Below are 72,089 nucleotides of genomic sequence, written 5' to 3'. Positions count from 1 at the left end.
GAACACGTGGCCACTGACATTGATGTCGGGCTTCAGTGGTGTTTCAGTGAAATGAGGGAAGCATAGCGTAGAACGCGGAAAGACTAACTTAGCGGCATAGTTGGTTTTGGAAGGGTTCATCCAAGGTAGCGGCAAAACAGCGATGACTGCTGCTAGGTTTGGTGGTGACCGCGAACAGATGCAGGAACGAAGACGCTCGCGTTCCAGGAGATTGGCTATGAAATTTGAGAAACCGTTTGAACAAAGATGTTTGTATATCCCGGGAACACAATGCTACGACATAGTTTTAGGTAGATCATCCACTGAGAGGATGAACGATCAGCAAAGATGAGACGGGTGATGGCTGCGAGGTGCTATGGTTGGCAATGGCGTCCTGATTGTGTCGCTGCACAAACGGGGATGGGCTCCTAGGATCACGTAGAAGACTCGATGGGACACGCCGTGACGTGGTTGGTGCATCCATAAGGCTTTCGGATTGACGGGGAACACGTATGCAAATCTGGTGCGCGCGTAAAATGCATCCAGAAACCAGACAGCGGGTATGTCGACCTTGATTTCGATAGTTTGGCTACTCTACTGGCCGACCTGGTTGGTGAGGGTGTGGGGAAATCATGGGACATGCACCGGTGAAAGGACTTGGTGATTTGACCTCTGGTCGGTCGGGAACGTAGATGCCAATAGGCTACAACGCAGTTGTCCGCGATGACGACGACCGTGGCGGCATAGATCGGGCTTTAGTCGAGGCTAGGGCTTGGCTAGAGACTTAGTATGATAATAAAACAGTAGTAAGGAAGGAGAAGAAGGGGTCCTCACCTTGCTTTGATGGTCGAGGAAGGAGGATTCGCGGAGAAGACGACGAGATAGCGCATCACGGGGGGGTGGCGGTGACGGCGGCTCCGGCAAACAGCGGCACACGGACAAGGCAGCAGTGACTTCTAGGGTTTGTGGCATAGAATAGGGGTAGGAGAGGGCGTGTAACTTGTATTTATAGGGCTAGTGGTGGCTGGTTGAGGTGGAGTCCAAGCCGAACACAAATCAGATTCGAGTTCGAGTCGGTTACGGTTTCCTTTTTCGCCGCTTTCTATTCCGAGGATGATATCTCCATCGTACGGACTCCAAATTGGACGATTCTTGATTCTAAATGTAGTACTCGAAAAGATCTACAACTTTGGTAGTCATTGGAACCTCTGAAAATACCATCTTGATTTCCAAAAATGCACCACAAGATAAACTGTTTGAACTCGGACTTATCTCCGCAGCACTGATTTTGGGGGCCATAACTCCTAGCTCCATTATCCAAAAGGGGACTTCCATAGGTTCAAATCCAAGCTCTCGACGAGACCTACAACTTTAGTGCTGTCTAGATTTGCATTTGAGGCCTACCTCAAATCCGGCGGTGAGCTCGGACGGCGACGCACGGTCGGAGAAGGGTGAAAAAGCTCATCGCGGGTTCCGAGCTTCGACGGTGAGCGACGGAGGACAGTGTATGGGTGATGGCAAGTCTGTTTAATGGCTTGGACAGAGTCGGGGTTGCTCAGGGTGTCCTGGCGGCATCAAGCTTCAACGACGAGGCTTTGTCGGTGGCTAGAGCTCCGTGCAGTGGTCGAAATTCAATGGGAATCAGCGGACCGCGATGAGATGAGGTCGGTGAACACGGGCATGGACTTGGATGGCATCGGGGAGTGACGGAGCGGGCTGGTGACGGTGAGGCAGCTTGGAGGCGATGGAAGTTCAGCATGGCTCTTAGGCGGCGCTTGCGCACAAGTGAGCTAGGGGAAACCCTGCTGGGATGCTTGTGATGCTTGAGGGGGGGGGTATGAGGGCTATTTATACACGTGGAGGTGAGGTCGCGCGGGGCTTGGTTTTGGTCGCTGGCGGCAATCTCGTGGGTACGTTTCCAAATTCCGGCTTCGAATCTTCATGTGATTAGCTCCCTTTCCTTCTTCTCGCTTGGCCTTTCCATGTACACGGGCGCAGGGTCTTCTCCTTCTGTTTCTCGACGTCGATTTGGCACGCATTTGCCGAGCAGGTTGGATTCGGTGCAGAGAGAGGGGAAAGGAAGGAGGCGAGAGGTGGGAGGCGAGACCAGCTTGGGCATGTGTGAGAGAGGCACGGGTCAGGCGGCTAGGCCAACGTAGCTTCAGCCTAGGAGGCGGGCGTACGGAAAGAGAGGGAGAGGGAGGGGGAAAACAAGCTAGGCTGGGAGAGAGGACGGGTGGGCAGGTGAGGCTGAGAGAGAGATGGGGCTTGGGCCGGACCGAGAGAGAGGGAGAGAAAGAGAGGGAAGGGGAGCCCAGGTGGGATTTTCTTCTTTTTCTTTTTATTTGATTCATTTTCTTTCCTCCTTTCTTTATTCCTTTTATTTCCTTGCAAAAAAATTTGGGTACAAGATTTTGGGTCGTTACACAGGTGGTGGCCATGGTGGAAATAACATCCATGCATATAGGCTGCACATATTTGCCTTGCATGTGTATAAGCCTTGTGCCAAATACACGCTCCAGCAACCATGGTACTGACGCACATCTGATTCATTGAGCTCATGCAAATGTTCTTCCAATACCCAGAGTTGGTAGATGAAAATGTAGTAGCCACTAATTTGCGCACCACCACACTTCAGCTGCGCTACATCAGTTCTCGGGCCATCTGGCAACCCATATACACAGCCTCATCTTCTTACCAATTGAACACCCAATCCATAAGCAATTTGTTTCTAAGAAATATCACTTTCTCATGTGCTCCACTGAATTTCTGCAATACTTGCTGGAACCACTGTTTAGCAAGAGAATTTCTGCTCAGTAGCCTGAGTTCTAGAAATTGTAGCTGCGGGCCATTGATCAACTGCCAACTGATCCTAAAAGCAAGATCCCACCATGTATAATCATGTGGTAGTGACTTAATTGCATTCATATCAAGCACAACGATTTATGTCCTCATTTTGAACCTTTCCATGGTGATGAAGGACTGGTACACTACAACACTTCGGGTACACAGTAGCCATAGAATCTGTGCAACAAAATTATTAGGCAACGCCACCACTATGTGTTTATCCTCAACATAACAAATTACTCTTGCAGCCATTGAGAGGACAATGATTACTAAATTTCTCCAAGAGAGTGTTGTTCTGTAAACCCAGAAAATCACAAACCATGAACACCAAACAAGCTCTACAACCAGCCCCGGAGGATAGCACTATCTAGGCAAGCACAACCTTACTACTGTCAGCGTACAACCTATCACCCAATGGTTGCACATACTGCAAGTTTGTCCCGAATCCACCGGTACAAGACAATACCCCACCAGAGAACCACATCAAATTCTCAATGAAAGAGATCAGAGTGTGGAGTTGAATAGAGATTATGTAACCAGGAGGGGCTTCTGGGAGCTCACCAAATAAACGTAGCAGCATTGTTTCTCCATGAGCACAATCTGTGGCACCGGATTTGAATTCCATCTCGCTGATTATTTCTTCCTTACTACAATCATTCTCAATGACTTGACCACTCCACCATACAGCCAAAAAATCATCCGTAATCGCAATCACAACTATACTAGCAGGTAGTGGCCAAGATTGCCGTGGCAGTAATCCAACTTGACTGTTGATGAAAGAGGGCCATGGTGGTGACCTCAACTCGTGCCCGTTTCCTGCAGGAACCACTCGCATACATAGTGACCCGAGTGACAACCACAACACTGGCATGTCCTTGGTTGACCTTTTGTCGAACACATCACACTAGCAATCATATGACAAACAGAGAAGAACACCTTGGAAAGCGCTGGCTGCATGCAAGCTGAAGCTCAGTACCTTGTTAGGTGCTGTAGGAAGGAGGGCACACTCTTGTAAGCACATAGTGTCTGCAGGTAGGAACAAGATGCCAGGATCGAAGATGAGCGAAGAGCCACTGTCCATGGACGGCTTCCAGACAGCACGCGATGGATCTGGAGAACACAATTGTGAGGGCGGAGAGTCCAAGAGCAACCAAGCCTTGCGGAATGCCACTGCAATTGCCCATGGAGGCCATGGTGGCAGCCTAAATGCACACACAGGGATGCCAGGCATGTAGTAGTAGTACCTCTCTGCCACAAGCACAATGATGACGATGTTGGTGACACCGATGTCGCAGACATCCAGGTGAGGAGCGACGTCGGGGTAGCCACATCGAGGCCGTGGCCGAGACCCGGTGTCGAGCACTTGGTGAGCATCACCCTTGGGAGGCTGGTGGCAACAACATGGGTGACGAGGTGGTAGAGGTGATGACGCGCTGGTCCGGTGTAACCCCAACGAGATCCTTTGTGGCGGCCGTAGGCACCCTAGCGTGGACGGTCACCGGTATAGCAACAACTGGTGAGCAGGATGATTATCGGCTATGTCGAATGTTGGTGGGTATGACGGAGGCTGGACCCATGTTTGGAACATCCACAGACATCGGCTTGTCTTCAAGGCATTCTGTCGAACACCTTGCTGGCATGTTGGCAGAGAGGCCTCCATCTGCCTTGGCCTCAGCAGCAACCACGGCGCGGTCGGTAGTAGCGATGAGGGAGGTCGGCGGTGCCGGGCATCGAGGCCACTGGGGACTTCACAGCGGTAGCCATGCCCACCAACTCCGCCAAAATCGCCGCGCTGGAGGCCTACAATGCCGCCAACGTCTTAGTGATCTCCGCCATGTGCTTCTCCATCTTCGCGTCGCTCAGATTCACCTTGGAGTGTGAGGCCACCGGGATTGAAGGCTCTGATGACAGATTGTTACGTTCCAATTTGATCAACTCCCAAGTTAGAACAAGCACACTAGGGGTTCTTCAATAACTGAATCAGATACACATGTATTTGGTGAACTGAGGGGTAGCGAAATGGAGAGAAGGGGCTAAGTACACATGAATTAGAGGTATAGTAGGGGATTGGAGCAGCAGTAGCAGATGTCGGGGAACAAGAAGCAAAGCTCGATGGAGGACGAGCCGTTCAGTAGTTTTCTGTTCGATCCTTCTGTAGCTGCTCTTCCTTCCTTTTTATAGCCCTTTTTATAGCGCAAGTTTCGTTTGAAGTCCGAAATATGGAGGTCATCAAATTTCCGATATTCATGATATTTGAAAAATTCAATCAAAATTTGGTGAGAATTCGATCAAATTTACTTAGTCAAACTAGTTTGACCACGGCAAAAATGTAAATAGGGTATTTAGTAAGCAAACGATTTCATCGATTAATCGTCCGATTTCATCGGTATTCGACTACATTTTCCGAACCACTTGATTTCCTTTGATAATTGCTCAACTTTTTATCAAAAATCATTCGATTTTATTGAATTTCAGTAATGTTAAAAACCATAAAAATAGTTTAATCTTGTAAAATCGATAACTAATTCGTCTGAGTTTCAAATCAAGCGAAACAAATTTTGTTGGTTTCCTTGTAATAGGATCCACACAATAAAAATACTTATAATAATAAAAAGTTAAATATTTTGTATGTGAAAATATATTTGTTAAACCTAGTTAAATACATAGTTAATTCTTTGCTAATCCAAAAATTATGAAATCAATTTTATTAGTCTTCTTACATGATCCTATGTCTTATTAAAATACATAAACTCATGAAATAGTGAAATAGTTATTGTAACATGCAAGATTGTGTAAATGTGTTGCAAATAGATTAATTCATAACTAGCCCATCACACCTCCAAAATTAGTGTAATTACTTTTATTAGTTTACTTATACTATGCTTTATGTAGAAAAAATAATGGTAGACATGAAAATATTAATTATAGTGTTGTTTCTTAATATGTTCACTTTATGTTTGTGAACTTTATAAAAGTTATGGAGAAATAAATAAAACTATAAATAAAGTGAAACTATTTTTTATAGATTTTCTTAAGGTACACTCTACCCACAAAAATATGTCTTTTATTTTTTTGAATTTTTTGAATTCAAATTCGAAAGCCGATCAAATTCAGAATTTGTACGAACTGAATTGACCGATTTGCACAAATATCGACCGATTTTTAATGAATTTTTGAACCCTGTTGTAGCGTGTCCTTCCCACACAGCTTAGTCTAGGGCCTGCCCATTTGCTCCGCTCGGCTCCACGGCCCACATACGTGGCACCCGAACCTGTCGCCGGATACATGGGCACCCACGCCGACCGTTGAGCACGATCTAGCGGTGAATGCTAGAGAAGAGAAGGTCGATGAATTCGATGACGACCACGGCATAGTAAACCTCACCAAGCATTGCGCCGGTTCGGCGCCCCCCCCCCCCCACACCGTAGCCAACGCGGCGTCAACTCATACCGTGTTCAGGTTCATCAGGTCGACATGGAGGCGTCTTCTCTACCTTAACTAGCCTTGCAAACAGAGGAAAGTTCTAAGAGCTAGCAGAGTAATCTTCAAGTTAACGGAGAGAGGTCAATTATACAAGCTTAACGAGTTGAAGCGCAGTTCACTCTTCTTCCATAATGTGCAACATATAGTCTAATCCCTTCAGCTATCAGACAATCAATACAATACTTAGAACGGAGTTCATGACTACCACAAATATGTCATATGTGTGCCATTGGTCGAACTTGTGGGCTTTTGTTCTCACGTCATCCATTCAAGTTGCAGCTACCCACCATCCACTTTTGCTATTGGTGGCTTGGTATACTTCAAAGAGGCAAGCCTCTCGTTTCTTATGTAACTACTATAAAAACTATTTTTAAGACATCTAAATTTTATTTCTACAGGTGGTTTATATGACAAATCATCTAAATAGTAGGCTATAGCCTTGTGTAGTTTTGGGCCGCTTTTCATAGGCGATTCTGTGGAAATAGCTCAATTTCTACAAACGGTTGACAAAAGAAACCGCCCGTGGAAATGAACCAGTTCATTATCACAGGCGGTTCACATAAGTAACCACATGTGATAATCTTTCCATAAACAGTGTCTCCTAGTGGGGAGTTCCATTCAGATAGAGAGCTCGCTGTGTCCGAACAGTAGAGCTCAAAGGCGGGCGCAGATTTTGAAAACAGGGGAATATTTTGTTTTTGAATTCCTTAGAAGAGCCATCTAAGGTAAGTGTATTTTATCCCTAGTTAGCATCTTTTTGAAGTTTAGATTTAGATTTAAGGTTTAATTAGGGTTTAGATGTGATTTAGAGATGTTCATGGTTCTAACCATTTAGATCATCGAATTAGCTAAAATTTGTGGCCAATATTGATACAATTGTGTAGATTCACATTATTCTAGTATTATATTTAAAAAAATATAGCTAGAATTTAATGTTTTTTTAGCTTCTATGAAGTTTTATCATGAATGAGGATTTTTTGGATAGATCTAGATCTATAAATCTAGAGGGAGAGGGAGAGAGAGTAATGAATTCACGTTATTTTGAGCCATAAATTTGTATCAATGTAGATTTAATTATGTAGATATATTATAATCATATCAAGCCCATTTTTCTGTTTTTTTAAAATCTTTTTTATTCTGATTTTCTAATTAATTAATTAATTAATCTAATTTGTGATTGAAGTTAAAGATGGATAAAGCATGGATGTATGACACGTCAAGATATGGAGAAATATATATCAAATGACTCTATACTTTTTATTGAAGCCGCCAAGGAGGACGCTTTAACTAAGAAGATAAAGGAAATATACTGTCTATGTTCTAACTGCAAGAACGAGCAATTGTGGGACAAATAAAGCGTAATCAAATCACACTTGATCTTGAGAGGTTTTATCAGGGATTACACATGTTGGTCCAATCATGGCGAACAATGTATGTGCGAACCAAACGACGACATCGTTGTTGATCAAGTGGATGATGATGAGGGAGTCGAAGGCGACACTAATGTTATGATGGATGATGATACTGATTTTGATTTGGAGAAAATGTTGTGCAACGTAGAACTGCATGTTTTAAGGGACATAAGAAGTTTAGATAATTTTGAGGTGTTACAGAAGGCATCGAAGGAACTTTTGTATTAGGAATCGAAAGGTTGTGATAAGGAGTTTCCGGTGTTGCATTCGATGCTTGAACTTCTAAGGTTGAAGACTAGTAATGGATGAACCGACAAGAGTTTCTCAGATTTGTTGAGTCTCTTGGCAAACATGCTTCCGAAACCTAACTCCTTGCCGACCACTACTTATCAGGCGAAGAAGCTTATCTGTCCATTGCCATTGGATGTGCAAAAAATTCATGCGTGTCCGAACCACTTTATCTTCTACCGTAAAGAGTATAAAGCCTTGGATAGATGCCCAGTGTGCAATGCGAGTCAGTACAAGAGGAATGATGATTGTGAGGACGAAGATGCTTCTGCCAATGCGAACAAGAAGACGAGTAATGCTGGTCATGACGAAGAAGACACTTCTTCCAATGCGGAGAAGAATAGAAGAAGTCCTGCTATGCTGATGTGGTACCTGCCAGCGATCTCCTGCTTGCAGCATTTGTATTCGAACTGTAGGGACTCTGAACTGATGAATTGGTATTTCGATAAGCACAAGAAGGATTGAACTAAGCTTCAACACCCCACTGATGCTAGCCAATGGAGAAAGTTATGCCATGTATCCAGATTTCGCTAAAGAACCAAAGAATGTAAGGCTCGCATTGAGTACCGATGGAATGAATCCTTTCGGTGATATGAGCACCTCACATAGCACTTGGTCAATGGTCCTGGCCATCTATAAAACTTCCTCCATGGCTATGCATGAAGCGGAAGTACCTTATGCTGTCCATTCTTATCCAAGGACCGAAACAATATGGCAACAATATAGATGTGTTTCTGGAACCATTGATGGAAGATATGGCAAAACTATGGAACGATAGCGTCCGGGTGTGGGATGAATTCTGACAACAGTACTTCATGCTGAAAGCCATGATTTTTGTTACGATTAGTGATTATCCCACTCTTTTTCCCTATCGGAATATGTTAAAGGGAAGCAAGGATGTGTAGTGTGTTTGGATGAAACCGCGTCTGTGTACCTTCCATACTCACAGAAGGTAGTGTACACGTGACACCGACAGTTCTTACTTAAAACTCACAGATACCGCAAGATGAAGAAATATTTTGATAATACGATTGAGCAAGGTACTGGTCTAAAACCTCGTAGCGGGGCACTAGTGTTTGAAATGGTCAAGAGCATTAATGTTATTTTTAGGAAGTCACCTGTCGGTGACATGGGAACCAGGGGTCCCCGAGTCCCGAGACCAGAACAGCAGAGTGCCACGTGGCGCCCTCCCTCGGGGGTTATCTCCCCGGGGTTCGAGAAGACCAAGTTCCGGGAGAGGGTGCTCGGGGCTATGAACAGTGGTCCTCAAGTACCCGAGTTCCCCGATGACGAAAGAAGTCAGTTCCGGGAGAGAGTGCTCGGGGCCGTGAACAGTGGTCCCCGAGCACTCGGTTCCCCGAGGACCCGAGCAGTCAAGTTCTGGGAGAGAGTGCTCGGGGCTATGAACAGTGGTCCCTAAGCACTCGGTTCCCCGAGGACCAAGAGAGGGTATATCCGGGAGAGAGTGCTTGGGGCTGTGAACAGTGGCCCCCGAGCACTCATAGTTCCCCAAGGGCCTGAGAAGTCCTTCGCCGGTGGCCCTCACAGAGGCTCAACGGTGAGGTGTCAACTGGTGAGAGGTTCGGTGCTGTATTTAAGAGGGCACGTGGCCTGTCACTTCCAACCACTCCCCCCTACGCTTACTGTCAGTCCCTGCCACAGTCTAGCAGGGAGGCGTGGGGACATTTAATGCACGGGTCCCATCGCGTGTCATCCGGCGCGCCTCGGGATAATGTCGCAGGACTCGAGGCACATTGCCTGCCGCCCTGCTGTGTCAGGCCTGCTCTGACCGGGTGGGCATGCGGGGCTTCTCGGTGGCTGCCCGGTGGGCCCTCCCCGCGGCACTCGCCGAAAAGCAGAATGGTGACAAACAAGACCGGATTGGGGCGCATTTTCAACCCTCCCCGTCACCTCGCGCAGAAGCACATGATGGTTGCTTTCCATTTATGGCACCTTGGAACCCATGCCATCCTTTCTGGGCACGCTACCGCCCTGACGGGTATATAAGCGGGGCGAGCTCCCCGGAGAAGAGAGACCGAAACACAGAACACATCGAAGAGTCTCGGAGAACACAAGACATAGAAGACAGAGGCTTGGATCAACCGAAGAATAAGGAGCACGAAGCTCTAGACTTAGACACACATTCTTGTAACACAGCAGATCCTAAGAGAGACATTCTTAGAGCATTTATAGCATACACACAGGAGTAGGGTGTTACGCTCAGTGCGGTCCGAACCTGTCTAAAAATCCCCTGAGCATTTACTCCTTCCTGTATCCGATCATTCCACCCCACCTGCATCTCATTTACTCCCATTTATTTCACCTACGAAGCGGGTTCAGAATCCCCCCCCCAGCCGAATCTCAAAGGGGGTCCCTCCGGATCCCCGCTTGAGGAGTTCACCCTCCGACACCACTGAAGGGTAAAAAGAGGAAGAAAAGTGAGACACCGACCGACATGCTGTGATAGAAGATGCTGATTTTCTGTAAGTATTTGCCCTACTGGAAGGACTTGGACGTTCGCCACAACATCGATGTCATGCACGTTGAGAAAAATGTGTGTGATAGCATCGTTGGCCTCTTACTGGACATACCGAGCAAGCTTCTTTTCCAGCAAGAAAACGTATTGTTCTAAAGGATGGATCAAGTCAAGTAAGGACTTGGTGCATTTTAAAATCCGGCTAGAGCTACACCCCAAAGACAGATCAAATGAGAAACATTATCTTCTCGCGGCTAGCTACTCTCTGACACCTGAGGAGAAAAAGGTACTATGTAAGTGCTTACGTGGGGTGGGAGTCCCGACTGGTTACTCATCCAATATTAAGAAGCTAGTCTCGATGAAAGATTTGAAGCTAATCGGCATGAAATCTTACGATTATCATGTGTTGATGATGCAAATGCTCCCTATTGTAATCAAGGGTATCAATCCAGGATACATAAAGGTGGTCATCACACGGTTGTGTCACTTCTTCAATGCAATTGCTTAGAAGGTGATCGATGCTTAAAAACTAGGTGCACTACATAGTTACTTAGTAGAGACTCTATGCCAACTTAAGATGTGCTTTCCTCCATCCTTTTTTGATGTCATGGTACACATCTTGGTTCACATTGCGAATGAGATAATTGTATCGGGCCCTGTATTCTTACATCAGATGTATGTGTTTGAGCGGTACATGGGCGTTCTCAAAGGTTATGTATGAAATCATGCTCACCCAGAGGGGTCCATGATCGATGGCTACAATATCGAGGAAGTCGTTGAGTGTTGCATCGATTACATAAAAGATGCTAAACCGATTTGTGTACCTGTATATCAGAATGAGGGGAGGTTGTCTGGGAGAGGGACCTTAAAGAAAAAAAAAATCATTGATCATGATTACAAAGCAGTGGAATATGCACATTTCACCATCTTGGAGCACCTCTAGATTGTGGCGTCGTATGTCGAGCAACACTTGAATGAGCTTCACACAGAAAATCAAGGCCGCTCATATGATTGGATCTTGAAAGAGCACAAGTGTCGCTTCACCACATGGTTCAAGAACCCAAACGTTCTAGATGGTAAATCCATAGATAAAAAAAGTGAAAATGTTGGCTTGTGGTCCATCAAGTTTAGTTATATCATGGCAAGTGTGATGAGGACATCACTCTTTTGGATACACACACACTGAGTATTCCCCCAACAATAGGTCCATTGACACGAGCTCGTGCACGTCAACTAAATCATGAGGTGAGCTCGTTCCTTAGTGTTCCTTTATATTTTGATGAGGATGGGATGCTACTGAATAATTGTGATATATTGCTACTTAGGAACACGGGAGAAGAACAGCAAGGGCGCCCAAGCCAAGGTGGAGGTCCAATCCAGTTCGAGTCCGTTTCGGAGTCCAGGACCAGTCCGCACTAAAATCGTCGCCCAGGACGCATACGGACTCCGTTTCTGACGTTCTGCACATGGTTGGAAAGCTAAGGAGATAATCTTTCCAACGGGACTGGTCCCATGTCCAAATTCTTTCTGAGTCAACGGGAATCATCAAAACAAGTGGATGTCCAGAATCTGTCAGGGTGCTGCGCCACCATCTTTTTGGCCGTTGGCCCGTGTATCGTGTTGGAGTCCATTAGGGACACGTCCAGGGGTCCTTGGCCGACCCTAATCCTTTATATACAGTAGCCGCCGCCCTAATTAGAGTTGGGTTTTGCTTAGACATTGATCTACACACAGTTGTGAGATTTTCGCTCTTGTTCTGGACCGACTAGGCCGCCGCAAGTGTTTGTGGAACCCCGACTTCGAGTGCTTGAATTCAATTTGCAATATTTCAGATTGCATCTTCTACGTTTTTGCTTGTGTTCTCGGTACGCTTGCAGGGATTGAGCCTTCTTGGCGAGGTCAACCGTGCGACACGGTTGATAACCATAGGAGCTGTGGTGTAGTGATTGCAAGGGAGACGATCTGTTCGGGTCGAAGCCTTTGGATCATCAACGTCGAGTTCTCCACCCACCGACTTATCACTACCTATCGGAAGATCAGGCCAACATTACTCATCAAAGTGTATGACATTAATGGGTACACATTTTATGCCAAAAAAAGTACAAGAAGAATACTACCCAAAATAGCGGTATTCAGATAGAAGCCTATGAATAAACAAGGGAAAAGATCACCTATTATGGGTTAATAGATAAAATTAGGGAACTCAACTATGGAGTGAATCTACAGATTCCCATCTTTTAGTGCAAATGGGTCACACACCCAAATAGCATGACGGTGGACAACTACGGGTTCACAACTATCGACCTCAGCATTGTATGCCACAAAGATGACCTGTGGGTACTCGCTGATCATGTCACACAAGTTTTCTATATAATTGACCCCACAATGAAAAGAAGTAAGTAGTTGTTGCCAGAAAACAAAGACTTGTTAGAGTTGAGAATGTGGAGGATGAGGAAGAATACAATCAGTTCGACGACGTTCTGCCTTTCAGAGTTCCAGAAAAGATCAAATTTGTATAAACAACCCTCGATAGATCTGTGATGCCCTACATGCGCCTTGATGGTGTAGGAAAAACAGTTCAAGGCAAATAGTGCTATGTTATGTAAATTATTTTCCAATATGACAGAACCTAAAACTTGTATAAATTTAGGATAAGCTTTAATTTATACCGAGGATTTGTAAGCATGATGTAAGAATATGCTTTAATTTATATCGAGGGCATGTGTGGAGTAATAATATGATTTAATTTATATTTAGGGCATGTACTAACTAAGAAACTTAATATGTAATAGAAGAATATTTCCTAAAAAATAAAAAAATAATCAGTGTCAGTTCTAAATAGAAATCGGCACTGATACGTTTCCACAGGCGGTTGACCTAAAAAACCGCCTATGGAAATGCATTTCTAAAAGTGCATCTAGGCCCTCCTACGTGGGTTTTGGATAATTAATGATAAACTATTAAGGGACTAATGAGTTTATTTAGGTTATGAACAGGTTTTAGTCCCATTAATGTGTTAAAAGGCATTGGCATCCCTCAAAAAGAAAAGAGAAGCGATACATAGTTACTCAATAGATTTAAATTTATTTTTTTGAATTTGAGTTTAGGTGTGCCGTGCTATCAAGAGGGATGCGTATAAATTGACTTGAAGATATCTCAGTGCTCAAAGTAACCTTTTGGACCAAAGATGAGATACACAAAGCACCCCACCAAAACCAGGAAGTTCTATGTTTTGAGTTTGTACCCAGATGTTCCGAGCTGAATCGAATACTCTAGGTTGCTGGAGTTTTCGTGCTCAGCTCCGGGCAGGGGTGCTCGGTTTGGCATTTGTAGTCCAACCCGGAGTCTCCGGATTGGACCAGATACTCTAGGATCTGGTGTTCTGTCCGAACTCTCCGAGTGGGGTTCTGGCCAAGGCTTTCAGTTTTGCGTTCAAGTGCCAACTTGGAGTCTTCGGGTTGAACCCAGATACTCTCGGTTAGTACAAAAGGTACTGACGGCTAGTTTGTGGGGGTTGGGTTTAAATAGTCACTCACCCCCTCCTTCATTTGATGCTAAACTAACTCGAGAAAAAGCATTCAAAGTCTCTTTAGAGCCCTTCCACTCATCTAGTGCATTAAATCTTGCAAGAATTTGAGAGTTGAGCTGGGAATGTGAGATTGAGTGCTAGTGAGCATAATTTCATCCTTTGAGCACTTCAGTTCGTCATCAAGCCATCAATTCACGTTCATTACTCTTGGAGCTCCGAGCTCCTAGATGTTTAGGCGTCACCCGGAGAGCAACTAAGCTTGTGGAGTGCCTCAGGAAGTTTGTGAAGGTCATCCCCAGCTCCGCAAGGGAAGAGGAAAGTTGAGTGAGCCTTGAGCTCGACCTTTGTGATCGCTCGGTGAGGATAAGGGTTGAAAGAGATCCGACTCTTTGTGAGCACCTTAATGGAGACGTAGGATCGTTGGATCTGAATTTCGAGAAACAAATTCATGTCTTCTTGCTTACTTTGTTGTTCTAGTTGATTTTGGGCGATTTGACCCGATCTACAAGATTGTGTGTTTCTAGCTGCAGGTGATCTGTTGAAAAGCTTACATACATCCTTAGAAAATTGTGGTAACCCTAGATTCAACTAGACTTGCTTAGGTTCTTAATATTTTTTCTTTTCCTGTTCCAGCCGGACTATACAGGTGAGCCTAGAACCTCCGGACACGGAGTCTCCGGTTTGACCCAGAGTATCTGGATTCTATAATCCGTTGCAAAGTTTTAATTTTTAGGAAATACCTATTCACCCCTCTAGGCGACATCACGTACATTCAATTGGTATCAGAGCCTAACCTCCTACAAGGCTTCACCGCTTGGAGGATTTGAAGATGTAACACCCTAAATTTTCCAGTTTTGCAATAGTTTAAAATTTTGCTACAATTAAATAGGAGTTGTAGATTTTGTTCAATTTAGAAGGAAATTACTTTATAAATTTAATATTCCATAGGTTATATCTATATTTGATGCATTCATGCTGCAGTAGTTGCAATAGACTTTTATGAGTGAAAAATGTTTGCAAAAAGTTTGCTAGAAGAACGCTCGTTTTAAATATCTTATGAAAATGGTTCAGAAATAAAATGAAAAACATTTCCTAAATTCCTAACCTAACCGGGCTAATTTCCTTCCCAAAGCCTGGCCCAAGATCCACCTCTCTCCCTCCCTATCTCCCCTCCTGGGCCATCCTTTCCCTCCCTCTCCCGATTGGGCCCGGCCCGGCCACTTCCCCCTCTTGCGCGCTCTGGGCTGAGCCAGCCTGCCCTGCGTCCAAGCCGACCATCTCCCACGCCGAGCCGCTTCCCTGTCCCACCCCGTCTCTCTACCACGTGGGCCCGAGTCGGCTGCTTTGCCCAGCTCCCTTTCTTCCTCCTCTCTCCGTTGATTCTGCCCCCAAATCCCATCGGGGATTCAAAATTTGATTGCCTCCCCTAGCCGTTTCTCGCCAAATCATTGCCACACCCGCGATCCTCGCCTCTCCTTTACACGTTGCATGAAACCACCCGGGTCCCCCTCCCCTCTTTCCTTCTCTTTTACTCCGAATTATTGCATGCGGTCGCCGGTTTGGAAATGGCTCTCCCCGAGCTCCCTTCTCCCTATTTGAGCCCATCAAGAGCACCGTGCGCCTGTTCTCCACCTTGTGCAATTGCTCTTGCCCTATCTCCCTCACTTTTGCACTGTTGCTATGCTTCTTTGTCCCCGCCTCCAATGAGAGCCCTGCCACCACATTCTTCTCGGCAACCAAGCTATCTTTGACCCCGTTTATACTCCGGATGCCTGTTGTTGAAGTCATAGGTTAAGTTTGCTTAGTGCCATTAACCAGTGTCTAGCCTTTCCTTAACTTAAACCCCATATCATGCTTTCCTACACTTGCGAGGTACATTATGCTACTCACACCCGTTGTCCCTTTCTTGCATAAGCCGTCAATGAAGCTGCATCCTTTGATAAAGACGACATCGACCAAAGTTCCTATTCTAGGCTGGTGAGCCCCCGGTTGACACCTGTGGAAGATTGAAGACCCTCTAGCGCTATATTTTACCTTTTCTGCTATGCTTTTCTTCTAGACCATCGGGTCCTTTTGTAATAAGTTATGGTAATATTGTAATCGTGGCACTGTGATGATACACTGATGATGTAACGCATGTATAAAACTTGATCATAGCATATATGTGGTTGTACTGGTTTTGTTCCTTTAAAACCGGGTGTTACAAAAGTGGTATCAGAGCCATGTTGACCATATGACGTAGCATAGATAAAATGGATGTGTTAAGGACTTATGTTTGTACAAACTACTTTTGTAAAATTATTTCCCTTTTAGTTTTTCCTCTCTATGTCTATTGCTCTTTATAAAATTATTACTAATTTTCTATCTTCTTAAAAAAATTTAAATGGCCCGCACGAAGATTATCCCGCGCAAGCGTGTGTTGGTTCCTAATCAGGAGATCCCCGCTGGTGCTGTCTGGGTGCACTAACCCCATGCCGAGTTCTACTCCGACAGACAGCTTAGTGGCTACTTCACCCGCATGCTGTGGTACCTACTTCAGGGTCCAGCCTACCACGACGCTCCACTCTACAAGGGAGTTAGAGTTCCGCTCAGAGGCCGTGGTTACTCCTGATCAGTGGAGGTGATCATGTTCGAGAAGCCCACTAACGACGGACTTTGCCAGGTTCACCATGTTCACTCCGCTATCACCCTCAGAGCTACGTTTGAGGCTGAGATCTAGGACGCTGCCCATTAGACTCTAGCTATTCTCTGCAGGGAGAACAAATATACCCTCTACCTCACTAAGTTAAGCAAGTTCCCGCATGGACCGTCCAGTAGTCTGGAGGTCATCTTCGCGCCTATCAACAACAGGCCAGATGGATGTCTGAGAGAGCAGGTCTGCTTCACTGCCGCCCTGTACGCTGAGCTCGATAGAGCCCTCGACGAGCTAGAGGATATGAATCAGCTTCACGCGGAGCAGGAGCAGAGCATCCGCGAGTTGTAGATTCTGCTGGAGGACCATGACTAGTTCCCCGAGGAGGCACTCGAGGAACCCGTGGCTGCACCACCCCATTCCTCGTCGTGCAAGAGGCTTCGTCTAACAGATGCAGTAGGTCCATTAGGCGCAGCAGGTGAGGAGTAGTGTCGAGCTAGGAGGATGTCCTTAGCTGAATAAATCGTTTATCCCCATGTGTTCTAGTTGTCATGTGTCATCTGTTCTAGTGTGTGGTTGAGGCTTGTGTCTGTAGTGTTAACCTTGTCATGAGTTGAATCTTTGCTTGAGTGTTGGTGTAATATGGGGGTTCTTCCTCTACATTGCATCAGTTAATAATATAATAATGGTTGGGGAGTCCCTTCTTTCTCTTGTGATATATCTATTCTTGTCTTGTTTTTTCACCCTTGCTTTTCTCTTATATTCCCCGCTCTTACATTGGCTACCAACAAATGGTGAAAATCAGGCATGGCAACACCAACAACGACAACAACAACACCACCAATGCCAACCAGCATGATCTTCCACCCCTGCCCCCTCTGATGGATGCTAACCAAGTGATGACCATTCTCTAAGGCCTAGTGCAGGCTATTAACTAGCAACCCCAAGTCTAGCAAGCATCGCCGCAGCAGCCGCAGTCCAGGCTCTAAACTTTCTTGAGTACTGAGCCACCCACCTTCTCATATGAGTTGAACTTATAGAGGCTGATGACTGGTTAAAGACCATTGAGAGCAAACTGCAGATAGCTCAGTGTACCAAAAGGGAAAGAGTTCCCTTCGCCTCTCACTAGCTTATTAGGCCAGCACAAGAATGGTGGATAGCATACACTGCCGCTCATGAGGATCCCCAAGAGATCACATGGGCAGAGTTTTGGAACAGCTTCCGTGCACACCATGTCCGTGCAGGAGAAGTAAAGCTGAAGTGGAAGGAGTTCTTCAGTTTGAAACAAGGACCTATGTCAGTAAGAGAGTACCTTACCAAAATCACCCAGCTCTCTCGCTATGCTCCCAATGATGTTGATACTGACGAGAAGAAGCATGACTGTTTCCTAGAGGGTCCTAACACAGGATTACAGTATGCCCTCTCGGCCAATAAGTACGCTAGTTTCTAGAAACTGGTAGACAAAGCTTTCATCATGGAGAAGAAGTGACATAATCTGGAAGAAGAACGCAAGCGCAGCTTGCAAGGTCAGTCTTCAGGCAGCAACACATGTCCCCATTTCAATTCCACTGCCACAGGTCCTATGTTCCGCCATGGAGGACATAATCAGCAATAAAGGCCACCGCAGAAGATGCTCAATCATATTGCATGTGTGTACAAGCCGCTAGTGTAGCAGCAGCAGTCGCATCCTAACTACCACCAGTAATGACCCAATAACAACAACCAACCCCAACAACAGAATCACCCAGATCAAGGATTAGACAACATTGGCCCGTGTTTCTGCTGTGAAAACTTCGGGCACCTTGCCAACGAGTGTCACAAGAAGCAGCAAGGCCAAGCACAGCCTTAGGGCAACAATCAGCAGCAGCAGCCCCAACATAATGCTATGGATGGTCAAGTCAATCACATTGTCATGGAAGAATCCCAGAATGCTCCTTATGTAATGCTGGGTATGTTTTCTGCAAACTCTCACCCTGCTACAGTTTTGTTTGATTCTGGTGCTACGCATTCATTCGTACCATATCAGTTTGTGAATACATATAAATTGCCAAGAGCATTGATAAAAAATCGAGTGCTAGTTAGTTCTCCTAGAGGAGAAATGGAATCAAGGCATGTATGCCCTAAAATAAATATATGCATAAGGGGGGGGGGGGTAGACTTTCTTGCCAACCTTATCATTCTAGAATCCAAGGGAATTGATATCATACTGGGAATGGACTGGTTGACCAAGCACAATGGAATCATTAGATGTGCTACCAAGTCAGCACAGTTGACACACACAGATGGAACCAACGTGGAATTCCAAGCCACAACAGAGTCAGCTATCAATGCCAATCTTAACAAGGCCAATGCAATGGAAGATAGCAAAGTGGTCAGTAAATTTCCAGATGTCTTCCTGGAGGATTTGCTAGGTATGCCGGATCATGAAATTGAGTTCGTCATTGAGTTAGTACCTGGAATAACCCCTACATATAAGAGACCATATAGAATGAATGCCAATCAGTTGACTGAGCTCGAGGAGAAAATCCAAAAGCTACTAGAAAAAGGGTTTATCCACCCCAGTTCTTCGCCTTGGGGAGCCCCAGTTATCTTCATACCGAAGATGGATGGAACATAAAGGATGTGTATAGATTATCGAGCCCTTAATGAAGTAATAATCAAGAACAAGTATCCTCTACCTCGCATTGAAGATCTCTTTCACTAGTTGAAAGGAGCATGTGTGTTCTCCAAGATCGATCTTTGGTCTGGATATCATTAGTTGAAGATTTGCACCTCAGATATTCCAAAGACCGTGTTTGTTAGTCGGTATGGTCTATACGAGTACACAGTAATGTTTTTCGGGTTGACTAATTCTCCAGCCTACTTTACGTATCTGATGAACAAGGTCTTCATGGAGTATTTGGACAAGTTTTCGTGGTATTTATTGATGACATCCTGGTTTACTCCAAGAATGAGGAAGAGCACGAGGAACATCTAAGGATGGTATTGCAAAAGCTCAGAGAGAACCAGTCGTATGCTAAGTTGAGCAAGTGTGAATTCTGGTTGAAGGAAGTAGGTCACATTATATCAGAAGGAGGTATATCTATGGACCCATCCAAAGTGAGGGATGTTCTGAACTGGAAACCACCGTAGAATATTTTAGAGATCCGTAGTTTCTTGGGTGTAGCTGGTTACTATCGTCGGTTCATCGAAGGTTTCTCCAAGATAGCGAAGCCAATGACAGATTTGCTAGAGAAAGGAGTAGAGTTTGAGTGGACAGCCGCTCGAGAAGCTAGTTTCACTGAGTTGAAGAAAATATTAACCTCAACACCGATATTGATCATGCCAGACACTCAGCAGTCATTTTCTGTGTCGAGTTGACATAACCCAGAGTCTTCGAGTCTACCCAGATACTCTAGATTCTGTCACTCAACCCGGAGGTTACGAGTTCCCATCCGGGTGACCCTTCTCGGGTTAGTTCTAAATCCCAACCCGAAGTCTCTGAGTCCACCCGGATACTCCGGGTAATCATGTCTTTAACCTGAGCCCGAGGAGTTACCCCTTCATTCTATCTTTTTTGCCTTCTCTTTCATCCTCCCACCATGGTGACCTCCTCTCCAGTGATCTAGGGCTTTCACTATGGGATTTCCATGTTCTTCACCTTTTGAACTCATCTCTTGGTCAAATTCTCCGGCCCTCCCTTTGGATCGACTTCAGGATCATCGATTGGTGCTCAAGGTAAAACTAAAAACTATTTCTTCCCAATCTCTCAATGCCATATCGTAGAGTCAATTCCCTTTGGTGAAGATGCTCCTTATCTATCCTAGAATCATATATCTTAAGTTTTTGCAAATGTATTGGCCAAATCCCTCAAACCCTAAGATTTGCCCCGGAGTCAGGCAACTCGGAGCAGTCATAAGTGTCAGGTGTAGCGAAAATGGCACTATTAGGCCATGATTGTGATTTTAGTGATTAATGACAATATAGTCATTGGGACTAACATGTTTGTCAAGTATATGCTTTAGTAGGTCTCATAGATGCAATACATAAAGAAGTCACCGCAACTAGGAGAAAGATTGACTGAATTGGAGAAGTCCTAGGAGAATTGTTCTCACCAGATGGTCCAATGCTCTCTATGTTGAACTCATCGGAGCATCTCTGATAAAAGGGGAGAGAAGGTTGAAGAATTTATCAGATAGTCTGTTGCTCAGTAAGGTGTAGCACCAGAGTTTTATCTACAGAGAAGAGCAGAACTGAAGAAGCCACCAGATAGTTTGGTGTTGGTGAAGAAGGTGCACACCAGAGTATTTTGGCTCGGGGTAGAAGAAGTTGAACTCACCGAACGGTTTGATGATATGGGGAAGATATACACTGAAGCATTTTTTGCAGAGGTGATTCCAAGTGTCGAAGAATGAGGGTGAACTGACTGGATGGTACGGTGTCAAGAAGAAGTGCACCGGAGTCTTACACCGGAGCAATTTACACAGAGAGGTTTCAAAGACTTGGATGGCTCAAATGTACTCTCCGGATAGTCCGGTGATAGAGATGAAGTATACACCAGAGTGTCTGGTGTTCACAGAGGTTTTGAGTGGGGTTTCAACAGCTAGTTTCTAAAGATGTACTCACCGGAAGATCTAGTGTTAGTACTACTATTTTTACCGGATTATTCGGTGTTAACAGTTTTTCTGAACCGTTGGGAAAATGGCTAGTTGGTGGGTTTGACGCTATAAATACCCATCCACTCAGTCATTTGAAGGAGTGGCATACTACTATAGTCTAGTGAAATAAAGGTACACTTGAGAAGACATCGAAGCCACCAAAGTGCTTAAAGTGGTAATCCAAGATGATTAAGCACAATATTATTGAGTGATTAGTGCTTATAGGGCTAGAGTGAGTGGTAGCTAGGTGTTGCAGCTTGAAGAAATAATCAATGAGTGATCCTATCTTATATCATGTGGTATGCTAGCGCCTTGGAGTCTTGGTGACTCACCGTCAACTAGAGCCAGAGTTGCTTAAATTTGTTGACCCTTCGATTTGGTGTGGAGCGGCAGCAAGACACATGTACGGGGATGTGAAGATCCTTGCCTTGGTGACTCAAGCTCTAAAGTGATCACGATGGTAAGTGACTGGAAGAGATGCTTGTTGTGAGACCTTATCTTGGTGGCTTGGTGGCTTATCCGGCTTGAGGTCTTGGTGGCTCAAAAGCCGTAACCGTGTGCTGTCTGAGAGCATATCTTTGGTGGAACTCTAACATAGACTAGATGTGGTATTTATGCCATCGATACAACAGGATAAAAATTTATTGTGTCGAGTTTGCTTTCTCTACCGTCTTTACGTTTCCGCATTTACATTCTTACAATCTACCTTTATGCATTTACTTTTCTAAGTAGTTTGTTAAGATTGGCTATAGGTTGCAAACTTTTTAAGCGATAGAATAGATACACTAGACAAATCTAAAATATATTTATATAGAAATTAATATAAATTTATCTTGTAAAGTTTTTAGAGCTAATTAAATTAGTTTTTAAGTGTCCTAATTTATCCATTCTTATGATATTATCGATCCTTACAACAGGTCATAGTATGATCTATTACTAAAGGTTATTTAGTGATGGGTCAGAACCTGTTATCTCTGTAATATCTTTTTTGTCTGTTTTTTATGTAATAGATAACACACAGATTGAAGGCGTGACGCGCATCTGGGGTGGCCTGTGAGGCACGTTGTATCTGTTTCGTTTTGCTTTATATTCTCAATAAAACTCAGAAAAACGCTGCCAGTTGCAGCAAAAAAGGATTATAGTCTCTCTGTTCACTCTGTTCTTGTCTGGCAACGAAGTAGACCCCCGACGCTCGAGTGAATTCTGACAGCGGATAGCCTCAACGCGGGCGGTTCTACCAAGCTCTATTAGAGATAGATACTGCACTTATGTTGTTCTTTAGCTAGGAAAAAAAGTACTGTACCTTACTTAAAATTATTGGGTCTAGGTGACTCGGTTGTAAACGTTTAGGGAGTTACAGCGCGTTTCACTTTTATTCCATAATGTGCAACTTTTAGTCCAATCCCTTTAATAATCAACCAATCTTCCACCTATGCTGTTCGAATGTTGGTAACTTGGCACACTTCACGGGGCAATCGGTAGTCTCTATTGTCTTCTTCGTTGCTGATATGTTGGCTTTGTTTTTTACTTGTAATTTCAGTCCCGCTACTAATAAAAATTCATTTTGTACAATACTAACTTCTTTTTTCTAATAACATCATCTTATTATTATGTGGAAATGTCGCCAAGAATATCTTATAACGTACTTTAGGCTTTATATACAAGTGATAAAGAGATATGAAAAATAATACTTGGATGCTATGAGCCAAGGACGTAGTGTAAAGGTGTTGATAACAAAAATGCAAGGTCTCACTTGCATATTTTTTTGGCGATGGATATCACAGCTGCGTGTGTATATAAATATATTCTATTTAACTCACAATGTGTTAAATAAGTATTCAACGCGCTGCCTAGCGTCACCAGTCCGACCCAATCGAAAAAAGAGGAAAATTTTGATCCCACTTCCAGAAAAACAGGAACTCCGACCCCGCTCGCACATGCCGAATCAGAAAATGGGCCATCCTACTATCCTTTAAATAGCGGTATCATCCCATTCGCCCTTTCGACCTATCCGTTACTTTGGTAGTGAGCCACAAACACATAGAAAACCTTAGTCCCGATCTCTTCGCAATAGTCTCAGAAAGCACTATTGGCGAACTAAGTTCCATTATCTGTGATTATGCGGTTCGGACTACCAAATCATACTACCAACCCTCATATGAACTTAATCACGGCAGTGGCGGTGATCTTCCTGATGGACTCGACCTCGATCCACTTAGTGAATTTGTCGATTGCCACGAACAGGAACTCAAAACCGCCTGGGACTTCAGGGAATGGTCCCACGATATCGAGCCCTCAGACAACAAAAGACCAAAGAGTGATATGGTTTGCAGTGTCTGGGTTGGTATTTCGGTCATGGTACTGACACAACTCGCACCGCTTCACCAGCTCGCAAGCATCCTAGAGGGCAGTTGACCAATATAATCCTTACCGGAACGCTTTTTTAACCAGGGTGCGGTATGAAGCATGGCTACCACATATGCCTTTGTGGATATCAGAGAGTATTGTGCTTCCCTCTTTCTAAGTGATGCATTTCAATAAAAGGTTGTTGCTCCCTCGACGGTAGAGGCGTTCCTGTACCAGGGAGTATCTGCGGGTTTGCTGTGAGATCTTTTGCACGGACACATCATTGTTAGAGACTGCTCAATTCTGAAGGTAGTCCAAGATCTGATCCATCCAGGTCGTACCCGAATCGAGTAGGACGACCATATGATGGCCGCCCGAGGTCGATGACACTGAAGGAGGTGTTGCCTCCAAATGTGTTGCCTCGGGTGCTCCGTTTTTGAGCGAAGCATCCCCTTCACCTTGGCCCAAGACTGTGGTGGATGGTTGTGAGAGTCTTTCTTCAAAGACTCTACTCGGGACAGATTCACGAGAAGAAGCTAGGCGGCCAGCTCATCGGCTAGGAAGTTGTCCTTGTGAGGGACGTGCTTGACCTCAAAGCCGATGAAGCGTTGCTCTAGTCTTCTCACTTCGGCAAGGTATGTTGCCATTGTCCAGACAAAAAGCCCCATGTTCAGTAGTGTTATTAGTGGCTGGAAAATATAATTGAACTACGTACCTGAGGATGTCGCCGGTAGGTGAGGTTATAACCACTCCAGCCCCGACTCCCTTCAGTGTCAACGATCTGTCAAAGTGCATGATCCAATGTTTGTCTGCCTCTAGTCGTTGTACCTGCTCGGGCTTGAAAGATGACCACTCAGCTACAAAATTGGTCAGCGCTTAGGACTTGATAGATGTTTGGGGGATGAACTGGAGATTGAATCCCTCGATTTCTACTGCCCACTTTGATGTTCTTCATGGCGCATCTCTATTATGCATATTTTCCTAATAGGGAACGAGGAAATCACCTTGATTCTATGAGCCTGAAAGTAGTGTCTGAGCTTGCGAGAGGCCATTAGGATGGCGTATAGCAGTTTCTGAGCCTGTGGGTACTGAGCCTTTGTGTCGTGCAGGACCCCACTAACGTAATACACTGGTCGCTAGAGACCTTCCCGCTCAACGACCAAGACCGTGCTCGCGACTTGTGGTGTTGAGGCAGCATAGAGCAAAAGCTCCTAGTCGGGTCTAGATGTGTTTGGTATGGGAGGGGAGGAGAGGTACCTTTTGAGCTCTTGGAATGCCGCCTCTACCTCCGGTGTCCACTAGAAGTGGTAGCTTTTCTTTAGGAGATTGAGGTGTGGTAGTCCCTTCTCTTCTAGCCTTGAGATGAACCTGCTCAGAGCAGCAATGCATCATGTTACTTTCTGAACCTCCTTTAACCTAGTCGGAGATCTCATCTGGTCGATGGCCCTGATCTTGTCAGGATTCGCCTCTATCCCTCAATGAGATATGAGGAATCCGAGCAACTTCCTTAACGGAACCCCGAACGTACACTTCTCCGAGTTCAACTTTATGTGGTACTTCCGGAGATTGTCGAACGTTTCTTGAAGGTCTACAACCAGGTAGGTTTTGGTCCTGCTTTTGACAACCACATCATCCATGTATGCCTTGACATTTCTTCCGAGCTGTGGTCGAAGAATGAGTTAAATACACCGTTGATAAGTGGCACCAACGCTTTTTAAGCCAAAATATATTTTTACATAGCAAAAGACCCCAAAGGGTGTAACAAAAGCCATATTTTCCTCATCTTCCCTAAACATACTAATCTGATGGTACCCTGATCGAGCATCTAAGAAATATAAGAGATCGCCGCTGGTCGTTGAGTCAACTAGCTGGTCGATTCGGTGAAGAGGGAAAAGGTCCTTTGGGCACGCCTTCTTAAGGTCGGTGAAGTCGATGCACATTCTCCACTTGCCATTGTGCTTCCAGACCATGATTGGGTTAGCCAGTCATTCTAGGTACTGCACCTCCTAGATGAAGCCTGCTTCCAAGAGCTTGTCGATCTCCTGACGAAGCGCTTGCTTCCGATCGGCTGCGAATCGACGCGCTTTTTTGCTTTACTGGTTGTGCGTCTGGTCACACAAATAACTTGTGCTTGATCACATCCCTAGGGACTTCGGGCATATCAGACAAACTCCATGAAAAGACGTCTGCGTTCGTCCGGAGGAAGGTGATGAGCGTGAGTCACTATTTGGGGTCCAGTGCGGCCCCTATCTGGAATGACTTGGTCGAGTTGGTGTCATCCAAGTTCACTGCCTTGAGCTGATCATCTGGGATGACGAGGACATGGACCTTTACTGGTCGCCCGCTGGGTTTAGCGGTCACGAGTTGCGATCTGGGAGTCAGCTCGACCATGTTGAGGCCACTCTTGTCGCAATGCAGGGTCGTTTTGGTGTTGCCAATAATAATGATGGCCGCTATTGGTCCATGGATTTTGATCACTTGATATGTGTAGTGGGAAATGGCCATGAACTGGGCCATCACTGATCGTTCGAGGATCGTGTTATACACGGTCCCGAAGTCGGCCATATCAAACAGGACCCTTTTGGTTCTGAAGTTTTCCAGCGAACCGAAGTTAACGGACAACTTGATTTGCCCTAGAGGTTTAGCCAAGGAGCCCGGGGTGATCCCGAAGAAGGGTAGAGATAGCCTTAATGAGCTCCTCAGAATCTGTAGGGCGTCCAGTGCGACGGCAAAGAGGAGGTTGATCGAGCTCCCCTCGTCGATGAGTACTCGGCCCAGCCGGATGTTTTGCACCATGGGTTCTACCACGATGGAGTAGCGACCAGGACGTCTGACGCATGCGGGGTGGTCGGCCTGGCTGAAAGTGAACGAGACCTCTGACCAGTTTAGGCGCGGGCTCGGGTCTGATGCGGTCGCCCACACCTCCTGGACCACCGACTTGTATTCCCTGTTAGAGGAATATGTCGCGGTGCCTTTGAAGATGTGGTGGACCATGTGATTGCCTTGCAGTATCCCAATGTTGACTGGTCGGGGGCGGCCCTGTCCTCATCATCCTTGTCATGCTTGTGCTTGCGCTCCCTGAGCTCCTGGTCAATGATGCCTCGAACGACCTTACACTAAGTCAGGTCATGGGTGTCTATACGGTGGATTGGGCACTAGCCTCAACCCTTTTTCCCATCTTTCTTCTCGAAGCGCCGGCATGCTAGGCTGGTTTGCTCGACCACCAAGACCTCGGGAGGTACGGCCTTGTGCTTGCTCTTCTTGTCCTTCCGACCAATCCCTCTGGAAGAGGCGGGTTGGTCAGAAGCAAGTCATGGCCTGGCATCGATCTGCTGCTCTTGGGCCTCGGCGGCTTGCGCGCACTTGTTCGTGAGCTCGAAGAGCTCAGTTGTGCTTTGGATTACCCAGGTGGCCAGCTTCTCGACCATTTTCTAGTCTTTGACCCCCCACTTGAACGCTATGATCATAGATTCTCTCGCGATCCTTGGAATGGTGTTCCAGCGTTTAGTGAAACGTCGTATGAAGTCTCGTAGCGACTCTCCTTGTCACTGCCAAACCTAATATAGGTCGTTCTCGACCCTTGGTCGGGCGTAGGTCCCCTGGAAGTTGATGACTAACTGGTCGCACATGTCCTCCTAGGAGTAAACGGACCAGTGAGGAAGGTTCATCAGTCAGGACCGGACGAAACTGGTCAAGAAGGTAGGGAAGTAGTTGTCCATGACCTTCCCATGGCCTCCCCCAGCCTGCACCATGGTGGTGTAGATTTGCAGGAACGGGTTGGTCGAGCCGTCATACTTCTCACCTAGGACCGGTCGGAACTTGTCCAGCTGGTGCACCTCTTGTAACCGAGTGGATAGGACGTTGCACCCTGTCCCATAATGGGGAGCCACTCGTTGTTGGGTGGTGGCATGCGCCCGGGGGGAGAGATGGTGGTCTCGGGGTCCCGGTGATGATGTGGATCCGTCCAATGCTCCCTGTAGGGGAAGGCGTGCAGTAGGTTTGCTTGCGCCCTTCCTACTGGTACCTAGCCTCATCCTCCTGCTCTTTAGTGGTCACTTGGCTTTTGATCAAGTCACGGAGTTCATGTTGACGTAGAGAGTCACACAGGTTGGAAGGTTGGCTGTCTTGATGTGGCGGTGGTCCACGAGTACCCCTTGTGGTTGAGGGAGCACGAGACTTATTCCACCGCAGGCCCTGCCGTGACCCTCACCAGCCTTTTCGATGGATGCAGTGCATGTTGACACGGTCTGGTGTTGGGCGGTCTTGGCCAGGAGGGTGAGATCACGCAGCCACGATGCCATAGGTGAGCCCTCCGGTATAAGTACTGGTGGGTGGCTAAGGAGCACTCGCAGGTTATGTAGGTTCTGCGTTGGTGTCATGGTCTTGTAGTCGAGACGCTAGGCGCAGAGTGGTGATAAGTCACGACAGGGGGGGGGGGGGAGCCCCCGACGCTTAGGCTGCACGATGGCTTAGTCAATAATGCCACAGTAGACTGCGCCCTGTGTAGGGGCTCCTCAGCACAACAGTGGGGATGCGAGGGCTGTCTCGAAGCACCTACCTATCTGGCGCTGGACGGGTTTCCCTCTAGGTGTATAGCCGGGGGTTCGCCATTGGCGCTTGGGACATGAGGGCCTCCAGTGCCCGCTGCTGCATGGTCCTCCATGCATACCTCATGTTGGGAGCTCCCGAACTCCGGTTCGGTGTCCCATGCCTGGAGCACATTGGGTTCATCCGAGTGATACCCCATGATTACCTCGCGGTGGCTGGGGTTCTCGGAACGGGACTTAGGGAAACAAGGAGTTATATAGGTTCAGGTATTCCGGAGGATAATAGCCCTATGTCCTGTGTGTTGTGTTATAGAGGATCTTAATTGGTTACCAAGATAGTTCTAACTAGCTGTCAGACTTGATCTCCCTTTTCTTACAAATAGGGTACTCATCCCTTTATATAGTAGGGAGCATGAGAACTTACATATGGGTCTAAACAGAAGACTCTGCTCATCATAATATCTAACCCAAGTCGTCATTACGGAGGATTGTCCCCGACCACTTGCTTGATCGGCCTGCTGACAACGTCCCTTCTGTCGTATGACACTGCGTCGACCAGCAACAGTTCCACCCCGTAACATTTAATGCTACGAGACGGGATAAGTTCCCTCTGCGTCGTCCATGACTTCGTCCATTGGAGTTGGCGCCTGGGGAAGGAAAACACTTGAGTTGATATAAATAAATACGATTGGACAAGTTGTGTTAGATCCAACCCTGGGACCAGTGATGCTGGTCATGGGTTTATGTGATGGTGTAGGGAGACTTGTCGCATATGCATTCTACTGATCATGGGAATCATACCCTGGTTGCGTGACCGATCAGTTTTAGGAAATATACGCCTCTAGCCATTATATCTCTCATGAGACCCATTTACCAGGGTACCCCTTTACTCAATACACCAACAATATTACTTTCTGAGATGTATATACTACTTTCTGATACATATATATATTTCAGAAATGAATATATATCTTAAAAAGTAGTATATACATATAAAAAGTAGTATAGACATACAGAAAGTAGTATATACATCTCGTAAAATAGTATATACTTCAATTATAACATGATCAACTATGAATCGAGCTAGTATGTCGGAGGATTAACTCCTGTCGCAGGGATCCCGAGAGACCCCTTTTTAGAGATTCGGTCGGGGGGATGATCCTGAATAAGTTCGTCGGAGAAATAAATGGAAGTGGAAGTAAATGCAACGGCCGGTGGTGGGGGATGATCGACCTAGTGCAAAGGGAAATAAATGCACCGGAGTTTAGACAGGTTCGGGCCGCACGGGGGCGTAATACCCTACTCCTGTATGGATGCAATAACTGTCCTGAGGGAGATCCCTCGAGGATGTATCTGGTTACAAGAATGTTGTGTCTAACTAAGAGCTTGAGGCTCCTTGTTCTTGAGTAGGGACTACAGTTTGGTTCTTCTGTGCTCGATGCTTACGGTCTCTTCTTCGTTGGTCGCGGCCCTTTCTTTTCTTGCCTGTTCTCTTCTGGGTGCCCACTCTTTTATGCACTCGCTGGCTACGACATGCCCCGAACGGGAAGGAGGGGGCACAAGTTCCAAGACGCCACGACTGAGAAAGGTGTCATCATTTCCTCTGGACGAAGTGACCGGGGAGGTGGAAAACACGGTGCACGCCCGGTCACTTGTCACCATAAACGTCCTGGCAACGGGCGCCGTTGAGAGGGCCCACCGGGCAGCCACAGAGCCACCCGACGTGCCCGCCCTGTCTTGTTCCTCTGCCACAGTAGGGCGGCAGGCGGAATGCCTTGATCCTGGCAATGTTATCCCGAAACACACCGGATGATACGGGACGGGACCCGTGCAATTAATAGCCCCACGCCCCTCTGCCAAAGCATGGCAGGAATTGACGCTGCGGCGGGAGCAGTTGGATGTGTCAGGCCACACGCGCTCATTTAATGCGGCCTTGGACCTCTGACGGGCGGACACCTCATCGGTGGGCCCCTCGGGGGCCTCTCTGGGTCGTCGGGGAACCGAGTACTCGGGGGTACTGTTCACCTCCCCGGGCACTCTCTCCCAGGAATGCCTATCTTTGTCTTCGGGGTACCGGGTGCTCGGGGGTACTGTTCACCTCCCCGAGCACTCTCTCCCGAGAATGCTTATCCCTGTACGAACCTTCGGGGAACCGAAAGCCCGGGGGCTGCCACGTGCAACCCCGAGCACTCTCTCCCGAGCACTTTTGCACAGATCTTTCGGGGAACCGAGAGCTCGGGGACTGCGGCGCACAGTCCCCGAGCACTCTCTCCCGAGTACTCTCACACTGGCCCTCGGGGAACCGTTCGCTCGGGGGCTGCTGCGCACAGTCCCCGAGCACTCTCTTCCCGGTACTTAGACTCTGTGGGTCATCGGGGAACTGGGGTGCTCAGGGACTAGGGACTGTGGCCCCAAGCACTTTTTCCCAGAACTTAGACTTTCCTCGCTTCGCAAGAGGGACCTCGTGGGATGATGACACTTGGCGGATGACTGGCCTGGCTTCGGGACTCAGGGACCCCCGGTTCCTGATACACTGATATAGTAGTATACACTAGTTTTTCTCTTTATATATACTGTATATATATTATGTTCCTATGTTAAACTTTAGTGTGTGTATATATGTATATAGCAAAATTTCTGATTTCGAAAATAACAACATCTGAGGGCGTCCCACCAGTTTACCAAAACAAAAATTATGTACGTTTGTGAATTAACACTAAAATATTAAAACCTACTATATGTTAACACCACAATATGTTAGCATTTTTTCATAGGTGCACAACATCACCCCGACTTAAAAAGATTGGTATATTAGAAACACAACGCACTTTTGAGACGTTTAAATTATGGGTCGTGCTATTCTTTGATTGTTTGTTTTTTGACGTTATAAACCGTCCGTTTTGCATCTGACGGATGTCCAGTTTTCTTCTTCCTCCCGTATTAGCTGTTTTGTTTCCTTACCCCGCACAACCACTTGCTCCACGTGACTCGCTCCCTCACCCCATCTCTCCTCCCGCCCATAGTCTACTGCTATACTAACCATTCCATCTTTCTCGCCCCCTGCCAACCTCTCTCATCGCTTGCCTACAATCCATGACACCAGTACCACCACTGTCGCCTCACCACATGGCCCATTATCCGTCTAACTGCCGCTCCAACATCTCTTTAATCTAAGGTCAGCGGTGGAAAAAAAAACTCTTAAACCCTAACCCTTTTCCTAAACTCATTGACGGCCGTCGCGCGTCCGTTCAACACCGATAGGGAGCGTGAAACACCCCTTGCCTCCTCTAGCCCCCCCCCCCCCCCAACCCACCCAAATCGAAGTCGAAATGGCGGCCTCCGGCGAGGGCGCGTCGCTTCAGTCCCCGGCGGGCGGCGACGACGGGCGCCGCCGCCGCGTAAGCTACTTCTATGAGCCCACGATCGGCGACTACTACTACGGGCAGGGCCACCCGATGAAGCCCCACCGCATCCGCATGGCGCACTCGCTGGTGGTCCACTACGGCCTCCACCGCCTCCTCGAGCTCTCCCGCCCCTACCCGGCCTCCGAGGCCGACATCCGCCGCTTCCACTCCGACGACTACGTCGCCTTCCTCGCCTCCGCCACGGGGAACCCGGGCGTCCTCGACGCGCGCGCCATCAAGCGGTTCAACGTCGGCGAGGACTGCCCCGTCTTCGACGGGCTCTTCCCCTTCTGCCAGGCCTCCGCGGGCGGAAGCATTGGGGCCGCCGTCAAGCTCAACCGCGGCGACGCCGACATCACCGTCAACTGGGCGGGCGGGCTCCACCACGCTAAGAAGGGTGAGGCCTCCGGGTTCTGCTACGTCAACGACATCGTGCTCGCCATCCTCGAGCTCCTCAAGTTCCACAGGGTATGCGTACTTGTATAGTCCGTATTTACCTTTTATCTACACTTAATTGTTTGGAGTTTGGATGCTTGGGTTGTTCAACTGTTCTATCATCAGAAGAGAGGGTTTATTGGATTCTAGATTTAGATGCGAATTTTTAATGGTTTGTGATTGATGGATGCGATTGTTTGGGGCATTGATGTTGGGGCTTTTTTTGTGCGTGGAGGAGTAAGGCCCTAATCGGTAGTCCCAAGGGATTGGAGATTGCTTCGAGTTTCACAGGGGCAAAAGAAATTCGCTAGTCTTGGTGCCCAATTCAGTGACTACTGTGATTGTAGGGACTGGATGACTGGTGTGCGAAAGTAACCCATGGGATAGTTTTCATGCTATTTGTTTGCTGCCACTGAAGCTTGGATTTTCGAGGAACTGTGTGAAATGGTGCATTTCTGGAATTTGTGTTGTGCAGGGTTGTTGTAATTGTAGATGTTTATGGCTTTATGCTACTAGTAAGTGCCTGTTATACGTGTGCAACTGTGCATATTTAACCTGGACCACTATCTTTGTGTATTTTTAGATTGACTATGTCATAAAGTACTTGTGAAGTTATCTAGAAAAATAGTTTCAGTTCATTGTAACTTTATTTGGCTCTACAAACATGTTATGATGGAAATGAAGAGTCAAAGTTGCATTCAATACCTTTCTAATATCCAAAACAACAGTTTCCTGTGCCCAGGGAGAATAATTTCTACTTCTTTTGCTGAAACTAGCTTTAATTTTACATACCTGCCGAATTTGTGCCTAATGTAAACCAAGTCAGATCGCATGCTATAATCTGTTCATATGATGGCTTCTCCTTCATAGGGTGACAGATTTATGTGTGGACTTGATACTTTTGGACTTGGAAGCACTAAATTTGGTAAACAGATGTATGTTACAGATGTAATAAAAAGGTGAATATGGTCTTATGGGGATCTATTTCTATCAATCAGAAAGATTTATTTGGTGATGTGAATTGACTTGGATATCATTGACATTCCTTGGATTGATGTAGTTGATTTTGGTCGATGTATATGCATGGATTTTCTTTCGGGTATGTAGTATTGCTGGCAAGAGGATGTTTCCAAAGTGTCAGCTAGATGAATTTCTTGTATATGCTTATTTATTTTCCATTTTAAACTTTAGGAACTAAGCTGGTAATTAGTTTTTTAGTTTAATTATACGTCAGTTCATTGTTTTCTTATAAATACATAATTCATCCAGTTTGCTGCCAGTGTGACTGCTATCAATTGATTACTTGAATCTGCTTAGGAAAATGTTTCCTGATGAACATCCTCACTATTTATGCATCTTCTTCAAGTAATGTTGTAGATAAAGTACTATTATAATAGAAGAGGTTCAGGACACACTCTTTAGTTAAAGCAATTTTCAATAATTAGGTCTGCTATGCTTTATCGTGCGTGTTTCTTGTCAACCATTACTTCAGTATATGAAATACTTTAGCATTCATGCATGCTATGCCACATTGTAGTTTGGCTATATAATTCTGATGGCTATCATTTTCCTGTTCCAGCGTGTGCTATATGTAGACATTGATGTCCACCATGGAGATGGTGTGGAGGAAGCTTTCTTCACTACGAACCGAGTCATGACGGTTTCCTTTCACAAGTATGGGGATTTTTTCCCTGGTACTGGACATATCACTGATGTTGGAGCAGGCGAAGGGAAACACTATGCTCTGAATGTTCCCCTGAGTGATGGTATTGATGATGCCACCTTCCGTGATCTGTTCCAATGCATCATTAAAAAAGTGATGGAGGTTTATCAGCCAGATGTGGTTGTCCTCCAATGTGGGGCTGACTCTTTGGCTGGAGACAGGTTGGGTTGCTTCAACCTGTCTGTGAAGGGTCATGCAGACTGCCTCCGTTTCCTTAGGTCGTACAATGTTCCTATGATGGTTTTAGGTGGTGGAGGGTACACCATTAGAAATGTTGCACGCTGCTGGGCCTACGAGGTGTTACTTATATCTCTTATTCCAACTATAGCTGGTTGCAGTTGTTTGAGAGTATATCAGCGCTGATAGAATTGGGTTGTTGCAATGCAGACTGCAGTTGCTGTTGGAGTTGAACCTGATAACAAGTTGCCTTACAATGATTACTATGAGTACTTTGGCCCTGATTATACTCTTCATATACTACCAAAATGTGTGGAGAACCTTAATACTACAAAAGACTTGGAGAACATAAAGTAAGTGAACTATTTGTATTCAATATGACATTTTTTTTTCTGCAACTTGTTCCAGAAGCTTCGGTGTTGAGCACTCGTGATGAAACGATGATCTGTGTTTTTTTTTTTTAAGAATTTCATTTTGAATTCAGAGTTCCCTTTTTCTATATATACATAACTCATCTGTGCTATTAATGCATCATTGCTATAAAATGGTGGAATTTCTCCACGCCTTCACACCTTTTGAGAATTTTCCTTTCTTCCATTGTATGGATTGATTTTACTTTTATTCGTTCCCATGTTCTCTCAGTTCTTTCTCAATGTTGCATCGTTAGGAAACCTACATTTGACACTTTTGCACTTTATGCCTAGCATACATTTCCCACTGCTGCTTGTCCCTAACTGCAGAGGATAACTGATCTATGCAAATATTCAGGAGTATGATATTGGAGCATCTCTCAAAGATAGAACATGTTCCCAGCACTCAGTTCCATGACAGGCCGTCAGATCCTGAAGCTCCAAAGGAGGTTTCTCTCATTCCATTGTCACTTTCTTGTTTTGATTCGCTCTCTTGCTTTTTATGCATACCCATTTGAGAATTTGCTTTGTAGAAAGAGGAGGACATAGACAAGAGGCCACCTCAGCGCAGCAGATTATGGAGCGGAGGAGCTTATGATTCTGATACAGAGGATCCTGACAACTTGAAAAGTGAGAGTAATGACTTAACTGCCAACTCGCACATGAAGGTTTGCCCTTCTGCTCATCTGTGCAGTATTTCTTGGTTTCCAGAATTGCTAGTTGTTAGTGGACACCGTTACTTGCAACGACCATTCTCTGTTATTGATATGAAACTCCCAAGTGGTAACTGTGTCAAGAATATATAGCGATGGCCCAAAAAGTAGCATTTTGAGCTTCGGCAATACTCATAATTGTGATCAGCACTCCTTCCAGAAAACCGTGTCATCTAAGCTCGAAAGTTCAACGCTGTTGGTGCAGGATGAATCAAATGATGATTTGTAGAAGAGCCCCCGAGTTGCTGAGTTCTCTGCGCTCATGATCGTAGACATGCATGCTGACGAGCGGGGGAAGCATTTGAATACGCACTAATTATCTGCCCCCTGACCGTTTGTTAAACATTGATTGTTTTGTCAGCATCAAACTTTCCTGCATGTCCGCATCAAACAATGATTGTTGGTTAATCCAATGTTGCTATAATGTGTCCGACCCGCGTTGTTCATGTGCTTGACCACCTGCAAGTATGGTTTCTGCTGGAGAAAAATATGGCATGCCTGAAGGACTCATGCATTTTTAACTTTTGTATCGACATGCCAAAGGATGGTTCTTTAGTGAAATGGTAATGGCGTTTACCTCTTGAAAATTTTGTCCTTTTGGCAGGACAACCCCAGCTTCCCATCGCAAGCTGGAACGTAGCAGAGCAGGCTATCAGCTGCTGGAACTTGACAGCAATCTATAGTGCGGTTTGGGATATAGCTAATGCATAACTACATATGAGTAATACGAATCCATAGTCAGTATTGCCTATCTTTTTTAATGGTTTGAGGAGTCGAAATGTGTATTTTTCCCCCCATCGTTGTAGTATTTCAACAAGAGACAAATGGCTACATATGACTACCTCATTTAGTATTTGCTATATTTACAAGACTTCATTCATTGTTAATTGGTATTGGTCCTCAAGGTTAGCTGATGAGAGACTTATTATTTACTGAGATAGTACGAGATGCAACTTTGGGTAGAAAGATAGAGACACATTGTACCTTTTGAATAACTATGCACGAGCATACAAACATACAAGCCAAGTTGTAGTAGGCCATGGACCGACGCACACCCACATGTTTTAGTTGATGACTGACAGGTAGTTAAATATCAGCACCATTGAACTATTAGGCATGTATATAATGCATACTAAAACAACTCATTGCATTGTCTAGGGTATTTGTCTATAATAGTTTCATAAGTACTCGTGCAATGTTAAAGACATTGCACAACTGTCTATGCAATGCTACACACTGTAACAAGTTGCCTTATAAACCGTATGTAGAATAATAGACAATATTTTTTCTCTCCTCCACGTCACCCGAAATCTTACGTGACACTCAGCTGATGTAAACCCATTCTATGTCCCCGCCCTTGATGCATTATCGTCTAAAAATGGAAAAAAAAAACCCCCTCGGAGGATACAAGAACAAGAGTAACACACATGACCATTAATTCCATAAACGTAAGTTCACGCGTTTAATTTGTAACCTCCATGTTAAATTGCCTAGCTTAAGGGCGAGCAATAGGCAAAGAGACGTACATGCATTCCCGGAACACCCAAAGCCAAGCCAAGCCAAGATGAACAAAACTCCACACCCGGCCGGTTTCAACCGCCTGCTGTGTGCCGCCGTCGCCATTGCCGTCGCCGCCGCCATCCTCTCCCCTCTGCCGGTGACCGCCTACAAACGACAACCACATCCACAGGTGACCCTTAAGCCGAGGCCAGAAGCGGCCAACGACGCGCCCAAGGACTGCTTCATCACGGACAAGAACGGCCGGAAGTGGCCGTGCTCCCGCGTCAACAACCCGGCGGCGAAGCAGACGTCGTTCGAGTGCCCGGTCGAGAACCGCCTGGGCGCCCAGATGAACCTCTACTGCGACGACGAGATAATGGATTACATCGTGGGGCCGGGCGAGACCGAGTACCAGAGCTACGCCAGCGTCTTCGACCCGGCGCCGCCGCCCATCAAATTCACGGTGGAGCGGACCAGCCCGAAGGTGACCTGCCAATGGTGGTGCGCGGGGAACAGCATGAGCGGGGTCGTGGTGTGGGACGAGCAGTGGCCCGAGGCGTGGTCGTGCCGGAAGGACGGCGGCGACGGGCAGTGCAGGCTCGTGTTCGAGAGTACCAGGGAGGTGGTCCTCGTGACGCGGGCCGGGAGGAGGGTGCTCGGCGACGTCGCCGTGAAGGAGTGCAGCAAGAACTGGGGGGGTTACGGCGGGTGGCTGCCATTTGGCCTCGGGTGCACCTACCCCAAGCACGACCACCCATATTACGGCACCGTTAACTAAGAGCTAGCTAGCTAGCTCCTGGACGACAACGCGTGATCGATGATCGACAAGGGTAACCCATCGAGGTGATGAACAGATAGATGTTTATATATACATGCATATATGAGGACGTATTTCGTAAAGCCCACATTGCCATGCCGATGAATATATTTAATAGTCGTCGCTCTGATTCCGAGTTAACCAAACTGCTCAACATTTCATAGTTTTATGATGGTGGTGAGTCGAAATTTTCATCATCAGATCAACGCTCCAATAGCTGAAGCACACGCCTCCAAATACATATATTGTAAATAATGGCCAAATTTAAAGTACTTCGATCTACAACGCACCGATCGTTGGATGGTTAGCAAAAACGTTTAGGGATTGCATTGGTTAGATAAAACTTAGAAAGCAACAAAGCAGGAGTACCAACGAACGGCAAAAAGAGCTATCTGACTATGATGCCCAATATATCTTCAAGTACTCTGGCATTCGTATATAGCTCGCCAAGGTTGAAAAGCACAGACTGCAATCCGCAAAGCATGCAGTCCAGTCTTCCCTTTCAATCGCACCGGATACACAATCAGTTATCTCCACAAAACGAAGGGTTGAATTTGTTTGCGAGGAAAGATCTTGAATTCCCTCCAAACAAGGGGAAGACACTACTACAAAAACACACGTATTAAACTCCTTATCTCGGACGTTTACTCCGGACCGTTTGATATAATTGTTACAAATAGACATTTAGCATGTGATCAATTAGCACACTAACTGTTTTCAGTTATTGAACCAAAGGGCAACCATTCACTATTGAATGGATATGTTCATGCCCTTTGAACATGTATATATATATATGTGTAAAACAGCAATCAATAAACAGAGACTACTCACTCTCAAACTCTCTCAAATCACTCTCAATACGTCATCAACACTTAGAATCATCCAAAAGAGCATTTGGCCATTACACAGCAACAAGAAAAAGAAGAAAAAGGGCCAACCGGCCTCACCAACAGAGAAGGCACGAAGGTCTCTCCCAGAACAAGGTACAAGACAGGAGATGGCTTCACCTTCATCCACCAATGGAGACATTCTTCGCTGTTTGATGGACTTGGAGGCGGCAGTTCTACGGCACATCTCGCCGTTTGGCCAACGGCGTGCCCGTCGCCGTCGCCGTCGCCGCACACGTCGTCCTCGCCGTCATGGCCACAACCACGACCTTCTAAGGGCTCAAGCAGCCCCTGCCCCTGCCGGCCCTCCACCGACCATGGCAGCACGCAGCGGTGCTGCATCTCTCTTCAACACCACACTGGAGATGGCATTCGAGGAGGAGGAAGATCTAGAGGAGCGCGTGTTGTACTCTCCAGAGTACACTCCGCTGTCTTCCTCCATTCTAGTGCCACCCATTGGCACTTCCACGGACATGGCCAACGTGGTTCCTCCCACTGTGGTGGCAGAAACCACGGAAGGCCACCGCCGCGACTGGATTTTCCGTGTTCGGCGCGGCAGAAGCCTCCCGGGAACAATGGTGGACTACATTCCTGCCTCTTCTTCCCAGGGCATCGATTTGAACACACCTGCCTTCATCGACTCCAGCATTGAAGTTGTGGAAGTCCTCTTAGAGGATCCATCCACCACGGTCTCGATGGCCGCTGCGCCGTTCATCCAAATAACCGACTCCTCTTCATCAACTGCCGGCTCCACAGTGGCTAAACCAACTGCGCCGCTCGGTCGCACCCTTCGTCGCTTCGCCACTGCAGCGGCTAACCGCCGTCCGGGCCTCTGCCCGGGGTCATGGGCCCTTGCGGCCTCCGACCTCCCCTCCGGGGGGTTCTAAATGCGCCCAGGCGCGTGCGCGTGCAAGGGGGAAATGGGTGTAGCACCCCTTGGCCGGCGATCCCCCTCTGCACGATGTACGGCCGGCGAACTGGCAGTTCGGCCCCTTTGCACGGTGACACCCCGCCGAGCCGACTCCTTGGCTGGCGGCCTGAACTCCGGCGGCTCGGAGACCCTCCTGGTGGCTCGGTCCGACTAGCCCTCGGCTCGGTGATCCCACCGGCGGCCCAGCCCCTCTGCTCCGACGGCTGACCGCTGCTCCGCCCGGCGGCTCGGCCACCAGCTCCAAGGCCAGCAGCCCGCCCGACCCCTCTGCTCCGGCGGCTCGACCGACCGCTGCTCCACCCGGCTGCTCGGCCACCCGCTCCAAGGCCGGCAGCCCGCCCGACCCCTCTGCTCCGGTGGCTCAACCGACCGCTACTCCGCCCGATGCCTCGGCCGACCCGCTCCAAGGCCAGCAGCCTGCCCGACCCCTCTGCTCCAGCAGCTCGACCGACCGCCGCTCCGCCCGGTGGCTTGGCCGACCCGCTCCAAGGCCAGCAGCCCGCACGGCCCCTCGGCCGACCGCTGCTCCATCTGCCGGCTCGGCTTCACGGTGTCACCGGAGCCCAACGGCGACTCGGTCGCCCGACCGCAGCTGGCGACCGCAGCCCTCTTCCCCTGCCGACAGTCCCACATGAAGGCCGGCGCGACTCCCAAGACACCTGACGGCGACGGCGGCTCCCAAGGCCGGTTAGGGTTTGGAAAACCCTAACCGGCCACTATATATACTGCGCAACAGGAAGGTGGGAGGGGGCTCTACGGGCTAGGCCGAAAGGCCAAAAAGGCCTCAGCCCAAGTTTTCTCAGCCCATCAGTCAAAAATATTGAAAAAAATTGGCTTTTTCACAAAAAAACCCCTCAGGCTTTCAGCATTTTATAGCCAATTTCAGTATTTAGTTTTACAGTTCTGTAAAATCACGTTATAGCCCCTGTCTTTTAGCTATAATTGTATTTTGTTCTTTTTATGTTGTAAATATATACGTTCCAGTCCTTGTATTCTCTGGAAATCTTATATGTTACATGCATTTTACCATAATGCATTCAAATTACATATATATATGTTTACAACTTAGTTTTTGATATAGCAATTATTTTTCATATAAAATTCATATTATTACAAAATATGTGATTACCTCTTCACTTGATATAACACTATACACCTTTTAAGGTGATTACCCTAATTCATACTTCATATTGGCCATACACAAGGTAGTATCTATATACTACTGAGGGATCTACACTATATTTACATATAGTGACTATCCTCAACGTGCGTACCCAATGTGTATATGAATTAAAGAAGGTCTACACCAATTTTGGTGATTACCTATATAGTGTTAACACAAGATTTGAATAACACAAATTAGTAGAAAATATGGCATCTACTGAATAGTTACAGATTATGCCCCCACTACTCAAAGGTTTTCATCATTTTGATGACTACCTTCAAAGTGTTATCAATATAATTTGAGGTCTACACTATCTAACTCAAGTATTACCTTAACTTTACAATTTTACACTATTACAACATCACCATGATTATTTAATTTACCTGATATGTAAATTCATTCAATCATTGGTCAACTTGTAGGACAAAATATTCAATATTGAGTTCGACAGACTCGAGTTAGATGGCAAAAACTATCTAACATGGGCAATGGACATGAAGATAAGTCTATCATCACGCGGACTTATGACGGCAATAAATCCTCCTCAAGAGGGAGACCCGCCACTTCAAGATCAAATCAAGTATGGAGCTTTATACTACATAAGGCACCATTTACATCCAGATTTAAAATCTGAATACTTAATGGATGAAAATCCACATGATCTATAGAATTCACTCAAAGAGCGATATGAACAGCAAAAGGCAGTAATACTACCTGATGCACAACGCGAATGGACCACCATTCGCCTCTAGGACTTTAAGTCCATTGGAGAATACAATCATGCTGTTCACAAAATCTGCTCAAGATTGCTTTTTTGTGACAAAGCTCCCATCGATGTGGAGAAAATAGAAAAAACTTTGTCTATAATGATTCCTGCCCATAGAGTATTGCAACAACAATACCGTGTTAGAAACTATCAGCACTATTCTGAATTAATTCATACTTTACTTCAGGCTGAAAAGCATGATGAACTTCTTTTAAAGAATCATCACCAGCGCCCTACTGGCACTGCACCTTTACCTGAAGTAAATTCAAATGTTCAGAATACAAAGAGGTTCGACAGCAACAAACGCTGTCCAAAGAACTTCAAAGGCAGGCACAACCACATAAAGAAGCAGAAATTCCATAGAAATAACAAGGGGAAGAGCATTTTTAATAACAAAGATAAATCTGATATTTGTCGTAAATGTAGTTGCTACAGTCACACAACTAAGAAATGCCACACCCCAAAACACTTGGTTGATCTTTACCTAAAGTCCGTTGGACAAAGCCGACCAACTCAAGGTAAAAGATTTGAAGCTCATTTCAATCTTCAACCTGACACCACCAGGACGACAAGTTGTTCCCAAAATGTTCATCCAGAACTGAACAACGACATCACTCTTCAAGAGCAAGGGGACCATGAGAGCATGGACAATATGCTAGTGGAATTTTCTTCCAATGACTTATTTGGAGACTTCGATTAGGCTCTTAATTAATTAGATATTATTAATATCTATGTGTTACATAGTGTTGTAATAGGTTGTTGTCATACTATTGTATCAACACATTGATACTCAATAAAGTTGTATGTATTCTATATATATCTATGAAGAATTTCACATTCTCTATTTTTATATATATAGATGATTACGGGAGACAATCCAAATGAAGAGGAGATGTGCTTAGTGGATAGTTGTACCACTAACTCTATACTAAGGGAAACTAAATATTTCCAAACTCTGAAAAAGAGTCAAGGAAATGTTTTGATGATCGCAGGGCGCGATGCTATGATTGTTGGCTCTGGTCGCGCCATAATCACTCTCCCTATGGGTACTCAAATCACAATCGAAGATGCACTCTTGTATCCCGATTCAACACGTACCCTACTAAGTTATAGAGATATCCATCAAAATGGTTTCCATATTGAAACCCATGATGACAACAAAGAGGAATATCTCCTCATTACAAAAAATAACAGATATGCAAAACAAATACTAAAAAAATTCCCTCTTTATTCTCACGATTGTACTATATATACATCAAGCCCGTACCACATGTTGCGTACAAGGTAATTTTTCAAAATGTTGACACATTCCAAATATGGCATGATCACCTAGGTCATCCCAGTGTTAGAATGATGCGAAAAATTATCTGCAATTCAATTGGTCATGACATAAATACTGCCAAATTCCCACAACCATCGGATTTTGTGTGCACCGCATGTGACACAGGGAAATTAATTTTAAGATCCTCTTATATTAAAATTAGAGCTGAACCACTCAAATTCCTTGAACGCATTTAAGGTGATATATGTGGTCCTATCCAACCATTAACTGGACCATTCAGGTACTTCATGATTCTCATTGATGCATCTACACGATGGTCACATGTGTGTCTATTGTCCACACGAAACCATGCTTTTTCCAAAATTATTGCTCAAATTATTAAATTACGAGCACATTATCCTGAACATAGGATACAATCCATTCGAATGGACAATGCGGCTGAATTTACCTCACATGCCTTCAATGATTATTGTATGGCCCTAAGAATTCAAGTCCAGTATTCAGTACCTTACGCCATACTTAAAATGGTTTGGCCGAATCTCTTATCAAGAGAATCAAGCTCATTGCAAGACCACTATTACATAATTGCAACCTACCAACTTCATGTTGGGGTCACACAGTCTTACACGCTGCTGACTTAATTCAATTGCGACCAACTGCATATCACACTGCTTCTCCACTGCAGTTAGTACATGGAAATCCCCCAAGCATTTCCCATCTGCGAAAGTTCGGTTGCGCTGTATACGTACCGATCTCACCACCACAGCATACATCAATGGGCCCACACAAGAAATTAGGGATCTATGTAGGGTATAACTCTCCGTCGATCATAAAATACCTAGAACCCCTAACAGGGGACCTTCTTATAGCCCATTACGCTGACTGTATATTTTATGAGGAACATTTCCCAGCATTAGGGGGAGATTTCAAGTACCAGAAAGAATGCCAGGAAATCAATTGGAATGCCACAGACATTTCCTACACAGATCCACGTACTCAAGAATCTGAACTCCAAGTTCAGAGAATTATAAATTTGCAAAATATTGCAAATACCCTGCCAGATGCATTTACTGACAATAAAGGTGTCACTAAATCCTATATTCCTGCTAGGAATGTGCCGGAAAGAGTGGAGGTACCAAATAAAACCACTCAAACCCCAAATCAAAATAAGAGGGGGAGAAGTACGGACACAAAAGATAAAGCTTCTTGCAAGCTACCGCGGAAACAGAGGAATCCTTTGTGCCGGAAAGAGTGGAGGTACCAAATAAAACCACTCAAACCCCAAATCAAAATAAGAGGGGGAGAAGTACGGACACAAAAGATAAAGCTTCTTGCAAGCTACCGGGGAAACAGAGGAATCCTTCCTCCAAATCAGTAAATGCAAATCAACGTCAAGTTGAAAGACACCCAAAACCCATGGATACTAAACATCCAGTGGATGCTCAACATCCAGATCCCAGCTCAACGGTGAACACAAATACTGATGCTAGGAAATCAGAACACCCAGACTCAATAACAATGGGAAATCACAATGAGTCAGAAAGGGTAGATGAAATTTCCATCAACTATATTGATTCTGGAGAATCATTTGACAGAAAGACTACAATTGTTGACACATACTTCTCCTCAAAGATTGCAAACGATCTTCTCAATGATCCAGATCCAAAGACCATGGCAGAGTGCCGTAAGCGCTCGGACTGGACACAATGGAAGAATGCAATCCAGGAAGAATTACACTCGCTCTCCAAAAGAGAGGTATTCACATCAGTGATACCTACTCCTCGTAACATTTTTTCTGTGGGATACAAGTGGGTTTTCGTCCGCAAACGGAATGAAAACAACGAGGTGGTGAGATATAAAGCAAGGTTTGTAGCACAAGGGTTCACGCAGAGACCCAGCATTGATTTCAATAAGACTTATTCTCCAGTAATGAATGGAATCACGTTCCGATATTTAATTTCATTGGCAGTTCAAAATAATCTATCTATGCAATTGATGGATATAGTGACCGCATACCTTTATGGGTCTCTTGATTCGGATATATACATGAAAGTCCCAGAACAACTTAACATTCTGAATCCAAACGCAAACCGCAACATGTACTGTGTAAAACTTAAAAAATCATTATATGGTTTAAAACAGTCGAGAAGAATGTGGTACAACCGACTAAAAGAATTCCTTTTACAAAAAGGGTATTCCAACAATGATGATTGCCCATGTGTCTTCATAAAGAAATCCTCAATAGGATTTTGTATTATCTCTGTATATATTGATGATCTAAATATCATTGGAAATACAGAAGATATAGATGAAGCTCGCAATCATCTAAAGACGGAATTTGAAATGAAGGATTTGGGTAAAACCAAATTTTGCTTGGGAATACAACTCGAGCATTATCCTTCAGGTATTTTATTACACCAAGCCCATATACCCAGAAAATATTGGAGAAATTCAATATGGAAAAATCATATCCTTCAAAGACTCCCATGGTTGTTCGATCTTTTGATATGGAAAAGGATCCATTTAGACCAAGGGTTGAAGGAGAAGAGATACTGGGACCCGAAGTTCCTTATCTCAGTGCCATTGGAGCGCTTATGTATCTTGCAAATTGCCCCAGGCCTGATATCGCATTTGTAGTAAACTTACTAGCTAGGTATAGCGCTACTCCAACTAAACGTCATTGGACAGGAGTCAAGAATATCTTACGATATCTCCAAGGCACTATAGATCTTGGTCTTCTCTTTAAAAGAAATCAAGATATGGATATGAATGGATACACTGACGCTGGTTACTTATCAGATCCCCATAATGCCAGGTCGCAAACAGGCTTTGTGTTCTTAAATGGTGGAACAACCATTTCATGGAAGTCTTCAAAACAGACTCTAGTGGCTACATCCACTAATCATTCTGAAATAATCGCATTATATGAAGCATCACGTGAATGCGTATGGCTTCGCAGAATGATTAATCACATACAACAATCATGTGGTATTGGATCTATTCAATCACCAACAATTATCTATGAAGATAATTCTGCATGCATTGCTCAAATGCAAACATGTTACATAAAGAGCAATATAACTAAACATATTGCTCCTAAAATGTTCTACCCTCATGAATTACAAAATAATGGGGAATAGAAATCTTACAAGTCAAGTCATGTGATAACCTCGCTGATTTGTTCACCAAGTCCTTACCAACTTCTACATTCCAAAAATATGTTAATGGAATTGGTATGCGACGGCTACGAGATTTGCAAGGTTTAGGGGGAGATTGATCCCTGAATAGATAACCTGTTCTATTGCACTCTTTTCTTTTATGAGTTTTTTCCCTTTACGGTTTCTCATATAAGGTTTTTAATGAGGCAATATCTACTTTGTTCCTCCCATTTTTCTAAAATGGTTTTCGGAGGTTTTAAATATGGTCTAAAGATCATAATCATTGCTCTCTAAGTTCATCAATGAGTTTTCTCATTTGAACTTACAATGAAGCAATAATTGATATATACCATATCATTTTCTCCTTATATTTTTCCATTGGGTTTAAAGGAGTTTTAATGGTATATCAACAAATAACATATTATTTCTCCTCATATTTTTCCCACAGAGTTTTTAGAGGAGTTTTCAACAAGAAGTTTACACACAAGATAATTGATCAAGGGGGAGTGTTACAAATAGACATTTAGCATGTGATCAATTAGCACACTAACTGTTTTCAGTTATTGAACCAAAGGGCAACCATTCACTATTGAATGGATATGTTCATGCCCTTTGAATATGTATATATATGTGTAAAACAGCAATCAATAAACAGAGACTACTCACTCTTAAACTCTCTCAAATCACTCTCAATAATAATTTAGCTGTGAAGAGTCAGAACCGGTGGCCCTCTCGAATGAGGCAGACGGTACCAAGACGACTGGAACCGTCTGATATAAGTGCTCATTTTAGACGGTTCCAATCCGAAACTGTCTGGGATACTATCTCAAATGGCTGACAGCTGCAACCGTTAGAGCTATCTATATTATCTTTCACAGCTCTATCGAATATTTAATTATAGGGTATATACGTATAAGGAATATATTATATATCAATAGGGTATAAACAACACATATTAAGAAGCTTTGTATATCACGGAACCGAATCAGCGGTACCTGATACACCCGGAATCACGAAAGTACATATCAGGAAGGTTTCGATTAGTTACCTAACTCGATACGGTTAGTACTCAAAACAGATTTATCCGTCTGGGGCTTGGATATCTTGGGACCGTTCCTAAGGGCCAAGGTGGTTACAAGTTCCTATTCGTGGCTATTAACACGTTCACCAAGTGGATAGAGGCCGAACACGCAGGGAAAATAACCGCAAAAGCGGCCAAGAAGTTCATGAGGAGCATAATTACTCGATTTGGCATTCCACACATCTGATAATTACGGATAACGGTAGCCAGTTCAGAAATGGAACCTTTATTGCGTTCTACAAAGAATTTGGCATTAAGACTTGTTTCGCCTCAATAGCTCACCCCCAGAGTAATGGTCAAGTTGAGCATGCTAATGGTATAGTCTTGCAGGGTATCAAAACTCAGGTCTTCGACAGGATAAAGGCTTACTCGAAATGCTGGGTAAAAGAGCTTCCCTCGGTACTATAGGCCGTTCGTACGTCGACTAATAGGGCCCCCAGTGAAACTCCTTTCTTCTTGGTTTTTGGAGCGGAAGCGGTGCTCCCGACTGAGTTGCAGTTTGGATCACCTCGAGTAGAAAGTTACTCTAAAGAAGGGCAGGAGCACTTACAAGAAGATGACATAAATTTACTCGAGGAGTACCGAGATCGTGCATCTATTCGAGCAGCTAAGTATCAGCAGGCTTTGCGTAGATATCAAAGCCAAAAAATTTAACCTAAGAAACTCGCTGTTGGGGACCTCGTCCTACGGAAGGTCCAGAAACAGGCCCAGCGCTACATGTTATCGCCTAAGTGGGAAGGACCTTACATAGTACTCGAGGTCACTTAACTTGGGTTGGTAAGGCTATCTACTCCAAATGGCGAGATACTCGAGCATTCGTGGAACATCGACCAACTCTGAAAGTTTTATTCATAGAAAAGGTAGGTTACAGGTAAGTCGATTACATTTGATTCGGTTGGCTACTCGATTATGTAGTTTTTCTCGTTCATGCTAATCCGTGTGGCTAGTGCAAAATTGATAGAAAGGATCAGCTTAGATCTTTCAAAAAAACCTTATTCGCCCTTAAACTAGTCGTGGAACCTTTTAGACTCCTCCCTCGGGCAGCAGCTGATCATTCCACGGATCGGTCGCCGACCAGCATAAGGACCAGGGAATGTGGCCGAGGAGAAGACCTTGCTAGAGCTTCTGGCCGACGCCGGTGATGCCGAGTGGTCTTTTGCGTGGTGCGAGGGCGATCTGGCGGTTGTTGACGGAGGAGACGACCGCGCCTCCCTGGCCGGTGATGACCTGAAGGCTCCACCACCGAAGACCTCGATGGCAGCTTGGTCGATGATCTGATCGAGATCACCACCATCCTCAATCCTCCCTCGTGCGGAGCGCTGCGCCATCTAGCTTGAAGCATAGGTCTTGATGTAATGGCAAACGCGCTGAATGAGCGGACGACGATTATTTGTGATGGGTGTTTCTTCCCTCTTTTTCTTAGGCCTACCACTCGAGTCCTCTTCATCAGAGGGAACGATGATGATTTTAGGAGGGGCCATGGCGAGAGGCCTAGGGGAAAGGACTTTGGGGATTAGTTCACGAGGTGGAGATGGAGTGGAGGCCATGGCCTAAAGCTCCACAAATCCTAGAAGGCAATGGGCAAAGGAAACAAAGAGGGGTGATATGAAAGGCAGACGACTTCGAGTCCCCTCTATTTATAGCAGGGGGAATAGGTCTTACTGTATAAATGTAGTCGTCAGGATCCGAAACAATAGCGTCGCCTCGGGCGCGTAGCGTGTTCGGCGAAGTCAAGATGTCATTATGGCTTGTCTCATCTCTGCAAAGAGGGATGAGCGGTCATTATGATGCGTCAAATCAAAATTGCAATGAAAACGAGCACAAACGAGAGTGGGTTTTTAATGCCAACCTACCTGGCGGTTCGAGCTCACTCGATATTCACATCGTAGTTAAAACAATAATGCTCGGGGGCTTGTACTCTCGAGTATTCAGTCGAGGATGGTGTGTCCTTGAATATGCTCCACTCTTTGTCTTGATTTGCCACATCAAACAGAGAGTTAGGGTCTACATCGCATACCTTCGATGCTAGAACTTTACTCTTTGTTCCACTACATTGTCGACCAACGGTACAGGTATGTCCTTTTTTACTCTCTGATCGAGTAATTTCTTCCTCGACCATAGAGTCGGGGGCTACATCATAATGCCATGTTTTTTTGCAAAATTTTATCTGGCTCTGCGTTGATCACATTGAATAGAACCAACGAAGATATGTGATGGGTCGATGATGGACAATTATACTTGAGGAGGCATAACGGCATAGAGATTGTCATACATCTCACGTCTAACAGCCAAAAGGGTTCTGAAGTCCTAGTCTGCCTCGTGTGTGCTCTTGATTGAGTTCATGTTTATGTGTTGATTGAATGCGCAAGTTGATAAAAGTTTGCAGAAAATCCGATATGCTCTAAGCTCTATATTAGTCTTTTTCCTTACTATTACAGTCTTCTCGAGTACTCAAGGGCCACACATCTAATGACTTGTCTAGCTATGATTTTAGGTATCACAGATATACCATTAATAGATCTCGAGAATAATGATAGCACACTCTGATAGGTTTTGCATCTATTCGTGCTAAAATCTATTTCATAGATAAGAAAATAGTAGTGGTAGCATACTAGATAAGCTATCAGCAACCCCTCCAGTACAATTATCAAACAAGAAGAAGCCTATTACATATTTAAGGGAAAAGCTTAGGAGATATCCACCTACAAGAACGCCACTTAAAATTCCCTTCAAGGAATTTGACCGTCCTAGAAACAACACCGGGGTGCAAAATCTCGAGCACCGAGTATTCATCTCGATTGTAAGCTGGACTTGTCCAACGGAAGCCTTGAGTTCGACCAGGGTTGGTAATCCCTGGTACTGGAGGGACAGCCTCAGAAGTCAAGCCCAATAGAACTATTTTGTCCTTCATCCAGGGGATAACTTTCCAGTCGAGAGGCTCCCACATATCATCATTAAAAGCATGAATGGAAACAGGCGTCTGAGCATTATGTTCAGTAGGATCATCAATTTGGTCACCCCAAGATTTCAAGAAAAACACGCGAGTCTCATCTAAGATAAGTCGAGTGCCCCCCAGACCAGGCTGCCAGAGTTTGAACTTTGGCATCGACTTTTCCAATGCCACAATGACTCCAGATGGATCCCTTGAAGCAACCCCATCTAGGAAATCAGCAATGCGCCACCAGAATTTGCTACTGGAGATTTGGAACCAGCGCAGTGGACCATCGATAAGAAGCACATGCACACCCTTTGTCATCTGAAGATGAAAACATGACATCCTTGGGCAAACGATGGCGAATAGTTTCCCGTCCTTTCGCACCACACATCCCTCCAGGCTTACCCAAAATGCATCATAAGAGAGTGGCGGAAGATCGGAGAACCATCCTGTCACTGGGTTGATTACTCTGCCCTTGATCTGGCGCCCTCGCTCGATGACGATCAAGAGCCCGCTTGAGGCCCCGACTATCTCCCATCTGTTACCGACTAAACCTCGGAAACAAAGATCGAAAATTGCTTCACTCCCCAGACAATGCATCCTGATCAAGCCATCATTGTGCACAAATGGTCCTTTCAAGATCCATGGTGCAAACTTTACCACCCTGTGCACTTCACGCCAAGAAGTGCAGACGCAGCGGAAGAAAGCGAAATTCTCCAGGTGCAGCAACATGTTGGAGATATATCTAGTACTCCCAATGGCAAAGCAACACAATCGGGATTCTCGGCCATGAGACTTAGGGAGGACAACGAAAATCCTTGAACAAAAGTAGATGATGCCGAAAAGCTTTGAAGAGGAGATCTAAAGGCAAGGTTTTGGCAAAGACGAAAAAGATGAAGGTCTCCGAGTAGAACGCGAGCAATGGTGGATGAGGTCGAAGGGCAGGGTTGCAATGGATGTCACAAGAGTAGCACGATAGAGCTTTCTACTCAGAGAAATAGGCCCTGCCTCAAGGTATGACACGAAAGACATTTCCGCTTCAAAAAAGGAAGATTTACTGTCTCTTTGACAACAACGCCCGTTTTTACCATGTTTCGACTGGCGCAAAAAGTGGTATGACGACGACGTGAGAATCATTGCACCCCCTTCTATCCGCATTAAATGCGTCTACACCCATCGTTTCAAATTTCGAAAGGTTTTTTTAACTCTACTCGGAGTGGGGTGTCGATCAGTTGAGTTCTTTAGTCTTTTCCTTCAAGTCTCGAGTGCTGTTAGCTGCAGGGCGCTCGACACGACTGAGTTTTTACTCGATACTCAAGGAAGGACCCACCTATGCTCAATTCTTTCGATCATGAGATTGATCCACTTTACTCGACCAAGCTTAAACTTGGCGGTACTCGAGTGGATACTTATGAAAACCTTTCCTTCTGAGTAGAGTTAGGGGGCTACTGTCGAATATCTAACTATAGGGTATATGCGCATAAGGAATATATCATATACAAACAGGGTATGTACAACACATATTAAGAAGCTTTAGATATCACAGAACCGAATCAGCGGTACCTGATACACTCAGAATCACGGAAGTACATATCTTGAAGGTTTCGATTAGTTACCTAAGTTGATACAGTTAGTACTCAAAACAGATTTATCTACTTGGACATTAAGGAAGACAACTACCTATCGATCACGGCTGGATAGGAGTCGGTACCCCACCCCTATATAAGGCGAAAAGGCTAGGGGGAAGGAAAGAACAACACACAAGGAAAACAGAGGAAGAGAGAACTCGAGGCAAGCACCAAGACCCTAGCAGAGAAGGTACTCGGTGACCTTAGCTTTAGATTAGATCAGATCTGATATACTCTCTGTAATAGATTTAACCACATTGCTTGTACTCGAGATCATTAATATACAATAACAACATCCCCACAAGACGTAGGATATTATTCCATTCGAAGGCCCGAACCTGTATACATCGATTGTCCCGTCTTGTGATTAATCCCTGTACTCGAAGTTACCCAGTCAATTTACGGATATATTATCAGAAACTAATCTTCGATAAGCTCCAATTTAGACCCGTCTAGAATAATTTCCCACCATTAGAGCTGTAGCCAAGACCGTCATTCTTTAGTTTGTTTGAAACTGAACTGTGCCGACTGGGCTGCTGCTCTGGAGGTGGTGGCTGGGCAACACCTCCTAGAGGTGGCGGTGGCGATTTTGATCGAATTGCTCCAATAGTTCATGCATGGGACGTCCATTTGTCATGATTCCTTTGGTGATACGACAAATTGACAATGGAAGAGAGCATCTAAGCACAGGTCCCATAGAAATCTATGATCTTAGTAAATGTTAAAAAAGGAGCTTCCACGTTTAACCTTAAGGGCTAGAAAATCTCACGTTAATTGTAGAAAAAAGAAAAGATGTATGCCTAATGATTGAGATTAATTTGGTATAGATATCAACAATTATAAGATTTTCACCTATTAGAATAGGAGAGGAAATAGAAAGTACTAGAGTCCTATCTGATGCTAAATCTAATCTAAAGGATCTCAATATATGCACCCACGAGAAGGTTAAAAGAGGAGGTTAAAGTCTAAATCAAATTCCGCACTTACGTCCAGCCGCACGGTGCATCGCAACTGCAGGCGTCGATGACCAGACTTTAAATCTAAATTGATATATTGTCCCATCCTTAATTAGGTTCTGTGAGTCCATTCCAGAGACAACCACGATTCAAGAGACAAGGTCCCTCCGCTAAATCCGGCTTGCTCAGTGCCTCTTTGACTCTTAAATAACAAACTTATTCCCATCAAGTTCTTAAGCATATGAACATATCAGACCTCCCTGTGTTCCACATCGAAGACTCTAGATGTTGCAATGTTTTCATGGCTTTTAATGATCACTGGAGTGCAGAGTAGACTCTCGATGATCGCCACTTATATAAAGGACATGAGCTTGGTAGCAATGTTAGTCATTGAAAGAAAGTCGTCATAAGAGATTTATTTGTAACGAATTCAGTATATGCTGATATCCAGTGTAACTCATCACAATGTCTCTAGCCTCCAAGCGATTCAGTGGACATGTTGATATATGGTTATAAACTAGCATGCCAAATTAACTAGAAATTAAGTTAGCAAGAGGGGCCATTTCTCCAACTTCTTCTGTGGATTTTGGACAGTTTGAAAAAAATCAAGTTCTAACTAAACCAAACAAGGGATATAGGTCCAAGCCACAAGGGCTTAACTGTGGCTAGAATAACCAAATATTTTATATCCCTCAAATTCCTAGCCCTAGGCACTCATTTGCATCAGTGGCCCACCTACTAGTATGTATGGGCTAGGGCATCCCCAGTGGCGCCAAGTATTTTATAACCCTTAAATTTCTAACCAAGGTCCTCATTTGCTTCAGTAGCATTTACGAAGTATGTATGGGGCATCCCTAGTGACGTCAAATATTTAATGAACCTCAAATTCCTAGCTAAGGCATTCACTTCTTCAGTAGATCCTACTAATATGTATGGGCATCTTTAGTGACATCAAATATTTAATAACCCTCAACTTTGTAGTCCAAGGCATTCATTGCTTCATCACTAGACTATCTAGTAGTATGTATGAGGCATCCTTGTGACGTCAAATATTTTATAGCCCACAAATTCCTATGCCAATACATTAATTTGCTTCAATAGCCGATCTACTTAGTACTTGGTCTCCGCAAAGTCGTAAGACCATGTATGGGAGCTGACGCCTGCCCAGTGCCAGAAGGTCCGGGCATCCCTAATGACACGACTCCTACTTAATATGAAAAATCTCCTACACCATGCTAGTCAAGAGCGTGACCGTATTTATTTCTTGCTTGAGGTGCTAGAATAATATCATGCAAAATGAAAGGTTTTATGTATTAATAAAAAGTGTATGGTTCACTATAGATATACTGAGGAAAAAATAATGTAACTATAAATTTTTGCATCTATTATATACTTTGTTGAATCAATCAAATAGGGGAAATGTAAATATTGAATCAATAAAAAGATATGCACATACCACACGTTGCGACATATGAAATCTATATCTTGATTTTCATTGATTTCATATCTTTAGCATATCACCAGTATTGGTGCATGTTACTATATAAAGTGGTATACTATCTAACACAACATTGTACTAGGAACACTTATAGATCAAAGGCTTGTGATGTCAACCTCTAAGGATGGAAATAATCATAAAGGACCTAGTGTGGTCACCGTTGATGCTTCTCCTCATGTGCTTGTGGTTGATGATTCCCTTGTTGATCGTTGTGTTGTTTCCATGGCCTTAAAATGCTCTAATGTACGAGGTGTGGTAATCTCTACTTTTATTGTTAAGATCAAAGTCTTCAGTCTCATAGAGTTCAACATTTTTTGCCCTTTTTTTACATGTATGCAATTTTTTTGGCCATGGAGAAAGTTGATACATATTAGCGACTTAAGGTGTATATCATAGCACTTGTATTCTTCTGAAATGCTACTGGTAACTGTTTTTGGTAGTGAATCAAGTCCAACATGAACTGTAGCATCAATAATAAGTTTCACTCTATAAAAATCTATATGCACTTAAAGATCTCGCATGAAAGTATCATTCTTTCTGTAGCTGTTGTTTAGTTCCATTCCCCATCCTTGTTTCCGTTCTTTTCTATTGTTGTTACCTAATCAACTCATTGTTTCACTTTTTTAGTGACTGCAGTGGAAGGTCCCAAGCAAGCCCTTAAGTTCTTGGATGTGGTAAATAGTTTTTATAGTTTGTCTCAATATTGTTTACTAAAATTCTCTTACCATTTCAAGTGATTGTGACTTATTTACCATGCTTAATCTATTTGTCTTTTTATAACTTCGGACACAGGAACATGATGTGAAGATGATTGTGACAGATTACTGTATGCCATATATGATTGGCTATGATCTGCTTATGGAAGTGAAGGTAGATATATTTCATGGAAAAAAAAATCTAATATTCATAGTGGCAGAACATATTATGTTGATATCGCAAATTTACTATAATGTCTCTAAATATTTAGAAAATATGTTAACTAATAGCAATTACATTTGTTTCCATTCAGAAATCACCCAAGCTGAGGCACCTCCCAGTGGTGATTGTATCCTCGGATAACATCCCTGAAAGGATCAAAATGTGAGTGAAAGGAAGAACAAGTGGATCATTTTTTAGTTATTTATTTACTATTAAGGTACTCAAATTCTATCATGATTTTTTTCTTGCAGGTGCTTGGATGGAGGAGCAATGGAGTACATCCTGAAGCCTGTCAAAGTTGCTGATGTACCTCGCATTTTGAGCTACATATGATTGGAAAGATGAACACAATAAATAACATGGAGTAGAAATTCCATAATAGGATTATCTATTGACTCATATCTTTATCTTTATTCAAATGTGGCTCTGTATTGTCTCTGACCATGTCATGAGTTTGTATTTAGTATAATTGATGTGCTATAATACTGTTGTTATGCACATACCGAACTATAAGTAATTCGTTGTTCTGAATAATGTACCTTTTTAGAATCCATGTTATATGATGTCCTCTCATCTTCACCCTGCTCCATCCATGTTATTAGTAATATTTGGTCTACTTGATGTGCTATAAGACTGTTGTTATGCTCATCCCGAGCTATAAGTAATTTATAGTTCTGAATATTGTACCTTTGTGGAATCCATATGATATCCTCTAATATTGTTACCGTGTGCACTAGTGAGATCGATCCTTAACTAGAGCAGGATACATACATAGAGCATCTGGATTTCATAATGCACGGTCCTAATACCCACCATGTTACTTCCTCCATCATAACCTTGTTCTCTAACTTGATTTAAACTAAAACATAAGTCTGCAAATAGAGAATGAATGCATGCAAAACTTGAGACAAGCTGTGGATGTCTCCTTCACATTAATAACACTGCCCAATTTTTGGTTCACCATCTCACATTTATGGACATATCACAAATCACCACCATTTTTAGTTTACACAAACATCATGGACCCATCAACCAATAGGTTGAACATATATATCTCCTCCAATTTCTAAAAAAGAGAGAACCCAAAATTTTGTGCAAATAAAGGAGTGATTTCTCTTTGAATCTTCAGAGACAACATTTGATTACCAAGTGGAGGAAATTTAGTATATACAACATAATTCCATTTACAAGCGTAGTGCATGATCTATGAATCATCTCCTTGGTTTTTAGACACCTTCAATTTGTTATGTAGTTGAAAAAGATGTCTTCCAGGCAACAACTATTAGTGAACATCAATTGCAGAGTTTAATTTGATAGGATACACATGCCTTATTTGGGATGACGGTTGCAACTTGTGCAAAAGCTGACTTATTTTGACCAAGGGCAGGAAGCCACTTCTAGCGAAAGCCCATGCTTATTTTTTGGCGCTCAACACAGCTTCTACCATAAGCCACTTCACTGTGTATTGCTCTACTATTCTCTCCTCAAGCCTCACGATTTTCCTCAAATTAAACATCATGCTCTAATAACTAACGCTACTTATTATCCTTTTTCAGTGACAATACTAGATATTATGCATTGATTTTATTTTTTTGGCCTGGCTACTAGTGCGACACAGTAGGGGTTTTCCCCTGACAGCCATAGACTCCTAGCACCATAAATAGGGGATCCCTCAAATGTCCCATGCATCAAAGGTCTCAAGGACCACTATGTAAGAAACCACCATTAATTACACCGCATTAGTGATAGTCGACTAGAACACATCACTAATGCACTATTAGTGATGGTTCAAGTGACGACATGTTACTAATGCACTATTAGTGACGGTTCAAGTGACGATACGTCACTAATGTATGGCTCGGGATAGGACCTAGCCATCACCCGTCACTAATGAGGGGTCATTTGTGACGGCGAGGGAATGACCCATCACTAAAGATAGTAGTGACAGGTCACCTCAAAGCTCATCACTAATGATGCAGTCATTAGTGATGGGTAGAGAGAGAAAACGTCATTAAATCACCACATGAAAAACAGACAAAGGAGGCATGATTTAGTGATGGGTCCTTCTACGACCCGTCACTTATATAGCCTCGTGCTCGGATCGGACCTTGACCCTTCACTGATAATAGATTATCAGTGACGGGTAATAATGTAACTCATCACTTATCACATTGGTGACAGGTCATAAATACACCCATTACTTATGACCTGGTCATAAGTGACGGGTCTCCATGCACCAGTTATAACTGACAGGTCGTCACACGACCCGTCACTTATGACTTGGCATAGGTGACGGGTCTCCCTAAGCCAGTCATATGTGACAGGTTATATTGCGACCCATCATTTATGATATGTCATAAGTGAAGAGTAATCTTATGACCCATCACTGATGACTTAGCTCTGTTATAAGAGTTGGCCAGCTACTGTGCATGCTCAACAGTTACAGGACTCAACAGTAATGCACACACAGTAGATCTGGCGATTATTTTTGGTCCCACTAGAGAATCTCTAATATATTGTCGATTTGAAGTTTGAATTATTGCTAGGTCTTTGAAGGTTTTCATCTCCCCCTTTCCTCCTTCTCTAACCCCTATTTGGTAGATTTTTTGTGCTTTGAGTTGTAATCGATAATTTTGCATCTTTATCCAAAATTTTTGTACAACTGAGTTGTATTTATGTTATATTTGATATTAGATTTTTGGATCTACCGCGAGATGCCACATATCTAGTGTTATTGTATGGAATTTTTAATCACATACTTAATCACGCAATTAAGGTAATTGTTAATGAAGAATGAATGTTTTTACATTGTAGATGGTAGATAGAAGTTGGATGTACCTTGAGATCCGAACTTGTCCGGAGTACCTGGGTGGGGTGAAGTATTTTATGAGTGCTGCTTTGGTGGATATGAAATATCATGGTAAAACGGCAATGTATTGTCCATGTCACGATTGCAGGAATGATAAGAAGTTCCCAAAACCAGACAATGTCCATGCACACTTAGTCATACATGGATTTAAAGAGAATTATATATGTTGGAACAAATATGGCAAAGAAGGCCTTAACAAAGAAGAGATGGATTGGGGCTTCCATGCCGGCAGTGTGGATCAAGGACTTACACCTGGTGATATGGATTATGATCTCAGGGACAAGGACATATTAGGTTTCAATGATAATGATCTTGAGGATTTTGTGGAGAATGTGGACCATATGGTGTGGGATGTTGAGTGACATGTCGAGTATAATACTAGTGATTTTGCTAAATTCCATGAATTTGTGCGAGATTCCAAGGCGCCTCTTTATCCTAACTGTAAGGAGAAGTACACGCGGCTATTTGGGGACCTAAAACTTCTATAGCTGAAGGCAACCCATGGTTAGAGTGACAAGAGTTTTGAAGTATTGCTGGATCTGCAAAGGGATATGCTACCTATCGATGTAAAGAATATGTGGTGGGCCCCTGTTCTGTGGGCCCAAACCAGCAAGGCCCTGCTGGTAGTAGATATTGTCAAAAGCTGAATCTAGCACACACATCTAGCAGGGCTTGTGCGACTAGTCTCCTGATCAGAAGGAAACCCTACGACCAGCCCTTACTGGTCGTGGAGCAGGTATTCACTTAACCAGTCTAATCTCATTTAATGCTACCCACTCAAGTATTTTCCTTCCCTAGACACCTCCTTTTAGCAAATAAAATCATGGCCAGCGCAATGGTGCAGTGGCCCGTCCCATAGCAATTAATGCTACGGGACGGCCCTGCAGGTGGATGCGACAGTCTCGCAAGTGAGCGTGATGACATGCGGCTGATGGGACAGGACGCGCAAGATGACCAGGCAGACCGAGCATTCCCACTTTCCATAATGATTGCCTCATAGTATGGGTTTTGTAGGAATGGGTCTGCCTTAGTTCTGACACGTACTGTTTATACATACGCCTCTCCTCCTACTATATAAAGGAGGGAGAACCAGGTTTGTAAAGGACAAAACCCTTTTTTAACCAAGTTGATCCCTATCATAAGAAAATACACGAGACGTAGGGCTGTTATCCCACGGAGGTCTCAACCTGTATAACACCTTGTGTTCTTGAGTTCATCATCATCATCACACACACTCGTAAGAAACGTTGATCACACTCCCGTAGACCGGTATACCCTAGACACATTATCAGGGATTAACCCTCAATAGTTAGCGCGCCAGGTAGGGGTGCACGTTTTTGCATTTCCGTAAGTGTCGATAACCTGATTGGCCTACCCATGGCTGGATCCACGACGAACGATGAGTTCCATTCCGAGGACCCTGGACAACATGAGGTGTTCATCATGGGATATGACCCAGATGAGCTTGGTGTGCTCCAAGCTTGGGATACCGAAATGGAGTTCGAGGACTTTGAAACTGATGAGCCCATGGCTCATTCGGATACGATCAATACTGTCACGTCCCGAAATCTGTAGTTGTGTATTTAATATTAAACATGCATCAATAGCTTCATATTTGAATTTCGATCGCTTCCAATCGCTAGATTGAAATTTGAGCTGCGCTTCTATGATCAGATGCTCCTAAGGATTTTAATCACAACATAAAAATTTCTTGGATTTTGCAGCTCAATTGCACCTCAATTTGGATTAATGAAGTGAGAGAAAATAAAATTGGAGAGATAATTGAATTAGAAGCAAAATCGGACTTTTTCTCTAACTTGTGGGGCCCACATGAGGGAAATCTCTCTCTCTCTCTCACGCAAAAGGGGGCAGCCCACCCTCTCTCTCTCTCCTCCCTCACTCCCCACATGCTCCTCTCTCTCTCCCTTTTCCGCTTGGTTCCCACCACTACAAGCGAAGCCGAGGTACGTATGTGGTACCCACACGACCACACGCTCGAGAGCTACTCATCCATCCAATTCGTTTTTGTTTTCACGAAGGATTCGAGCCAGTTTTGATCGTTTTAGGTGTTCTAGGTTGAAACACTTGAAGCACCAGAGTTCTTCTTTGTCCCGAGCATTTCGCTTCTTCCCGAAGGTCGCAAAGTGGGGCAAAAGCATCCTTGGTGAGTCCTTTAGGCTTCCCATGGCATGAACGCGCATTTGGATGATCGATTTTGGATTTGGATTGATTTTTGTGAAATCAATGCATTCTTGAGCATTAGGAGCGAATTATAGATTTGGTTGAGATTTGATTTAGAAATTGAGTTGCTAGGTGGTTAGTTAAGTTCTAGTCTCTCTAAACTCTCCCAAACATATCCCCCTTTGTAGTGGAAAAGATCACAAATCGATTTGGTAAAGTTTCCCCTCAAATAGGAGTAGTTCTGGAAAGTCCGGAACCTCTAGAAAATTGTCCGGAGGTTCTTCAGTCCGGAAACCTCCGCAAAAAAGTGCAGATAGTCCACAAAAGTGTGGAGGTTCCACATAAAAGTGCGGAGGGTCCGCAGTTACTGTTCATGAGGCGCGTAGAGGCTTGTAAAATTCATAATTAGTTCATCCGAACTCCAAATGATGTGAGACCAGTTGCGTTAGCTTCGTATGAGTATGAACTACGTGTTAAAAGTGTTGGAACTCCATAAAATACTTTTGATAATTGATTAGTTAATTAAATATGATTCTGCTTGTTTAAATCACCAATAATCAATACCACATCCGAAAATTGTGAAACCACTTGCGCAATTCATGTTTTGCGCATCTTATGGCATTCATTGTTCCATTTCATCCATACTCATGGCATTGCATGCGTTATTTTTTTTAGAGAACGCCGATTCGACGATCTCGACGAGAGAGGGCGGTTCGGTGGCACCCCACCATTCTGATCCAGGGCAGCAAGGCAAGCAACTAACATATTTCACCCATGTCAAATTTGGAAGTCTCAATTGATGAATATGCTTATGTATGTATGCATGTGTCGGGTACCCTTGGGTAGAACCTATGCCGATTGCATCTTTCTACCTTGGTCAATTGTTCAAGTAATTTCCTTGTAGCCTAGAGATGGTGTTATGTCTAGGTACGAGGACGATATACATGCTTAGCAATGCTTAGGTCTTTCGGTAGAAGTCGAACGACGGCGTTCTCCGTTGTTCGCGAGAATAGGATCTGCCTTGGTGGAAATTCCAGGGAGCAGGTCGGGAGAGGAAACCCGAGCACCATAGACCGCTTGCATCGTTTAAGGCCGATCGTCGGGTTGTTGGCTTTAGCACTTACCTTACCCACCACATGCCGATCTAATGGTAAGGCGAGCCGAATACCTTCGCAGCTGTGGCTTTGTGACCGTGAACATCGATGGTGTGAGCAGGTAGGCTTGTAAGCGGTACTAATTTGCTCCAGGAGTAGTTCTAGTATCATCGCGCTGAGCGATGCATGCCCCACACGGTTGGGGCTTGTTGGGAAAGGTTGTCATGGGTACCCCCTTGTGTGCATTTTAGCGGGTGGCACAAGCCGTATGGTTCTCGTGTCATGTGGGTCCAGAAGTATCCCCCTGCAGGGTGTATAAACAGTTTGAACTGCCGCGCTCTCGGTCATGAGCATGCTATTGTTTCATCTGCACCCGGTCGTAGAGTTCTCGTTGTGGTTTGTGGATGGTGGCATGAGGTTGATGGTTGGGCATGTGATTATGGTCTGGGTATGGTGATTGGTGGTTGGTGGTTCGAGTTGGCACTTGTTCACATTGATATACTTGTTGTTACATTTACATATGCTCAGTTGTTGGTTATGGAAGGGTAGTTTCACATAAGTTGGTTAAGTCAGTTGCTCACACCTATGTCTAGGATGCTTACCGCTTAATTAACTTAAACGCATGTTTAATCCTTGCTACTAGCTAATGCATGATCCTTGGAGTCGAGGTATGTATATGTGCTCTATATTGTGTAAGACTTGCGAGTACCTTCGTACTCAAGGTGCTGCCCTTAAGTTGATGCAGGTTCGCAAGTCGGCGAGGAAGAGGCAGTGTTTGGCTACTTTGTGCCTGCCGATCAGGGTGGCGGGCAGGAGTAGCACACTCTACTCCGAACTCAGTTTTAGTCGTCGAGTTACTTGGCTTGCCTAGTCTGCTATAGCCGAGTTTGTGTCCCACTCGGGGTCCCGGCCAGTCACTCCGACCACCCCTAGGGTCCCGACCACTCACTCCGACTACTCACTCGGGGTCCCGACCAGTCACTCGGGGTCCGACCAGTCACTCCGACCATCCACTCATTGTCCAACCAGTCACTCCGCCCACCTTCTCAGATCCGACCACTTAGTCGGAGTTGTCCACCTTCTTGGATCCGACTACCATAGCCGAAACAGAGGTAGCCAAAATTATTTTTATTACCTTTATACCCCTACTCTCCGAAAAAAAAAGTTTGTGACCCACATACTTCACTGGTCTTAGAAAAGGCAGTAGAAGAGTTTTGAGTTTGTGTCACATTCGCAAAAAAAAAGCAGAAGAAGCAAAGAGTGCAAAAAAAAAAGAAGAGAGAGAATTAAAAAAAGGAATCAGTTTGAATTGTGAATTTTGTCCTATTGTGCTGGTGTCTGTTATAATTTTCGGCTTGCTTGAGCTAGTTCTAGGAACGTGTTCGGGCCAGCAACTGAGACGAGTACTGTGGACTTTTATTCAGCTTTGCTAATCTAATTTCAATTATTGCTATTCCTTGCTACTAAATATTGCATATCCAAGCCACACCTTCTCTCGATCAGAACGGTTTCTCCCCTTGCAACTACCTCACTCGCACCCGATAAGGTATCACGAACCAGCTGTGCCAACTGTTGTGTATGGTAAGAACACTTGCAAGAGCGTGGTAACACGCTTGAGAGTGTGTGACTCCACCTCCATCACCTAGTAGTCGAAAGGGATAATATCTTTTGTTATCTTCTGTCTACTACTAACCATGGCAGGTGAAACATCGGATGCGAAAGAGTGTGCTTTGAGAGAAGAACTCACAATGTTGTTGGATGATCATCGGCAAACTATTAGTAACGACATTGACAAGAAGCTTGCGGGAACCAATAACACATCGCAATGACTCAATGAAAGCATTGCCATACTCAATACACGCTTTGATCAATTGGTTAATCTGCCACCGAACAATGGTCGACTGGGTCCTCATGTTACAGCTCATAAACAAGAGGAGTTTGTCGCATAAAGAAATTTTGAGGCAAGAAAGTGACGCCTTTGATGCACGACAACGGAATCGATTGAACTTCAACCATCAAGGTATGAGAGGTAATGATTTTTAGCAACATAACCCACGTGTTAATGATGATCCTTTTGCTGAGGTTAAGTTTACTATACCATCTTTTGCGGATGCTTATGATGCTGAAAAGTATTTAGATTGGGAGATGACGGTCGAACAGAAGTTTAATGCTCATTTGGTTCCTGAAGTCCATAGAATTAGGCAAGCCACTAGTGAATTTAAAGATTTTGCAATCATCTGGTGGAATAGAGTTTGCATCGATGGATTATTACCTACGACATGGAATGCTTTAAAGGTTGCTATACCTAACAGATTTGTTCCACCCTCTTTTAAACGTGATTTGTGTAAGAAATTGCAGCGCTTAAACCAAGGTGATAGATCCGTAGAAGAATATTATCAGGAGCTACAAATTAGTATGTTGCGTTGTGATATTATTGAGGATGAAGAGGCTGCAATGGCACACTTTTATGGAGGGTTAAGGCGTGAAATTCAGGACATAGTTGATTACAAAGAATACGATAGTGTTTCTAGATTGTTTTAACTTGCGTGTTTGGCAGAAAAAGAATTGCAGGGACGACAACAGAGGCCAAGGAACAATTTTGGAAGCTCGACTTCTTCAAAGTTAATGCCAGGTCAAGACAAAACAGCCCCACGTTCAACCCCCACATTTGTTGCCCCCTTCTCGAGTAGGGCACGTTCAGCAGTACCCTCAACACTGTCACACATTCCTGAGGTAAGAAAATTCGTAAGTGTGCAGGGTCCAGCCAAGAGCTCTTCTTCGGTTGCCTCTATAGGCCAATCGACCGAGATTGTATGCCACCGATGCAAGGAAATGGACCACATCATGAAGGATTGTCCAAGTCAGCGAGCATACATTGCAATAGAGGACGGTGGATATGTAAGTGCTAATGATGTTGAGGATGAATATGCTTTTGCAGCTAACCTTACAGGTAAAGAGGACGAACTCGAGACGGATATCGACCATGAGGAAGAATTGAGTGCATCTGCTACGGAGAATTATAGGACACTCATTGTGCAGCGAGTGTTAAGTACTCAAATGAAGCAAGCGGAACAGTTACAACACTATAATCTATTTCAGATGTTCCTCATAGTCAAGGACTTTCGTGTTCGAGTCATTATTGATGGAGGAAGCTGCAACAATCTAGTAAGTTCATATTTGATTAAGAAACTTTCCTTGCCGACAAGAACACATCCTCATCCATACCACATCCAGTGGTTCAACAATAGCGGTAAGGTGAAGGTAATACAAACAGCTAGGGTGTATTTTTCTATTGGTTCATACCATGATTGTGCTGATTTCGATGTAATTCCCATGCAAGCATGCTCTCTTTTGCTAGGACGACCATGGGAATTTGATACTGATGCAACACATCATGGTAGAAGTAATAAGTACACTCTTATGCATAAAGGAAAGAAAATAACTTTTCTACCTTTAACCCTTGCTGAAATTGTGAAATGTGAACAAAAGATAGCTGAAAATAAGAGAAAAAGAACTTGAGAATGAATCTGAAAATCAGCAAGTAGCGGAAAAAGTTTTTCCACCCAAAAAGGAGAAAGCAACAACAACTTCTAAGTCCGATGGAATTAAACTGGAAGGGTGTGTTATGCTTGCCACTAAATCTGACCTTGCTGAAATTTATGATAATGAGCTACCATGCTATGTTTTGATATGCAAAGATGCTTTAGTTTCACTTGAGGATATATCTACCTCTTTGCCTCCTGCTGTTGCTAACCTTTTGCAGGAGTTTGTGGATGTATTTCCAGCTGAGGTACCCCCGGGATTACCACATATTCGAGGGATTGAGCATCAAATTGATTTGATTCCGGGAGCAACATTGCCAAACCGTGCTACATATTGGACCAATCCGGAGGAGACTACGGAAATTCAGTGACAAGTCCAAGACCTTTTGGACCGTGGGTATGTACGAGATAGTCTTAGCCTTTTTGTTGTTCCTGTTCTTTTGGTTCCTAAGAAAGATGGTAGTTGGCGTATGTGTGTTGATTATAGAGCCATCAATAATATTACTATCCGATATCGTCACCCTATCCCTAGGTTAGATGACATGCTTGATGAATTGAGTAGTTCTATAATTTTCACTAAAATTGACTTGCGAAGCGGATACCACCAGATTAGAATGAAACTTGGAGATGAATGGAAGACTGCATTTAAAACTAAGTTTAGTTTGTATGAATGGTTAGTAATGTCTTTTGGTTTAACTAATGCACCTAGTACTTTCATGCGATTGATGAACGAAGTTTTACGTGCTTTAATTGGAAGATTTGTGGTGGTTTATTTTGATGATATCTTGATTTCCAGCAAGTCCCAAGAACAACAATTTGATCATTTACGTGCTATTTTTAATGCTTTGAGAGATGCACGTTTGTTTGGTAACCTCAAAAAGTGCACCTTTTTCATGGATTGAGTTTCTTTTCTTAGCTATGTTGTTACTTCACAGGGAATAGAGGTGGATGAAGCAAAAATTGAAGCCATAAAGAGCTAGCCGACCACTGAGACTGTTACTCAAGTAAGAAGCTTTCATGGTCTTGCGGGTTTCTATCGATGATTTGTGCGAGATTTCAGCACCATTGTTGCTCCATTAAACGAGTTGTTGAAAGGAGTAATTTTCAAAAGGGGACCTGCACAAGGAAAAGCATTCAAGTTGTTGAAAGTGAAACTTACTCATGCTCCATTGTTCCAACTTCCTGATTTTGGTAAGACCTTTGAACTAGAATGTGATTCAAGTGGGATTGGAATTGGAGGTGTGCTAATTCAAGAAGGTAAACCTGTTGCTTATTTCAGCGAGAAATTAAGTGGGCTAAGTTTGAATTATTCCACTTATGATAAAGAATTGTATGCTATACTTCGTGTTCTTGAAACTTGGCAACATTATCTATGGCCTAAAGAATTTGTTATAGATTTTGATCATGAATCGCTGTAACATATTAGAAGTCAAGCTAAACTGAATAAACGACATGCTAAATGGATTGAATTTATTGAGTCGTTTCCATATGTCATAAAACATAAGAAAGCAAAAGACAATGTGATTGCTGATGCGCTTTCTAGACGTTATACCATGTTATCTCAACTTGATCATAAGATTTTTGGTTTAGAGACTATTAAGGACTTATATGGTGCTGATTTATACTTTAAAGAAGTGCTTGAATATTGTACAGAAGGGAAAGCATGGAATAAATATGTGCTGAATGACGGATTGCTCTATCGTGCTAACAAGCTATGCATTCCAGCTAGCTCTGTTCATCTTTTGTTGTTGCAGGAGGCATATGGAGGAGGATTGATGGCGCATTTTGGAGCAAAGAAGACTGAAGATGTGCTGGCCACTCATTTTTTTGGCCAAATATGAGACGTGGCGTCGAGCGCTACGTGTCACGTTGCACCACTTACAATAAAGCTAAGTCTCGCTTAAATCTACATGGCCTTTACATGCCTATTCCTGTTTCTAGTGTACCTTGGGAGGATATTTCCATGAATTTTGTTTTAGGATTGCCTAAGACAATGAAGGGGAGGGATAGCATATTTGTAGTTGTGGATCGATTCTCTAAAATGGCATATTTTATACCTTGTCACAAGAGCGATGATGCTACAAACATAGCTGATTTGTTTTTCAGGGAAATCGTTCGACTACATGGAGTGCCTAATACTATCGTCTCGGATCATGACACAAAGTTTTTGAGTCACTTTTGGAGATCACTTTGGAATAAATTGGGAACAAAGCTGCTGTTTTCTACTACATGTCATCCCCAAACTAATGGTCAAACAGAGGTTGTCAACCGCACATTATCGATCATGTTGCGGGCAGTTCTAAAGAGGAATTTGAGGATGTGGGAAGAGTGTTTACCACATATTAAATTTGCTTACAATAGGTCAGTACACTCCACCACCAAGGTAAGTCCGTTCCAGGTAGTGTATGGATTTAATCCCCATGCTCCTATTGATTTACTACCTTTGCCTACTTTTGAAAGACTTAATTTAGATGCTAAGAAATGTGCTGAGTTTATTCTTAAGTTGCATGATACAACTAAAAAGAATATAGAGAGCATGACTGAAAAGTATAAGATTGCTGGAAGTAAAGGTAGGTAGGAAGGAAATAAAATTTGAACCGGGTGATTTAGTTTGGTTGCATTTGAGGAAGGATAGGTTTCCAGAACTAAGAAAATCAAAGTTGATGTCTAGAGCTGATGGACCACTTAAGATAATTGAGAAAATCAATGACAATGCATACAAATTGGACCTACCTGCAGATTTTGGGGTTAGTCCCACGTTTAACATTTCAGATTTGAAGCCATATTTGGGAGAAGAAGATGAGTTTGAGTTGAGGACGACTCCAATTCAAGAGCATGAGCATGATGAGCCCATGGCTCCTTTGGATATGATCAATACCACCAATAATCCTAAAATCACACAAGGTCATATTACAAGAGCATGTGCATGACAAATAGACCACCAGGTGAACTCGTTCCTCACGGTTTATGTTTTCTTAAATGGATTACTACTAAATTCTTGTGATGTTTTATTGCATAGGAACATGGGAGAAGATCCACAACCTTACTCGAATGACATCCCGAAGCCTCGGTCCTCCGAAGCTTGGGCCTCCCGAAGCCCTGGCCCTCCAGGGTCCTGCTTCCCAAGGCCTTCACATCCCGGTTCTATGCCTCCAGAAGCCCCCGCCTTGGGCTGCTTGGACCGCCTTCCCAATGGCAGCAGGGTGAGTCAGTAGGCCTTAGGAAAGATCTGTTGGAAGGGGAGTACCGATCATGCTTTGCCTGCAAGGAAGTGACCGGCATTAAAGGCCTAGGCTAATGGACGCCGCTCTGACACCCTGGCGTGATGGAGGCTATCCTGACACCCCTGACAGTGCGGCTTCGGGTCGCAATCGGCGACCGGCTCGCCCCCTTTAGCCCCCTTTAGGGGGCAGGCACCACGATAATTACCATGGTGGATATTTATCTCCCCAATAGGGTAGAAGGTAGTTATCCAGGATACCCAGTAATTTGGTCAGATCCTGGATATTTGTACATTATGATAACTTGTACGCCAACCTATGCACGACCTTACAAATAGGAGGACATGGTCCTCTGGGCAAGGGGAGAACAAGCAAGATAGAAAAAAAAGACACAAAGATGAAAACACACTAAGTCATGCTGTGATACTCCTCCCAGAGCGATACATTTTTCTACCATCAATACATTGACGGTGTTCCTTCCTCTTAAACTTCGTCTCTAAGTTTGAGTCTCCTCCTTAGAAGAAACTCTCGCTGTACTTGCTGGGGCAAGACAAACTCTTGCTCCAACAGTGCGCCGTCCATGGGGACTCAAACATAGAAGTGCTAAGAGAGGTAGGAATCCACTAGGAAAACCACCAAAGGGTTAGCTAAAACCGCCATACCCACCGATGCAAGCATGCAACCATATGCATGGCTGCCTCAGCCATACGCACCGTATGCATGCTCCAGGCCCACTGCTATGTGGGACAGCGTTCCTTTGACCTTGGCCAACTCGGAACCCTGGGTCGGTACAGGAACTCCAGACGGCACAGGGGCCTTCCAGCCTCTGCACGACTGTCGGTGGATGAACACCACGAGCAGGGATCCTGAGGGACCCCATTGAGATTCGGCCGGGGAGCTGGTCCTGGAACTACCTCGTATGTGAGATTAATGCGAGTGAGACTTAGGCGGGATGGATCGTCGTTGGCTAGTAGAAATGAATGCACCAAGAATTAGACAGGTTCAGGCCGCACAGAGGCGTAATACCCTACTCCTGTGTGTCCAGTATGTTATCAATGTTCCTCTCCTTTTGTTTTTCCTATCTCTTTCACCCTCCCTTTTCCAAAGTGCTCCCCCCTCCTTTTATCTACCGGGGGGAGGCCATTCAGGGAATGCCCAGAATGAGGGCACAAGTTCCCGTAAACAATAAATAGAAAGTGACCATCATTGGTCTACAATTGATGTTACAGAGGGTTGAAAATACATCCCAAAGACGGTTCCATTGGTCTTCGCGTTCTAGCTTTAGCAGGCGTAGGGGCGCCCACTGGCCACCTTCTGAGTACTCTCTCATGCCCGTTTGGTCAGAGTAAGTCTGACGCGGTTTGATGTAACAGGGCGATAAGCGATAAGCCTCAAGCCCATCAAAGATATCTTCAAGCTATCTTTCTTCATGGGCCCTGCGAGGGGACATGTGATGGGACCCGCCGTATTAATTGTGCCCACGCCTTCCTGCCAGGTGGCGGCAGGGACTGGCGTATTCAGTACGGTAGGCGTGGGGGACAGTGGTTGGATGTGACCGTCCACGCTCCCCATTAAATGCGGCATCGGGCCTCCCACCGACCAACACCTCATCGTGGAGTCCCTACGGGGTCCACTGGCATGGGGCTTGCTGGGTGCTTGGGGCTCTCTGGGTGCTCGGGGACCAACTGTTCTTGGCCCCGAGTACCCACTCTCGGACCTTGCTTCCCTCGGGTGCTCGGGGCTCTCTGGTTGCTCGGGGACCACCTGTTCTTGACCCTGAGCACCAACTCCCGGACCATGCCTCCCTCGGGTCCTCGGGGAGGTGGTCCCCGAGGGAAGGTGCCATGTGGCACCACGTTGTCCTGACCTCGGGACTCGGGAACCCCCGGATCCCATATCACCGACAGCAGCCCCCGGGCCCACCGGTAGGCAATGGACTAGAGATTGAGGGTGGGGACCTATTTCTTCAAGGCCGATCACAACATTGGTGCCACGTGGCTTTCTGTCGTCCGGTGCCGAAATCTTTGCGGGCCTTGCAATTTTTAGGCGCAGGCTCTTGGTATAACCCAAGGAGGAGCCGAAAGGGCGCGCGCCGTTTCGACTTTGCAGGAAGGCGATGATGAGGCGGGAGATGCCCAGGCTTCTGCGTGGACCGAGGAAAATATGCCTCACTTATTGCGCCGAGGAATAAGGCATTTGAAATCCCAGCGATAAAAAAAGGGGAGAGGCAACGGACCGTCGCCTTCCTTAATCGCCATTCCTGCCTTCACCATTCTTGAGCATTGGAAGCCTCTCTTCAGCCTTAAGTGCACCTTGACTCCAGCCACTTCCAGCGCATTCCCCACCCCTGAAAATGCTAAGGGTAGGAGGCGGCCATCGGGGAGCGTCGAACTAGGAGGGCGCGGAGAAGGTGCGGAAGCTTATGGTCCCCGTTGGCCAGCGGGGAGCGTCGGTGGTGATGCCGGCCACCCATCCGCCCACCCCACGTGGGCCCGGGTAGATCGTCATCTTCGCCTCTTTCATGGCTACTGGTCTAGTGCCGCTGTTTTCGACATTCTTCATGCAGGTGCTAGACACCTACGGTGTCCAGTTGGCCTACCTAAGCCCGAACTAGGTGGTGATCCTGGTGGTCTTCGCCCACCTCTGCGAGATGTTCGTAGGGGTGCCACCATCTGTGGCGCTGTTCCAGCACTTCTTCATCCTTCGGGCAGTCGAGAAGAAGAAAGGGTCGGACGATGTGGAGGTCGTGGGCTGCTGCAACTTTCGCCTGAGGGAGGGTGTCGGTGATGCCTACATCTAGGAGGTGCTACGCGGCAAGTGGGACGACTGGCACCAAGACTGGGTCTACATCGATGTCAGCCCCCATGACCACCTTTTGCTACCTCGGTCGCCGACGGAGCCGAACAAGCGGGTCTGGGAGTCCGCTCCTGCGGAGGATGCCCGCCTGCGCCCAGTGCTGAACCGCATTGAAGATCTACGCCTGGCAGGGCTCACCTCACTGATGGTGGTCGCTAACTTCCTGCGCTGTCGGTTAGCCCCCCTGAGGGAACGCGTCCATCCCGCCTGGATGTACACCGGGTCTCGCGATGTGACGAGGACGTGTATAGGCGATGGCGGGAACCTCGATGAGGGGGCCATGGTGGCACTGCTCAAGGTGATAACCGGCGTTGACGACCTCGCCCAGGCGGTCCTACCACGTGAAGACCTGGCGCTCTGTTCGGACCGGGCCGGACGGCTCTGCAGGAGTCGATGCCGATCTTCGACGCCCAGGCGCTGGTGGACCACACGGGGCGCCGAGACCCCGGGGCACTGCACATTCCTGGGGTGGACGACGACGGAGGGCGAGGCGCTGCGGCAGATGGTGGCAGATTGCCGAGCCATCACCTTCGTCATCCCCGCGCCGAGACCCTCGACCGATGGCCAGCGGCCGAATTAGCCAGCCCTCGGGAGCAGGTCCCGGGGTGGATGCTGGGACCAGTTCACAATGACTCGAGGGCCAGAGCCCACCTTGGAAGAGGAGAAGGCCGGAGCCTAGGCTGAAGGCCCCCGAGTTCCAAATCCCGCAGTCCCGATGGTGGTACCGCGGGCCAAAAACCATGTAAGCCCCTTTTTTTCTTCGAGCTTGTTTTGCCCGTGTCTTGGCTGTGTGTTGATCTCTTCCTGTTCCAGGCCGCCCAAGGGCTCTTCAGGAAGCCGAGCGTCTCCTGAGCAACCGAGGCCTCCCCCCGGCCCTGAACTGAGAGGCCAGGTCGGCTCTGCCCTGAGCACTCTGACTGGGGAGGAGCTACCGGCTTCAGGGGAGGCCGTCGTGACAAGGGTGGCACTGGCGCGGCCGTTGTTGGGGTCCCCGAGCGCCTCTGTTGAAAAAGCGCGGAGGGAATCCAGCTCTCAGCCATCGCCTGGTCAGGCCCCGGAACCCCTCCCCTAGGTGCTGGGGAGTGCTCGGTAGGTCTTTGGGTGGCTTGAGGTGGCCATCGCGGTGGAGAGGGCCGAGCTCGAAGAGGAGCGCGCCGCCCTTGTTGACGAAAGGGGTCATCTGGAGGAGGCCCGCAAGCTCATAGCGTTGAAGGAGCGTGCCGGTGAGCTAGCCACTCGTGAGGAGCAGCTTGCCTTGCACGAGCAGGAGGTTGCCTCACGGGAGGAGGCTGTCGGCAAGAGGGAGGAAGCCTAGCTATCCGCCAAGCCCAAGATCTTGAACACAGCCGCACCAACGTTCTCTGCCGGGAGGAGCAGGTTGCGCTACGTGAGATGGACGCTGACCTGGTGTTGTGAGCGCTTGTCGCTCGGGAGGAGAGCCTCGCCAACCGGAAGGCACGCATGACTGCCCGAGAGCAAGCCATCGAGGCCTGGGCCGTGCAAATAGAGTGGGCCCGCACCGAGGTGGCTGCCCAACTCCAGAAGCCACGGGCCGCGAAGGATGTCCCTGCCAGCAGCAAAGGTCTTGAAGCTCGGCAGAAGAAAGTCGAGGAGGATCTTAATGCTGTCCGCGAAGAGCGGACACATGTTAAGGCGATGATGCAGGACATCTTTCGGCAGGTGCGGGGCTCCGTGGAGGTGGCCGGGCTCAGGTCCGTGAGGGTGGGTTCCCAACGGCTGGATACGCTAGGTCATCTTGCCCTCGG

The 72,089-nt window shown here is 45.3% G+C and overlaps 2 protein-coding genes across 2 annotated transcripts; both read left to right on the top strand.

Annotated features, from left to right (window-relative positions):
- The first annotated feature begins 31,462 nt into the window (after window positions 1–31,462).
- LOC133895886 (histone deacetylase 6-like) lies at window positions 31,463–35,471 on the top strand. The gene is made up of 6 exons (XM_062336410.1): window positions 31,463–32,048; window positions 33,595–34,035; window positions 34,126–34,268; window positions 34,684–34,774; window positions 34,859–34,993; window positions 35,244–35,471. Exons 1-6 carry the CDS (start codon window positions 31,506–31,508, stop codon window positions 35,265–35,267), a joined length of 1,377 nt encoding a protein of 458 aa, XP_062192394.1. The 5' UTR covers window positions 31,463–31,505; the 3' UTR covers window positions 35,268–35,471.
- An 18,279-nt stretch (window positions 35,472–53,750) lies between these two features.
- Window positions 53,751–54,893, top strand: LOC133895088 (two-component response regulator ORR12-like). The gene is made up of 5 exons (XM_062335286.1): window positions 53,751–53,892; window positions 54,270–54,316; window positions 54,435–54,512; window positions 54,652–54,722; window positions 54,812–54,893. Exons 1-5 carry the CDS (start codon window positions 53,751–53,753, stop codon window positions 54,891–54,893), a joined length of 420 nt encoding a protein of 139 aa, XP_062191270.1.
- The last annotated feature ends 17,196 nt before the right edge of the window (window positions 54,894–72,089 follow it).

Source organism: Phragmites australis, chromosome 16, assembly GCF_958298935.1.
Source record: "Phragmites australis chromosome 16, lpPhrAust1.1, whole genome shotgun sequence".
NCBI lineage: Eukaryota > Viridiplantae > Streptophyta > Magnoliopsida > Poales > Poaceae > Phragmites > Phragmites australis.
This window is presented reverse-complemented; position numbering and strand designations above follow the sequence as displayed.

Bases quoted from the DNA above. Each gene is read 5' to 3' on its own strand.
- LOC133895886 (XM_062336410.1), top strand. From the start codon at position 31,506: ATGGCGGCCTCCGGCGAGGGCGCGTCGCTTCAGTCCCCGGCGGGCGGC. The intron at 32,049-33,594 runs GTATGCGTACTT...TTCCTGTTCCAG, and splicing joins AGCTCCTCAAGTTCCACAGG to CGTGTGCTATATGTAGACAT. The intron at 34,036-34,125 runs GTGTTACTTATA...GTTGCAATGCAG, and splicing joins CACGCTGCTGGGCCTACGAG to ACTGCAGTTGCTGTTGGAGT.
- LOC133895088 (XM_062335286.1), top strand. From the start codon at position 53,751: ATGTCAACCTCTAAGGATGGAAATAATCATAAAGGACCTAGTGTGGTC. The intron at 54,513-54,651 runs GTAGATATATTT...GTTTCCATTCAG, and splicing joins ATCTGCTTATGGAAGTGAAG to AAATCACCCAAGCTGAGGCA. The intron at 54,723-54,811 runs GTGAGTGAAAGG...TTTTTCTTGCAG, and splicing joins ATCCCTGAAAGGATCAAAAT to GTGCTTGGATGGAGGAGCAA.